General features: G+C 37.5%; 1 protein-coding gene across 1 annotated transcript; it reads left to right on the forward strand.

Moving 5' to 3' along the window:
* Positions 1–10,908: 10,908 nt before the first annotated feature.
* LOC128638903 (uncharacterized) lies at positions 10,909–57,641 on the forward strand. Its single transcript, XM_053691031.1, has 5 exons — positions 10,909–11,032; positions 24,200–24,534; positions 47,159–48,196; positions 57,099–57,353; positions 57,583–57,641. The coding sequence occupies exons 2-5, from the start codon at positions 24,207–24,209 to the stop codon at positions 57,639–57,641; spliced, it is 1,680 nt and encodes a 559-aa protein (XP_053547006.1). The 5' UTR covers positions 10,909–11,032; positions 24,200–24,206.
* Positions 57,642–72,089: the final 14,448 nt, after the last annotated feature.

Raw genomic sequence — 72,089 nt, forward strand, 5'->3', positions numbered from 1 at the left:
TCTGCTTCTGCAGACTCCCCTTCGGGATATCCTCCGCTCCTGAAATCTTTCAAAGGGAAATGAGTTCTCTCCTGAGTGACCACGTGGGCACAGCGGTCGTCATGGATGACATTCTAGTGTATGGGTCTACAGTGGAGGAGCATGATCAGCGTTTAAGTTGTGTGCTATCAAAGAGTCTGGGCTGAAGCTGAATAAAGAAAAATGTCATTTTAGGAAAACTGAATTATGTTACTTTGGGCATATCATCAACGGGGATGGCATCAAGCCAGACCCGAGAAAATTTGTGCTATGGAACAGATGAAAAGTCCTTCTGATGTACATGAGCTGAGACAGATATTGGGCCTTGTAAATTACGTGGGCAAGTTTCTTCCAGATTTATCAACAGTTTTACACCCTATCACAGAGTTGCTTAAGAAAGACGTTGCCTGGGTCTGGGGACCTTCACAAGAAAATGCTTTTCTGCAGGCCAAGTCCCTGCTGGGGTCTGCCCCAGTGCTTGGGTTCTACGACCCTTCAAAAAAGACTGTGGTTAGTGCCAATGCAAGCAGTTATGGGTTGGGGGCTGCACTCCTGCAGTTAAATGAAAACAAACTACAGCCCATCGCCTACTGTTCCCGCACACTGACGGCTGCAGAGTCAAAATACGCTCAAATTGAGAAAGAGTGCCTGGCTGCAGTTTGGGCCTGTGAGCGCTTTCAGCGTTATCTAGTGGGTTTGGAGAAATTTAGTCTGGAAACTGACCACAAACCGCTAGTCCCTCTAATCAACTCTTATGACATTGACAAAACACCCTTGAGATGCCAGAGACTTTTAATGAGACTGCTCAGGTTCAATGTTCAGGCAGTGCATGTGCCGGGGAAACAATTGGTTGTGGCGGATACACTATCCAGGCTCCCGCTGGCTGCTGCTGAAGAGTCCTCCACAGAATCTGATGTGAAAGTGTATGTTGATTCAGTTCTGGCCTCTAAGTCTATTTCTTCAAGGAAACTGGAGGAAATTAAGAAAGAGACATATTTGGACACAGATCTGCAAGAGATTATAAAGTACATAAAAGAAGGCTGGCCCGAGAGCCGGGCAGCCTGGATGTCTCTAAGTGCTTACCAGCCAGAGAGGTCGCAGCTCACGGAGCTGGAGGGGTTGGTGCTGTTCCAAGACCGCATTGTAATTCCTGTCAGCATGAGGAAGGAGATGTTAAACAGGATTCACGATGGCCACTTAGGCATTACAAGATGTTAAACAGGATTCACGATGGCCACTTAGGCATTATAAGTGCAGAGAGAGGGCTGCTACAGCTGTGTGGTGGTCTGGGATCAGCTCTGACATTGCAAATCACGTGTCTAAATGTGCCTTTTGCCGGGAACGCCGGCCTACTCAGAGAAGGGAGCCCTTGATTTCTACTCCGCTGCCTGCGGGGCCGTGGCAGAAAATAGCTGCTGATTTGTGTGAACTGCACGGGAGAAAGTTCCTTGTTGTGATCGACTACTATTCCAGGTATTTGGAAATTGCACCCTTGAATGATATCACAATTCAAGCCGTTATCATTCGCCTGAAGAGCTTGTTCGCCCGGTGGGGCATTCCAATGGAGCTGGTGAGTGATAATGGTATGCAGTTCGCTTCTACAGAGCTCAGTGCTTTCAGCAGAGAATATGATTTTATACATTCCACATCAAGTCCACATTATCCGCAGGCCAACGGAATGGCTGAAAGGGCAGTTCAAACAACAAAATTCATTCTAAAGCAATCTGAGCCGTACCTGGCCCTCTTGTCATACAGGGCGACGCCCATTCAAGCCACCGGGTTTAGCCCGGCACAGCTGATGCTAGGATGCCAGATTCGCACCACTTTACCCTCAGTGGGTGTCTTCAAGCCGCCTGGCCCTGTTCCTCGGGACGAAGTCCTTGGGAGGGATGAAGAGGCCAAAAAGGGTTATCGTTTCTTCTACGACAGGAGACATTCTGTCAGGCCCTTACAGAAACTGAAAGCGGGCCAAAGTGTCAGAATTAAACTGGATGATGAGAAGAAATAGAAGATGCCTGCTACGGTAGTTGGCCGCTCTCCAGAACCAAGGTCTTATACAGTCCTTACTGAGCGAGGGACGGTTACACGCCATAACCAAAGACATCTTCAGCCTGTACCTGAGAGTCTGGAACTGGATGCCTCAGTACCACCGCCGGTGGGATCCCCTGTTCTAAGAGAGGTGCCTTCCCCTCAGCAAGACCACAACGGGGATATATCTTTGCCTCCAGTGGACTCTTGTTCACCATCTTCTGTAACAGAGGACAGTTCATGCAAAGTTACATCAAGTGGAAGAGTGGTGAAACTTCCGGCCCGATATAGGGACTGACTGTAGCTAGAACAGTGACCGGAAGTATGGGCAGAATAATCCCATGGTCACTGTGGACTAGGGTAGTCTACCCGGATGACCAAGTCAGGATGTAATTTATGTGTTTATATTTTCTGAACCCATTTGTTTATATATTGTTCAAAAAAATGTTGTTGTATACTATGTTCGTATACCTTGTTATTTGTTATATTCAAATGTATGCTTCGCCTTTGAAAAAGGGGAAGATGTGATGAGAGCAGGATGTGATGTCATGAGTTTGGGGGTGGGGCTTAGGTCCGGTAGTCTGTGTCGTAGTTAGTTAGTGTAATCAACCTGACCAGATGTATGTTTCTGTGCTCTGTAATAAAATAGAGTTGTACCATCATTGCTGTGTCCTGCATATGTCCTGCATCTCATGACATGTATCTTTAAGAGAGATTTAATTATATTCTCGGTTCCTGCATAAGACAATCGGACACACCTCTCAAGAAGGTGTCTGCTGAAGCCTGAAATTGATTGGAGTTTGCACATAAAAAGCTTGTGCTTCAAGATGTATGAGAGACGCCTGGGGAAACGGTTTGTAAAAGCTGAGAAATGCGTAGCGTATTATTTTATCCCGAAAGGCCCATTGTTGTACCAAAAGGGGTTTTATTATGTGTTTTAATAAATTTTTATTTCATACTAAGAAGCACGAGCATCTTTTGTTCCTGGATCGGAAGCTTGCTACATTTTTAAAGATGTATATGTATGTATGGCTATGTTAAATCCCTTTGCCTGCCTTTTTTCCTAACACCTAAGATCTCATATCTTTGAGCCTTTATAACGTTTGTGTGCAATATTTCTTTTAAATCATTTTTATCAGATAGTGTTATTATGAGTGTAAGTGTACTTTGTAATGTATTTTTGATGTGGATTGTGCAACTTTTATATTTTGCGAAAGAGTTAAAGGGATAGTCAAAACCAAATTAAACTTTCATGATTCAGATAGGACATGACATTTTAAAGAACTTTCTAATTTACTTTTATCATCAAATTTGCTTTGTTCTCTTGGCATTTTTAAATGAAAGCTAAACCTAGGTAGGCTCATATGCTAATTTCTAAGTCCTTGAAGGCCGCCTCTTATCTGAATGCATGTGACAGTTTTTCATAGCTAGAGGGTTCATGTGTTTCATATAAATAACATTGAACTCATGCACGTAAAGTTATTTAAGAGCCAGCAATAACTGCCTGAAATGCAAGTCTGTCAAAAGATCTGAGATAAGGAGGCAGGCTGCAGAAGCTTAGATACAAGGTAATTACAGAGGTAAAATGTATATTTCTATAACAGTGTTGGTTATGCAAAACTGGGGAGCAGTAAATAAAGGGATTATCTATCTTTTTAAACAATATCACTTTTGGTGTTACTATCCCTTTAACCAGAGCTCTGAAGTCACAGTAATCATTCTAGCATAAATAATGATTGTGCTCACGCAATCGCATTTACTTTCAACGTGTAATACGAGCGCTAAGCCTGATAAGAGCAAAGCCTCGCAATATACCCCTTTTCGCTTGGGCGCAAATATTTACGCTCCACTCGTAATCTAGCCCTTAGTCTCTATGAGGTAATGGGTACCACCATGTTGTATGTTTTGTTATTCAAGGTTTAAATGCCTGCTTTCCTTACCTATCTGATCTGCTGAGATCAGTTGCAAATAAGCTGATAAAATAACAATGTCACAGGATTCAATGCCCTTTTATCTTACTTAAAGGGACATTGTACACTAGATTTTCCTTTGCATAAATGTTTTGTAGATGATCTATTTATACAGCCCATCTGGGAGTGTTTCTGTAATAATATATAGTTGTGCTGATTTTGAGACTCCTAACCAAGCCCCACAGTGCTAGATGTATACTTGCGTTTACAGACTCCTGCAGGTTCCTGTTTATGTTATCTGTCTTTTCATATGCAGGGAAGGGGGAGGGAGAGTGTCTGCTCTTCTTGTTTACCCAGCCCCTTTCAGTGGGTGTCCCAGACTACTTCATGAACATAAACTGGGAGCTTCTAAGTACGTTTTTAAAAGGGTTTATACTGGATTTTTAGATCAGCATCTGTGCATATTTTTCTTTATAGTAGTGTTTATTACATGCAGTTATATGAAAATTGGTGAATACTGTCCCTTAAAAAGACAAAAGTGGACACCAATAAAGCAGTTGGAAATTTTTATTTTAATTTATTTATTTTTTAATCAACCAGGGAACAATCAGATTTTAAATGAAGATGAAAGTCAAAATTAAACTTTCATGGTTTGAATAGAAAATGCACTTCTAAAAGATTTGTTAATTAATATTTATAAAAAAATCCTTTGTTCTCTTCATATCCTTTGCTCAAAAACATAGCTAGCTAAACTCAGGAGCAGCAATGCACAGCTTGGACCTAGCTGGTGATTTGTGGCTGCACTCCTACTCTAGTCATTGGCTCACCAGATGTAGTCAGCTAGTTCCCAGTAGTGCATTGGCAGAAGTTAAACACATAGTTATATGCAAGCAACAGTGTACATATTACAGCATTTTCTTTTCCCACTTTAATGGTCTTTTTAGTCTGGGCCTTGATCCGATATGCAGTGTCGTCCAAAGAAACCGGGGACGCCAACATTTGCGCTGGTTTGGTATCCTATATACGGCGTAACCTAGAAGTTACGCTCGTATATTTCTGCCTTCGCCCGTAGTTTTTTTGGCCATAGACAGGTATACCAAACCCGCGCAGTTTGGTATCCAATATACAGGGAGTGCAGAATTATTAGGCAAGTTGTATTTTTGAGGATTAATTTTATTATTGAACAACAACCATGTTCTCAATGAACCCAAAAAACTCATTAATATCAAAGCTGAATAGTTTTGGAAGTAGTTTTTAGTTTGTTTTTAGTTATAGCTATTTTAGGGGGATATCTGTGTGTGCAGGTGACTAGTACTGTGCATAATTATTAGGCAACTTAACAAAAAACAAATATATACCCATTTCAATTATTTATTTTTACCAGTGAAACCAATATAACATCTCAACATTCACAAATATACATTTCTGACATTCAAAAACAAAACAAAAACAAATCAGTGACCAATATAGCCACCTTTCTTTGCAAGGACACTCAAAAGCCTGCCATCCATGGATTCTGTCAGTGTTTTGATCTGTTCACCATCAACATTGCGTGCAGCAGCAACCACAGCCTCCCAGACACTGTTCAGAGAGGTGTACTGTTTTCCCTCCTTGTAAATCTCACATTTGATGATGGACCACAGGTTCTCAATGGGGTTCAGATCAGGTGAACAAGGAGGCCATGTCATTAGATTTTCTTCTTTTATACCCTTTCTTGCCAGCCACGCTGTGGAGTACTTGGACGCGTGTGATGGAGCATTGTCCTGGATGAAAATCATGTTTTTCTTGAAGGATGCAGACTTCTTCCTGTACCACTGCTTGAAGAAGGTGTCTTCCAGAAACTAGGACTGGGAGTTGAGCTTGACTCCATCCTCAACCCGAAAAGGCCCCACAAGCTCATCTTTGATGATACCAGCCCAAACCAGTACTCCACCTCCACCTTGCTGGCGTCTGAGTCGGACTGGAGCTCTCTGCCCTTTACCAATCCAGCCACGGGCCCATCAAGACTCACTCTCATTTCATCAGTCCATAAAACTTTAGAAAAATCAGTCTTGAGATATTTCTTGGCCCAGTCTTGACGTTTCAGCTTGTGTGTCTTGTTCAGTGGTGGTCGTCTTTCAGCCTTTCTTACCTTGGCCATGTCTCTGAGTATTGCACACCTTGTGCTTTTGAGCACTCCAGTGATGTTGCAGCTCTGAAATATGGCCAAACTGGTGGCAAGTGGCATCTTGGCAGCTGCACGCTTGACTTTTCTCAGTTCATGGGCAGTTATTTTGCGCCTTGGTTTTTCCACACGCTTCTTGTGACCCTGTTGACTATTTTGAATTAAACGCTTGATTGTTCGATGATCACGCTTCAGAAGCTTTGCAATTTTAAGAGTGCTGCATCCATCTGCAAGATATCTCACTATTTTTGACTTTTCTGAGCCTGTCAAGTCCTTCTTTTGACCCATTTTGCCAAAGGAAAGGAAGTTGCCTAATAATTATGCACACCTGATATAGGGTGTTGATGTCATTAGACCACACCCCTTCTCATTACAGAGATGCACATCACCTAATATGCTTAATTGGTAGTAGGTTTCGAGCCTATACAGCTTGGAGTAAGACAACATGCATAAAGAGGATGATGTGGTCAAAATACTCATTTGCCTAATAATTTTGCACTCCCTGTACAGCGTAAGGACTTACGTGGCGAAAATGTAGAAATCTTACTCCATTTTCACCTCGCCACAAAATGCAGCCGTAGTAAGCCTTATGCTGTCTATGGAGCCCTGTAACTCCCTAAACTAGCTGCTAAATAAAACCTAACACCTAACGCATGCGCAATGTCTATCTACCTGTCAACCGCGATCCCCCACCGCAATCCCTAATAAAGTATTTAACCCCTAAACCACCACTCCTGGACCCCGCCACCAGCTACATTAAAAGTATAACCCCCTAATGTGATCCTCCTACACCGTCGCCAGCTACATTACATACCCCCTAATGTGAGCTCCTACCCCGCCGCCAGCTACATTAAACTACCCCCTAATGTGAGCCCCTTGCACCGCCGCCAGCTACATTACATACCCCCTAATGTGAGCCCCTTACACCGCCGCCATCTATATTACCTACCTCCTAATGTGAGCCCCTTACACCGCCGCCATCTATATTACCTACCCTTAATGTGATCTCCTTACACCGCCGCCATCTATATTACCTACCCCCTAATGTGATCTCCTTACACCGCTGCCATCTATATCACCTACCCCCTAATGTGATCTCCTTACACCGCCGCCATCTATATTACCTACCCCCTAATGTGAGCCCCTTACACCGCCGCCATCTATATTACCTACTCCCTAATGTGATCTCATTACACCGCCGCCATCTATATTACCTACCCCCTAATGTGAACTCCTACCCCACCACCAGCTATATTAAATTACCCCTAATGTGAGCCCCTTACACCGCCGCCAGCTATATTAAATGTATTAACCCCTAATTTAATCCCCCTACACCGCCGCCAGCTATATTAAATGTATTAACCCCTAATTTAATCCCCCTACACTGCCGCCACCTATATTAAATGTATTAACCCCTAATCTAATCCCCCTACACCGCCGCCAGCTATATTAACTATATTAACCCTAATTATATTAGGGTTAATATAGTTATTATATTATATATATATTAACTATATTAACCCTAATTATATTAGGGTTAATATAGTTAATATCGTTATTTTATTTTATATATATATATATATATATATATATATATATATTAAGTATAATAACCCTATCTAACTCTAACATCCCTAACTAAATTCTTATTAAAATAAATCTTATTAATATTAATATTATTAATTAAAATATTCCTATTTAAATCTAAATACTTACCTATAAAATAAACCCTAAGATAGCTACAATGTAATTAATAATTACATTGTAGCTATTTTAGGGTTTATATTTATTTTACAGGTAACTTGGTATTTATTTTAACTAGGTACAATAGCTATTAAATAGTTAATAACTATTTAATAGCTACCTAATTAAAATAATTACCAATTTACCTGTAAAATAAATCCTAACCTAAGTTACAAATACACCTACACTATCAATAAATTAAATAAACTACAAATATCTAAACTAAAATACAATTAAATAAACTAAACTAAATTACAAAAACAAACACTAAATTACAAAAAATAAAAAAAGATTACAAGATTTTTAAGCTAATTACACCTATTCTAAGCACCCTAATAAAATAATAAAGCCCCCCAAAATAAAAAAATTTCCCTACCCTATTCTAAATTTAAAAAGTTAACAGCTCTATTACCTTACCAGCCCTTAAAAGGGCCTTTTGCGGGGCATGCCCCAAAGAAATCAGCTCTTTTGCCTGTAAAAAAAAACACAATACCACCCCCCAACATTACAATCCACCACCCACATACCCCTACTCTAACCCAAACCGCCCTTAAATAAACCTAACACTACCCCCCTGAAGATCTCCCTACCTTGTCTTCCCCCAGCCGGGCAGAACTCTTCATCCGATCCGGGTGATGTCTTCAATCAAGCGGCAGAGAAGAAGTCTTCCATCCGGCGATGTCTTCATCCAAGCGGCAAAGAAGAAGTCTTCCATCCGGCAATGTCTTCAATCAAGCGGCAAAGAAGAGGTCCTCCATCGGGGATCAGTCAATCAGATTGAAACTGAATCTGATTGGCTGATTCAATCAGCCAATCATATTTTTCTACCTTAATTCCGATTGGCTGATAGAATCCTATCAGCCAATCGGAATTCGATGAACGCCATCTTGGATGACGTCATTTAAAGGAACCTCATTCGTCGGGAAGTCGTCATGCCGGATGGATGTTCCGCATCGGAGGAGCGAAGAAAGAAGATTGAAGATGCCGCTTGGAAGAAAACTTCGCCCCGATGGAGGACCTCTTCTTTGCCGCTTGATTGAAGACATCGCCGGATGGAAGACTGGTAAGGTAATAGAGCTGTTAACTTTTTAAATTTAGAATAGGGTAGGGAATTTTTTTTATTTTGGGGGGCTTTATTATTTTATTAGGGGGCTTAGAATAGGTGTAATTAGCTTAAAAATCTTGTAATTTTTTTTTTTTTTGTAATTTAGTGTTTGTTTTTGTAATTTAGTTAAATTGTATTTTAGTTTAGATATTTGTAGTTTATTTAAGTTATTGATAGTGTAGGTGTATTTGTAACTTAGGTTAGGATTTATTTTACAGGTAAATTGGTGATTATTCTAACTAGGTAGCTATTAAATAGTTATTAACTATTTAATAGCTATTGTACCTAGTTAAAATAAATACCAAGTTACCTGTAAAATAAATATAAACCCTAAAATAGATACAATTATTAATTACATTGTAGCTATCTTAGGGTTTATTTTATAGGTAAGTATTTAGATTTAAATAGGAATATTTTAATTAATAATATTAATATTAATTAGATTTATTATAATAAGAATTTAGTTAGGGATGTTAGAGTTAGATAGGGTTATTATACTTAATATATATATATATAATATAATAACGATATTAACTATATTAACCCTAATATAATTAGGGTTAATATAGTTAATATATATAATATAATAACTATATTAACTATATTAACCCTAATATAATTAGGGTTAATATAGTTAATATAGCTGGCGGCGGTGTAGGGGGATTAGATTAGGGGTTAATGTATTTAATATAGCTGGCGGCGGTATAGGGGGATTAGATTAGGGGTTAATGTATTTAATATAGCTGGCGGCGGTATAGGGGGATTAGATTAGGGGTTAATGTATTTAATATAGCTGGCGGCGGTATAGGGGGATTAGATTAGGGGTTAATTAATTTAATATAGCTGGCGGCGGGGTAGGGGGATTAAATTAGGGGTTAATAATTTTAATATAGCTGGCGGCGGGGTAGGGGGATTAGATTAGGGGTTAATAATTTTAATATAGCTGGCGGCAGTGTAAGGGGCTCACATTAGGGGGTAGTTAATGTAGGTGGCGGCGGGGTAGGAGCACACATTAGGGGGTAGTTAATGTAGGTGGCGGCGGGGTAGGAGCTCACATTAGGGGGTAGTTAATGTAGGTGGGGGCGGGGTAGGAGCTCACATTAGGGGGTAATATAGATAATGTTGGTGGCAGCGGGGTCCGGGAGCGGCGGTTTAGGGGTTAATAATTTTATTAGGTGGCGGCAGGGTCCGGGAGTGGCGGTTTAGGGGTTAATACATTTTTTATTATTAGGATAGTGAGGGGGGGTAGTGGATAGAGGGTTAGACGTGTCTGGCTATGTTTGGGAGGCGTGTTAGACAGTACGGGTGATTTTATAACTTAGTCAGGTTTTGTAGGCGCCGGCAGTTTCTAAAGTGCCGTAAGTCACTGGCGACTCCAGAAATTTGTACTTACGCAGATTTCTGGACATCGCTGGTTTATCCGACTTACGGTACTTTAGCCTCTGACGGCGCCGTATATGGGATAGCTCGAGTTGCGAGCTGAAACTACGGGCGGCGGGGGTTCCCTCGCTTGCGCCGCAAACTACGATCTATATCGGATCGTGCCCCTAATGTCTCTTTAAGGCCAGTGTTTATAAGGATAGTAAAGCCAAAATTAAAAGTAAATGGATTGGATTGAGTATGGACATTTAAACAACTTTCCAACTTGGCATCCTTTATAAAAAAGTAATTTTGGATGCCCATATTTTATAATAGAAGTAACCCAGAAAGTTGTTTAAAATTGCAAGCTCTGTCTGAATCACAATCATTTAATTTTGACTTTACTGTCCCTTTAATATTTATTCAGCTTCCACATGAAATTGCATTGTTGCTACAAAACATAAATGAGGAGGTTTATTCTGTGGTCTCAGGCAAGAGCCAATCAGAGAACAAGAAAGCATGTGACTATAATGACAGAGAAACGAAACTCTGCAGCTTGCCCTGCCTAGTCACAGAAAAGAGAAACAGTATTGTGAAAAATAAGCGGCTATTACAGGAAGAGACAGAGTGACCTCAGCTTTGTTGTGCCTTTGTTACTTGCTATGCATTGCTCAAATAGATTTTTGCCACTTGAAGAAAAGTCAGGTAAGCTGCAGCATGATTCTTTTACACTGTGCTTGTAAACAGGCTTTTCTCTTGTCCACTGCTATTAATGTCTTTAAACTATATTATCAATGCACAATATAGTTTTGCACCAATGCTGATAAAATGGGCAAAATAAAACTAGTCAACTAGTTGATGAAGTGTTAGTAGAACTATGGTCTGATGTAGAATAGTGCTTAGGTTTTATACATTTCAGATGAAAACATTGTAATGTTAAAGTTGTAATCTATCTCTATTCTTATCAGTCTAACCTATTATTTATTTCTCTCTCTCTCTCTCTCACACTCACTCTTTATCTAATTAACTTTAAACTATTATCAATGCACAATATAGTTTTGCACCAATGCTGATAAAATGGGCAAAATAAAACTAGTGAACTAGTTGATGAAGTGTCGGTAGAACTATGGTCTGATGGTCTGATGTTGTAATCTCTCTCTATTCTTATCAGTCTAACCTATTATCTATTTGTCTGCCTGTCTCTCTCTTTCTCTCTCTCTTTATCTATCTAATTAACTTTAAATCATTTATCTGCATTATTAAAGCAGCATCACTTGTTTTACTTTACAGAATATAAGCAGCAATACAATGTTGAAAGTGTGAGCGGACATGATACGATGTAACGTATCATGTCCGCCGCACATCGATAAATGCCGACAGCATACGCTGTCTGCATTTATCATTGCACAAGTAGTTCTTGTGAACTGCTTGTGCGATTCCGCCCCCTGCAGATTTGCGGCCAATCGGCTGCTAGCAGGAGGTGTCAATCACCCCGATCGTATAGGATCGGGCAGATTGATGTCCACAGCCTCAGAGCAGATGGACAAGTTATGGATCAGCGGTCTTTAGACCGCTGCTTCATAACTGCTGTTTCCGGCGAGCCTGAAGGCTCGCGTGGAAACAGGGGCATAATAATAATTATAATTCTGCCCCATAGTGACATTTAGCAAAGATTATTATGTTTTTGGTCATATAAATAATGTATATTAATAGGACAAACCATTTGCATACAGGAAAAAGGAAATACAGTTGTGCAGTTAGATAAAGAACCAAAAACAAAACATTGTTTTTTTAGTACTCTTGGTGTGCCAGTACTAGATCATCTTGTTAAATGTACCCTATGTCTTAGATACAAAATAGCGATACACAAACATATCTTTTGTGACATAGAAGACTTTTTTGATCACAATCCTTTAGAAAAGCTTATCTGATGATTATAAACAGAAAATAACCATTAAAGTCTAAGGGAGTTTTGTAGATAAATTGATTTTTTTATCTTAAATGGGACAGTCAAGTCCAATAAAACTTTCGTGATTCAGATAGGGCATGTAATTTTAAACAACTTTCCATTTTACTTTTATCACCAATTTTGCTTTGTTCTTTTGGTATTCTTTGTTGAAAGCTAAACCTAGAAGGCTCATATGCTAATTTCTTAGACCTTGAAGGCCGCCACTTATCTGAATGCATTTTGACAGTTTTTACCACTAGAACTTTAGTTCATGTGTGTCATATAGATAACATTGTGCTCACACATGTGGAGTTACCTAGGAGTGAGCACTGATTGTCTAAAATGCAAGTCTGTCAAAAGAACTGAAATAAGGGGGCAGTTTGCAGAGGCTTAGATACAAGATAATCACAGAGGTTAAACATGTATATTATTATAACTGTGTTGGTTATGCAAAACTGGGGAATGGGTAATAAAGGGAGTATCTATCTTTTTAAACAACAATTCTGGCATTGACTGTCCCTTTAATGTTACATTCAATAATATATATGTAAAACAAATATTACAATTATACACATTTAAAAGGACATGAAACCCAAATATTTCCTTTTGTGGTCTAGAAAGGAATTTACTTCTATTATCTAATTTGCTTCATTCTCTTGATATCCTTTGCTGAAAAGAATATATAGATAGGCTAAGTAGCTGCTGATTGGTGGCTGCACATAGATGCTTTGCGTGATTGGCTCACCCATGTGCATTGCTATTTCTTCAACAAAGGATATCTAAAGAATGAAGCAAATTAGATAATAGAAGTAAATTGGAATGTTGTTTAAAATTGTATTCTCTATCTGAATAACAAAATATTTTTTTGCTTTAATGTCCCTTTAACATTAATTCAGAACAAACACATTTGAACAATGTTCATAGTGCTAAGCCATTTCCCACCTGGGTGCTTAGCTGGTTTTGAGCTTTTTTTTTATTTTTACTTTTTTAAAATATAATTATTTTTATCTTTTTAACTTTTCTTTCCAGATCCACAATACTTATACCATTGGAAAGGTTAGGAGATTATCATTCCAACGGTGGGTTTTGGTGGTCTGTAACTGCTTAGATACCTGAGATACAGGCTTCTAAGCAGCATGCCCCCCATCTCCCTATACTTGTCCATTGTCAACTTTAAATAAAGTTGCACGGTGATGTCATTGCCGTGACGTCACCGCGCCAAATTTGAAACCTGAAGCTGTCACTATACAGGCCAGATCGCCGGGGTGGGAGTCATTGAGAGCCCCCAGATTGCCCTCAAGGTGAATGAGTGCTAGTGATGGCTCTGAGCTGTCGTCAGCACCTGACTGGGACAATTTGCAACGGCTCAGAGCCGTCGTTATTACTCAAAGGGTTAAAGCATTACACCAACAACAATAAAATATATTGTAAAAGTTATTCTTTATAGGAAAATCTTACTTGGGGCTTGATTTTCTACAATTCATCAGCATGGTGAAAAATATGACGCCAACCTCACTCAATTATCCAGTATCAAAGAAAGTCTTTTTTAGCCCCAGTTCTCAAGGCACACCAATTCATTATATCTGAACTAGAGCACAGGTGAAATAATCAGTTGATCAGTAAACATGTGCTCAGATGTCATAAAAATCTCATAGCAACATTTTTTTAAAGCAAATACAAATCAAATGTCACTATTTTAAGCATAGGTTACCTTGCATTTGTTTCTATTTTTGCAAACATGTCTTTTTTCCTTCACTTTTATAAGTGCAATGCATATTTTGAAACAAACTTGTCAGACTACATTTGGCGAGAAATACAGGTGTAATATTCTTAGATAATTCAAATAACAATTGTGACCATGGGGCATATCTATCAAGCTCCGTATGGAGCTTGACGCCCCGTGTTTCTGGCGAGCCTTCAGACTCGCCAGAAACACAAGTTATGGAGCAGAGTTCTAAAGACCGCTGCTCCATAACGTGTCCGCCTGCTCTGAGGAGGCGGACAGAGATCGCCACAATTCAAGCCGATCGAGTACGATCGGGTTGATTGACACCCCCTGCTGGCGGCCAATTTGACGTGAATCTGCAGGGGGCGGCGTTGCACCAGCAGCTCACAAGAGCTGCTGGTGCAATGCTGAATACGGAGAGTGTGCGGATCAGTGTACGACAGACAGTGCCGACAGTGCGGATCAGGTCCGACAGACCTTTGTTAAATAGGCCTCTAAACCTCATATATACCAAGAAACCCTGTTCAGTCTACTCACCAAGGTTGTAAGACTGATAGTAGAAATAAAAAACATTTTTATTCTTGTTTACAATTTCATCTTTGTTTTCATAAATCATCAGGTACTTTAAATACGTCTTTTAATTTATACATATAATGCTTTTTTTCCCACTGTAATCTAAAGAGGATTTCTATTAAATAATGTAAATTTGTATTTTTCATCAGGTTCTTAAAGGGACATTCCAGTCAAAATGCAAATGCACATAGATTAATTGCATATTTGAATAAAGCCATAATTGTAATATACAGTACATGCATTGGCACTAGACATGTGCGTTTCGGTTCGATTCAGAAATTTGGAAAATTCGGCGATTCGGATCGAACCGAATTTCCGAATTAAAATGCTGCCGAATTTTCCGAATCGAACCGAATCGAATCGATTCGTAAATTCGGATGGCCATTGGTATTACACTAGTATTATACAGTATGTTAGGTTAACACCTAATATACAGTATAATACTAGTCTAATCCCACCTAACACTTACCGAATTGCCGAATTTCTGAACCGAATCTAACCGAATCGAACCGAATCCAGACAAATTTCTTCGAATTCGAATGAATCCGAAACGAATCGATTCAAAATTTTCCGAATTCGAATCGATCCGAACCTCGAAAAATTCCGAATCGTTCCGAACCAAATTTTTTCGCCATGCACATGTCTAATTGGCACAATGCAGGTATATTACATAATTTTTATATGTGACATTCTGGCCATTCACTCTTTCCTCAGACAAACATCTGAAGGGCCAAATGCCTTGAAACCGCACATATTAAAAGTTGAAGATGAATTAAACACAGAAAGTGTAATCTTTATTGGATTTTGCTGTATGACCTGCATTTCCCCCTGGTCTAGTGGCTCTTAAAGCAGCTTCAGCTTCGGGTTAGTACTCGAGCGAAAGCCAGAACAGGGTTTTGTATTGAGCCATATAGATGGGGAAAGTGACTTAGATCCCGGTTCTAAAAAACTTGCCATCATGGAGAGAAACCCTCAGCTTATTTTACTGAGTGTTATCTTGTAAAGCAAGTGTCTCTCTTTAACATAAAGCATATTAGTGAACTCCCCTTAATGAAATACATAGTTCTCAAGATTACTGTGTGGCTTCATAATACTTCATAATACTGATAAAACATCTTTTTTAATCTCGCCAGACCAGAGAGCTTTAGAGAATTGGGCCCTTATTGTGGCAGTACTATCCGACCTCCAGATGTTAGCATAACTGAGGCTTTTAACTTTCAACTTGTAATATGAGTGCAATAATAACAGCGCTATTGATTTAACTTGAGCGGAATTAGCGATTGATAATAACGCTAATATTTGTTAAGCTCCACTTGTAATCGAACCCTAAATACATTTCATGCACCACCCTCTGATTATGGGTGCCACAATTCTGCAGGTATCTGAAAGAGAGTTGCTGCACTTATGCAAACAAATATCAGCATTAGAATGCATTGAAAAGAGATTTCAACAAAGCAGCACCCATTATTAGCTGGTGGAGCTGCAGCTCCAATCACATGCCTCTAAATAAGCCTTACATACTAGCAATGTTAGTGCTAGCATTATGCAGTTGAGGGCAATTAGCTGTGCACTCTCAGTCAAACATAGAAGGCAGAGCCAGCAGGCAGCGTTACCAACTTGCTGAAACTAGAAAGCCTGCTAGGAAACCATGACAACCTTCATGGACTGGGGGTGTTCCTGATCCTGACTCAGTGCTCTAGCTTACGCTCTGAATTGACTGACAAGTACGCCCTCCAATGGGCATCCAAGCAAGCAGGGCTCAAAGCAAGTTAGATAAACAGTTTGTCTGCTCTGACAGACAGTGTATCTGCTGCAAGCAGCAAGGGAGTCTATCTCAGTTCAGCTTGAGATAAAGGTAAAGTTACACAGTGGCTGTGTGCAAGTGCATAAATTGTTTAGTAAAGCAGCACTTTTTATAATTCATTCATTTGTGCTGTACATTAATGTGAGAATTATTCATAGCAAGCAATCCTAGCCTAATTTAAATAAATATGTCCTCTATTCTTTTAATACAAGAATGTTTTATACATTACAAAAAGATCTTGCTTGAAAATTGAGTAATTTGACAATAATTTCTACTTGTTATTAGACTTGTGCAACTAAGAAAATGTTGCTTCTGCTGAAATTTTCGTTCTGAATATTCGGTAAATTCATTTCCCTGAATATTCTTTGTCTGCACTATTTGTTTCATTTAAAGCTAAACAAATACCGAATTTTAGTGGAGAGCGCACAAACCCAATCCTCTTCTTGCCATAGCTCTCGCCGCACTAACAAGAGGCTTAGCGTGCTCGGCACCCAGGACGTGCACTAAAGTACCCTTAAAAAGTAATTTAAAGAAAACAAATGAATACTGACGAATTTCAGTCTTTTTTTTAATTTTCTTTCAATTTTGTTGTTTTTAGTTACGAATGTGCATTCATAACAAAATTAAAACACATTCCTACTTGTTATGTTGTAAAACAAATATATAAATGTAAATATTACTCTGCCTCATTTTTTAGCAAAAACTCTGTTTGAAATCTGCTTCAGTATTTTTCATATTATACAGGATGGCTTTGAGAACAGATCTCACTAGTAAAATGCTTGTGTGAGACAGTTTATTTATAGTTAAAGTGAATGTAAATTTAGATGATGAAAGTGCCCGGTTTTTAAAAATCCGATTAAAAACAGGGGCACTTTAATTCATCAAAATTTACATTTCACTCGTGAAAATACCTTTAATCTTGACAGCCGCTCCAGCGATTCCCCTGGTCATCGCAAGCCTCTTCAAACGTCAGAAATGACGGATCGGTTATCCTCCAATCACAGCTCCCCCCCAGGGTAATCAGTGTCTGATTCAACGCCGTGATTGAAGAAAGCCGGATTCCTCATTTTAGACCCGGGAAGAGGCTTTGCGTCGGTTGGGGGAAACCATGCAGCGGCTGTCAAGATTAAAAGGTAAGTATTTTCACAACACGAGTGAAATGTAAATTTTGATGAATTAAAGTGCCCCTGTTTTTAATCGGATTTTTAAAAACCTGGTACTTTATCATCTAAATGTACATTCACTTTAAAATACACTATCACATCCTATAAGGTGAGAACTAATCAGGTAGGACTTACGGTGTAATTTATTGCAGCAACATGCCAGCTGCCATGAAAAAGTCTATGCACAGTGATGTGCACACCGCATATACTATAAGAGTTGTGGCTGTGCTACACAGATTAACCCCCTTGTCTGTCAGAGAGGGACCAATACAATAATATATAGGGCAGCAACTGAATACTGCCTAGTGCAGAGGCACAAGGTATAAGCCACCATTAACCATAAAGTTATGCGATTACGATAGTGTTGTGCCTGTGGCATATGCTGATCATGATCTCCTACATGACGGCTGCCCCATACTCTGTGACTCACATGATCTGTACTCCCTGACGGTGTGCCTTCCTGTATAATGGTAAATTAAAGTTCCATTAAATGTATATTTGCTCCTCCTACACATATTCTTTTAAATATAGGCCTTTATCAAGATAATTGCATATTTTCTATTTCACCTATTTAAACTTATTTAAGCCACTCCCACAATGTCTGTAAGCAAAGTATCACTTTCATTGACTTTTCTCTGTAACTAATGGCCCAATTCTCTAAAGCTCTCTGGTGCCGTGAAATTCTCAAAAGCTCACATCTGGTTAGCCAATTAGAATCATCAGTCACACTACCCACTAATCACCTGCCATGTTCTGCTGTGGAAACATCTTGAGATTTTAATATAAAATTTTTAGTTATGCATAGTAAAACAACTTTGTAATATAGTGTCATTATTTATTTAGTGTTTCTTTTGTGTAATGTAGCACTGAATTGTGTGGATTTTCTAACTTTCAGAACTGAAAAAGCACATTGTGGATTTCTAAAAGCTAACTCAGCTACATATCTTTTCCTAATTGGCTTTAGCTTTTAATAACTGCAAAACAATGCACTTTATACTAAAATTATGACCATGGCTAACCTTGTTGTCTGCAGGCTCAAGCCTACATTGTCTCCTCCAAATAAGGCAATTGGAGGGTGGAGTTTGGCTATTGAAAAATAGTTGCTTCAAACAAGATGTTAATTTGTTTAAAAAATGTTAAGACTTGGCTGATATGTTATTCTATAACAAGAGAGCAGAATGCCTTGATTACTAACGCAAATCATGCTTGAATCAGAGTTGTGAATAGACGTGAATTTGTTTAGTTACAAATACATATTTGTAACAAAAATACGGATAATTGGTTTGTTTTCACAAAAGAATATACGAACAAATTCACTCATTTTAAAGAAAACAAATATATAGTAACAAAATTCATCAGTATACATTAGTTTCCTTTAAATGACCTTTAAAAGGTAAATACTTACCCATAGCGTGCTGGGGATCGAGGCGCTAAGCAGCCTGTTAGCGAGGTCCTGGGCACTATGAAGACGTGTTGGGATTAATGCTGCTCCCCCAGTGCGCTATAGCTAAGTATAAATAGAAGCCCATATGCAAGAATAAAAAGGAGGATTTTTGACCCCACAGAAGAATAGGGAGAGCTAAAGGGTGGGCGGGGTTCCTATAAATAGAAGGGGTGGGGTGAAAGTCCATCATTTGTTCTTGCAACTGCAGAAGGAAGTGCCCGCCCTCCCTCACTGTAGGTAGTGGTTGTCACGGCCGATGTGGTGGAAGGCTTGTCCTTGTTGATTTTCAGATCAATTATGAGGTGGAACCTCCCTAAGAGGCGGGAGAGAATGAGGGGGGAATGTGCCTGGCAAATACGCCAGTGGAAGGCATATTTAGGGACAAGCAATTTTATAATTGTATTAAAAGTTAAATAAGTTAAAGTTTTATAAGATGTTATATTTATTTGTCAATAAATATTGGCTGTGGCCTTTTTCACCCAAAAAATGTTTGTGTCATGTGTATGATTAGAATGTAATTCTTATAGTGTAGGGGTCAAATTGTAGGTGACACTTTTTCACCTGCAGTAAAGGAACATTTTTATTTGTTTTAACAATAACTATTGTAAATGTTGCTGAATATTCAGTATTCATTTAGTTTTAAATTAAATGAATACTGAATAGTGCAGCAAATTAATATTCTGGAAAAAAAATTAATTTTCAGAATATTCGGTCTGAATGATTGGTCTGAAATGAATAATTCAGTGCTACTCAAGTCTAGTTGTCATCACATAAGATATATTGTATAAAGAACATGATTAGAATTTTGAACTTTTAAAAGGGGAATTCCTTATCTTGCTGCAGAGAAGGGAAATTAGTTGGGTGTGGATTTCTGAGTTAGGGATTTTTTTGGGGAAATACCACAAAGTATCAGTTATGAGGTATAGAGGAATAATGTATGAAACAAGGACGTTTTCTAAAAACAAATGTAATTAAGACTTATGACCAAAACTGCATCTCATTAAAGTGAAATGCTAGGATTTACCAATGCAACAAATAAAGAGGACTTTAAGTCATGAAGTATAAAATACTTCATGCTGAAAGTTAATTTTCATGCTGAAAGTGTCAGTTACGAGGTATAGAGAAATTATGTATGAAACAAGGACATTTTCTAAAAACAAATGTAGTTTAGACTTATGGCCAAAACTGTATCTCATTTGTGAAATGCTAGGATTTACAAACTCAACAAATAAAGCGGCTTTCAGTCATGAATTATTTGTCTGCAGTGCCTAAGGTCGCCCACAGCCGAACGCTGTTTTTCAATGAGGTGATTTTAGCTAATAGCATGCTAGCTATCCGGCATAATGCCAGCTGGCCCATACGGCTATTGGCTAAGAGGTGTTATGAATAATCATGACTTTTTCTGTAATACCTAGTACACTGAAGCTCTGAATATAGTATTTATATTTGTATTTCCTTTTTTCCTGGACTAAACAAGTATTTTAATATATCCTTTACTATATAAATATAGAAAATGGTCTAATATACTGGAATATTGTGGGGTTGATCACAATCCTTTAGAAAATCTTATCAAATTATTTATCTACAAAAAAAACTTATTGAATTTAATGGGGATTTTATGTTGATACATTTTTGTAGAGAATTGTGATCAACCCCTGTATTATTGGACAATTACTTGCATATAACTATTGGGTCGATTGCAATCCTTTATCTAATGATTTTCTACAAAAAAATCCCCCATTAAAGTTATTTAATAAACTTTTCTACAGGATTGTGATCGATCCCTCTGTGTTTATTAACCCTCTTTGTGTAGTTCCATAGCAACTTATTGACACAAAAAAATAAACAAATACTGGGCCAGATTACGAGTGGCGAACTAATAGTTGTGTGCAAGTGATAAATTCAATTGTGCTTCAGCAAATGGATTTAATACACGTTAAAAGTAAATGTGTTTGCTAAAAGCACAGGGTTAGCGTGACCTCAGAGCTCAGGTTAATTGTTATGCTTGAATAAAAAATTGCACAAAAAACATTAAAAATACATGAAAAAGTTCAGTTACATTCATAATAACACTATCTAATAAAATATATATATTTTTTTAAAAATTCTGAAAAGTCTAACTGTGTATATGTATGCATGTATATATATACATATATACATATATATATATATATATATATATATATATATATATATATATCAAAATAACAAGAGTATTGCATTGAGCAATGATACTTTTTTATTGGACTAACTATACATTTATAAGTTGACAAGCTTTCAGAAGAGTTCCTTCCTTTATCAAGTCTAAAGCAATACTGACCAATTCAATGGAATTTACAGATTGTATCTTAAAACACAGAATAGCTAAGAAGACAGTGCAGGGAGAGGAGAGGTGTCGTAAAAATCATGAGGGGGGCTTAGGTAACAGGCAGACAGTGTCCAGTTGTTATATATGTTGATATATAACTTTATGTCAGTATATGCTCTATGTATAGCTATATATTTCCCCTGTCTGTTCTCCTACACTGGACACTGTCTGCCTGTTACCTAAGCCCCCCTCATGATTTTTACGACACCTCTCCTCTCCCTGCACTGTCTTCTTAGCTATTCTGTATTTTAAGATACAATCTGTAAATTCCATTGAATTGGTCAGTATTGCTATAGACTTGATAAAGGAAGGAACTCTTCTGAAAGCTTGTCAACTTATAAATGTATAGTTAGTCCAATAAAAAAGTATCATTGCTCAATGCAATACTCTTGTTATTTTGATATCTAAATCTCTGGACTAACACAGCTACTCCAATCAACGTATATATATATATATATATATATATATATATATATATATATACAGTATATATATATATATATATATATATATATACAACAACATTTTAAATTAGGGGGAGATAAAAGTAAATCCTCCACTATGCACAAAATATAGAAAAAATAACTCATTGTGTAGTTCATTAAAGGGACACTAAACCCCCCAAAAAAGTTATCAGTAATCTCAAAATGAATAAATTTTATAGCAGTTTGTAATTTACATTCCGTTTCAAATTTCTACCATTTAGTAGTAATCATATTCTTAAAATTAGCCGATTTCCAAACCCACCGCCGGGTATGCTTTGCCCTAGGCGAATCCACACTGATAACCCAGGTTATGAAAATGGCGGAAGATTGCTGCAATGCGCATGCGCTACCTTCCACTGCTGGATATGCGTTGCCCTAGGTGAATACACAGATAACCCAGGTTCTGAAAAAGGGCGAAAGATTGCCGCAATGCGCATGCGCTAGCCTTCTAAACCGTCATCCTTTACGTCACTTGCGAGATTCCATTAACATTATGTGGGTAATCTCGGCATCAAGGGCTGGATATGCGTTTGCGCGAGGTTCACGATCGGAGTACGCATGCGCAGTGGGAAAAATGTATTACATAATCATATGCATAAAATCGGCATCTGATTGGAGATTGCTTTTCCGCTATTACAGCCCATATTTGAGGGTTGGATTGAGTGAGGTAATCATTGAAAATAAAAATGATATTTTAAAATGTATTGCTGCTTTGTTGGAGTGTAAAAGTATTTGATTAATGATATGATATTGATTGCTATGTGAAATTTGTATTCCGGTTCTACAAAAAAAAAAAAAGTTTTGGAATCCTTTAACAAATCTAAAACAGGCCTGTTTAGATTTGTTAATGAACTACACAATGAGTTATTATATATATATATATATATATATATAATATATATATATATATATATATATATATATATATGTATGTGTGTATTACAGACATACATACACATATAAATACATATGTTTGCATATATATACATATATATATATATGTGTGTGTATTGTAGCCCTTTGCAGTTAAGTAGCTGAAATCATGTAAATTCATAATTATGCAATATTTATACTTAATAAAGTTTTTTTGTTTGTACTTTAAAGATTTCACATTCCAATATTCTTCTCATAGAGGAATATGTTTTTAGGATTTTTAAATAGATATTCCTATATATCTATATGTTAATAACTAATACCTATATATAATCATCTATTTATATAGGCAATAGGTATAGATATATATTGTACCAAAAAACATTATATATATATAGACAGATAGATAGATAGTCTACTTGAAAATTGTTATTGTTAAAAAAAATTGAGAATCCCTTTCTTACCCATTCCTGAGTTTTGCATAACCAACACTGTTATATTAATACACTTTTACCTCTGTAATTACCTTTTATTTAAGCCTGTGCATACTGCCCCTTATCTCAGTTCATTTGACAGACTTGCATTTTAGCTAATCAGTGCTGACTCATAATTAACTCCACTGGCATAAGCACAATGTTATCTATATGACACACATGAACTAGCAGTATCTAACTGTGAAACACTGACAAAATGCACAGTTATTCAACGGCTTATAAATCATTTGGAGCCTACCTAGGTTTAGTTTTCATTAAAAAAAACTACCAAGAGAACAAAGCAAATTTGATGATAAAATTAAATTGTAAAGTTGTTTAAAATTGCATGGCCTTCTGAATCATGACAATTTAATTTTTGACTTGAATGTCCCATTAAGAATAAATAGAACATATTCTGCTATGTGAAGAACATTGGAATGTGAAATATAAAAATTTCATATTAGGTTAGTGCACTTGAGAAAATGTGATCAGGTTTGCGCAACTTGCGACTTGAGTGTTAGTTTTTTTCCCTCCACTTCTCGCGTTTATGGGAGAATACATTAATGTTGTTGGTATATTGTAACTTAGGATTTTTGCACGCATAAAGCTGAAGTCAAGAGCAGTTAGCGCACGAGCAGGAGAGATAATTAGTGCCCCACAAGTAATCTAGCCCATTATTGGTTGATTTTATCCATTAAAGGGCCAGTCAAGTTTAAGGTAAGTAAAGTTTTGGTGAGTTAAAACTTTAATGTGCCTCCTTTTCTACAGGCATTGTTAACTTAATGTTATATAATTCTGCACTATGTGCAGAGTAATGTAACATTAATAATGTTGACTGGCCCTTTTTTGCGCATAAATGATCTTTTTTCAAACAAGAAAAAAAAGAAAAGTAAGAATTTATGGACCATCCTATGTTATTTTTGAAGCATTGATGAGAAAAATATATCACGTATTCAACAGTGTTTATCACTTTTTAAAAATGTAATTCTCATTCTGTTTTCTTCCTTTCGGTTAGATTGACAATGGACGATATTTTACGTAGTGAGGTGATCATTGTTCTTCAGCAACAACAAAATGGTGTTCATGTGGAAGACTTTGCTGGTCTTTTCCGCAAAACCTTTGGTTATGAATTCAAGCTTTCAAATTATGGCTACAAATCCCTGAAAAGCATACTTAATGATATGAAAGATGATGTTGTATTAATAGAGTCAACTCATGGACTTGTGATAAAATGTGTATCACTCTCTGATGAAAGTGCTCAGCTTAGTGGAAGCGGTGTATCCCAGACAGATGTCCCACATGTATTAAAGAGTCAAACGAGCCCTACACCTGATCCTGTAGCCACACAAGGTAAGTAATCATACACTAAATTACTCTTATTTTATTATTATTATTATTATTAATAATATTTTGTTCATCTGATCTTCTCTGTGTGGATTGACTAATCTGAGAAGCAACTGTACCCATTATCCTCAGGCAGTTGGCACCAACATTGATGCTTATTTCTATCGTCAGAAGGTGGGTCTAGACTAGGGTGACCATATTGCTGCTATAAAAAGGGACACATATGAAAAATACATATGCCAGGGCTGTTTAAAGAAATGGTTTTTATAAGAACCCTGACATATATATTTTTAATATGCGTCCCTTTTTAAAGCCGCAATATGGTCACCCTAGTCTAGAGTGTACTGTATCAGTGAAAGATAACCAGTGTTACTGAAAGGGATCCTAGTCCTCAAGATCTCCATTTAGTACTTTTAACCCATAGAACAACAGTTAACAGAGGTTAAGTTAAAGGGACAGTTAAGTTATATTAGACATTCATGACAGAGCATACAATTTTAAACAAGTTTCCAATTTACTTCTATTATTTAATTTGTTTCCTTCTTTTGTTATCCTTTGCTGAAAGGTTTATCTAGGTAAGCTCAGGAGTAGCAAAGAACCTAGGTTCTAGCTGCTGATTGGTGGCTGCATATATATACCGATTGTTATTGGCTCACCCATGTGTTCAGTTAGAAACCAGTAGTGCGTTGCTGCTCCTTCAACAAATGATACCAAGAGAATTAAACAAATTTGATAATAAAAGTAAACTGGAAAGTTGTTTAAAATGGTATTCTCTAACTGAATGTTTTGGGTTTCATGTCCCTTTAAGCATGGGAGTCCGTTTCATGTCCCATTAAGCATGGACGTCCGCAGTATTTTTTCTAGGGGAGGAGGGCAATACGTAAAGTGAAACATGCCCGGATAATAAACACACACATATATGAAAAAACTATAATACACTTTTACACCTTTTTTGAGCGTAATAAAATGATTGTCTTTATCCAGACACCTAACATAAATAAATGAAAACAGGAGAATATAGTTTTATTTACTATTTAGTATTTGTTTAGTTGATCTGTTGCATTATACAGTTATAAAGAATAAAAACATAATTAAAATAAATGCAAAATAACCAACATAAGTTAACATACATATAAAGGGGCCGATTTAATAAAGTGCGGATGGACATGATACAATGTAGCGTTTCATGTTCGCCGCACATCGATAAATGGCGACAGCGCATTTATCATTGCACAAGCAGTTCTTGTGAACTGCTTGTGCAATGCCGCCCCCTGCAGATTCGCGGCCAATCGGCCGCTAGCAGGGGGTGTCAATCAGCCCCATCGTATAGGATTGGACGGATTGATCTCTGCAACCTTAGAGCAGGCAGACAAGTTATGGTGCAATATTAGGCTGTTCATTCCACACTGCACAGCTAAATCTATGCTTTATGCATAGCCCTGTTACATTTTAGTTCTACAAATTGATCCTATGCCATCTACTGGTCAAATGATGTATGTACATACAATTACATTTGTTAAAAATATATATAGTAGTTCCCATTTGATCTCTGTTCAATTAATATAAAAAAAACCTAAATAGCTATAAAAATTATACATTTACAAAATTTTATGTAGGCTGTTACTACTTATACATACTCAAAACAACATTAAAAAAAGATTATTAGTTAATAACAAAATATATATAGGGGGCGCCCTTGGTCAATCACAAGTAATTAATCAGACAATTCCAATACTATGAGCTATAAACATGATGGCCTCTAGTTATCAAGGTCTGGCGGACCTGATCCGACACTGCGGATCATGTCCGCCAGACCTCGCTGAATACGGCGAGCAATACGCTCGCCGTATTCAGCATTGCACCAGCAGCTCACAACGCTTCCTCCTGCAGACTCGCGGCCAATCGGCCGCCAGCAGGGGGATGTCAATCAACTCGATCGTGCTCAGAGCAGGCGGACAGGTTATGGAGCAGCGGTCTTTGTTACCGCTGCTTCATAACTGCTGTTTCTGGCGAGTCTGCAGGCTCGCCAGAAACACGGGGCATCAAGCTCCATTCGGAGCTTGATACATATGCCCCAAAGACTATAAATATATACTTGTCTAAAATCAGTGCAATACAGTGAGTTAGTATATATCACAAAAAAGTGCTAGAGTCCCAAAAATGATGATGATTAAGGAACCCGGGAGTGATTATAATATCAGGTCCAGGCAGCTGTCTGTAGATGGATCAAGGCCGCGATCCAGGGTTAGCTATCTGTAGACAATATAAGCAGACAGAAGCGCCACATGGCCTGATGAAACAGCCACTGGTTGAGAAACGCGTTGCTTGTTTTTATTTATTTTAATAAAGTAAGTTTATACACTTACCACTTGCTGCCATACTTTTATTTTATTTTTATTTTATGAGTTTGAGTTTTATTTTTGATGCACTATAGTGGCGGCGATATCGGGGGCAGCAGATTAGGGGTTAATAACGTTATGTAGGTGCCGGCGATGTCGGTGGGGGCAGATTAGGGGTGTTTAGACTCAGGGTTTATGTTAGGGTGTTAGGTTTAAACGTTATTTTTTTTCCCCATAGGCATCAATGGGGCTGCGTTACAGAGTTTTTCATTCTGCAATCGCAGGTGTTAGACTCTTTTCAGACCCACTCTCCCCATTGATGTCTATGGGAAAAGCGTGCATGAGCACGTCAAAACAACGCTTGTTTTTTGTGCGGTATGGAGCTTAAATATATCGCACGCACAAGCCGGGTTTTGAAAAACATGTAATGGCTGCGCTATAGGGGGTTAAATAATGCAACTTTTTTTGCGTTCGTTAATTTCCCTATAGCATGCATAACTCGTAATCTAGCTGACAGATAATACGCAACATAAAATCATTAAAATATGGACAAGATAGAATACATTTTTGAAACATTGGATTCATACAAAAGCAGCAATATCTATGCCAACATTGAATCCATTGGGCTTCATTATTGCTAATCTATGAATCCAATAGGTTTCACGTTTTTACCTTGTATTTGCAATTTTCAAAAGTTTGATTTATGTTAATTCACTTTTATTTATTTTTATACTCAATAAAGCTAGATAAATCTTTTCTTTGCTTGTTTATTTAGGACTAGATTACGAGTGAAGCTCTATTTATCTCGTGCACATTAACTCTAATAGAAGTAAGCTTTTTGTGAAAAGTGTACTCGGGCGCCAACAATACTGAGGCTAAGGTTAAAATGAGGGTTTATTACATATAATTTACTCACATAATATACATATACATATACAGCTGCATGGATCCACGCTAAAATTGGTCTAAAAATTGGTCTAAAAATGCTGGTCTAAAAATATAAATCTAAAAACAATCAATCTTAGAAGTGAGGAACAAACTGTTAGGTGTGTCCCAATGCGGTACAATATGTCCCTAAGAGTTACTAAAGGACTAAATAAAAACAGTGGTAGTTACATAGTGATGGGTGAGTGACCTTGTAAAAATAATGTGTTAAATTATTAAAACATTTAAAACAATCCCAATGTGAAACAATGTTGAAAAAGTTAAAAAAAGTTGAAAAAATGTAAAAAATGTTAAAAAATGTGACTGTGTGTACAGTGTCCTTGAAAAAAGGGGTGCTGAAAGTCTAAAAAGTTCCAATCAAGTTCCAAAAGAATTCCAAAAAAATTCCAAAAAATATACCAAAAAATCCAAAACAATTCTGTGAAGTGTCTTAAATGTGTCCTAAATGATTTGCAGAGGTCCTATGAGTATCCAAAAAAATAAAAGTCAATTTGCTCTGTGCTTGTCCGGTGTGAAATGTCGTTCAGTGCACAAGAATATAATAAAAATAGCAAAAAAATATAACAAAAGATATAACAAAAATAAAAATAAACAGAAAAAAACCTGCGAAGAGAAAGTGAGACACAATGTGTAAAAACTTTACAGAAATATCCTCCTAATGAAATAGAGCTTACCAGGTCTACGCGTTTCGGCCTCTCCTAGGCCTTTATCAAGACTGAATGGTAAGCTGTTGATGTTGGCCTTTTATAGGGCCTTTAGTTTTGTAACTGGAAATGGAACTAGTTGGTAACTTCCGGTTTTCGTTGTCATTATAAATTCTATTTCACATTTATATTGTTAATGGGTCTTATTCTATATGGTATGATATCCTCTTGCAAGATATTCGTTCACATTAACTCTTGCTTCTTACTTGTAATCTTACTTTTAATCCTTAGCCTCCGTGCACCAAATGACGTCACTTCCGGTTTGGGTCCGTAATTTACAGTTTTAACAATTTGGCTATTAGTTCCACTACTATGGATTGCCCTCTTGTTAGTTACCGGGAATGTTATTTCATTGTGTTGGAATTTGGTAAGGCGTGTTTTTAATGATAGGATTACACCGTTTACTGTGTTCCGGTTTTCTAAGGATCCCATTGGTCATGACGTCATTGGTTGGCGGTATTGGTTGGCGGTGTCCGATTCTTAGCGTTATTTCATTTGTGAATAGTAAGGGTGTGTCTGGACCCTATGCTCTGATTGGTCATGGCGTCATTGGTTGGCGGTATTGGTTGGCGGTGTCCAATTTTTACTATTACATTTGTGAATAGTAAGGGCGTGTCAGTACCCTATGCTCTGATTGGGTGTCTATTTGTGTACATAGTGCTAAATGTTCTTAGAACTCCATCGCTGTTTGCGGGAAAGTTATTACATTGATTTGTATATGTTCCTATTGTTGTTGAAGGGGGAATGTTAGTTGCTTTTATATTCGCTCAATCTATATCTATATAGTTTGGAAAAAATACAAAGTTTTTTTAGAAACCTTATATTTTTGAGGAATATTTAAATAAGGATATTTGATTTTTGTTACTTTTCAAAATCTTTTTGTGCTGTTGAGAATATAAAAGTGTTGATGACTTTATGAATCTTACAGCATTTAAATAAAGCTATTTGATTTTTGTGCTGTTGAAAATATAAAAAAGTGTTAATGACTTATAGCAGAGGGTGGGCATTTGTTGTTATATTTGCTTAGGATAAAAATATTATTAAAAATATTATTAAAGAATATATATACACTTATCCCTTACTGTATACAATGAGTAGTTTTCCAAAAGTTTCTAATTATTTTCCTTCATAGTATAAAATTTCTTATTTCCTCAACTATAGGTTGACAATGGTTTTGTCATCTTTTCCATTACTATTAGGGTGGGTGCCGGGGGAGGGGTGGTCATTCTAAGTGCTGATCATGTTCTATTTTAAGAGACAGTCAGCCAGATTCTGGCTTTTTAATCTGACATCTTTATCTTTATCTGGATAAAGTGTGATCAGGAATCCTGTGATTATATGAAAATGAGCTTACTTCTTTTCTTTTCCTCAAAATAGGATGGATTATAATATCTATATTCGGGCTGTATGGCATATATGCAATATGGATACTTCTACTATTGATCTTAACATTACTGGGAAGGGTGAATCCCTCCATTTCTTATTTATTTATAGATGATCGTCATATTCCAGATTGTCTATCTTTGAATTGTACAGCGTTTACGTTATCTATGCTTGCTTTCTCGTCTCCTTATGGGTGCTTTTTAAAATTAAAGTGAAGATAAAAATGTCGCAGGTTTTCTCTGGATAGGCTACTAGGAGTATTCAGTATGTAGGCTTTCACCTATAGGTAGATTGGTTTGGTCCTGTGCTACAACACTGTAATTTAGTGGATATCCCAAATTTCTGGGGGCTTTACAGAGAGCTGTGGGGGAGATAAATTTGGAGGTTAGGTCTCTAGCTGTCGTGATGGACGCTTATTGGTTGGACTTTCAAATTTCATCAAGTCTCAAGGGGAGATTCCATTGCACCCTTGTTCCAACATATATCTAGAGGGGAGAGTTTCTGAAGATTCTGGGTGACCGTAATCAGATCAAGTTGTATAAGTGGGAGAGATCTTCCTTATTGTTCAATCCCTTTGGGTGAAGGCAATCCAGATTGAAGATCCATTTTGACTCGGCGGTGAGTAATTTCTTTGTGTAGTTTCCTCCTCTCCAGTCTTTTCGGATCTTTTGAATTCCCATAAAGGATAGTTCTTTAATGTTGCCTTTATGTATGGTTGAAAAATGACTGTACAGAACTGTGTCCATATTTAACTTCTCAATTAATAATAAATGTTCGTGTATTCTATCTTTTAGAATTCTTGATGTTTGGCCTACGTATTGGAGGCCACACGAACATTGTAGCATATAAATGACCCCTGCATCTTGACATCGGATTAATTCATTCACTTTGTATTCTTCTTTGGTGATGTGACTATGGAATGTGGTAGCTTTCTTTCCGCATTTACATGCTTTGCATAGCAGGCATGGGAAAAAGCCTTTTACTTCTTTTCCAAATGTATCTAAGATGCCCTGCTTTTTCTTCTTTTCTATACTTGGGGCCAGTTTGCTTCGTAAATTCTTCGTCTTTCGATGTACGAATTTTGGTTTCGATGGCAGTCTATCGCCTATTACGTCGTCTTCTTTCAATAGTGACCAGTGCTTTTGGAATATTCGCTCGATTATATCTTTGTTTTCACTATATTCTGTAATCATCACCACATTCAGGCGGTCTTCTTCTGTTATAGATGTTTTTTCTTTGTACTTTAGAAGTTCCTTTCTTTCAATATTTGCAACTTCTTGAATATTCTGATCCAATGCATCTTGGTCGTATCCCCTCTCTAGAAATTTGTTCTTGATGATTTCTGCCTGTTCTCCCCATTTCTCATCTGTCGAGCAATTCTTCTTAATCCTTAGTAACTGTCCTTTTGGGATGTTACTCTTCCAGCTTCTATGGTGGCAGCTTGTACTATGTATATAATTATTGCTGTCGACACTTTTAAAATGTGTAGATGTTTCGATCTTACCATTTCTGACTGCAATTTTCAAATCCAGAAAAATAAGCTCCTTAGTACTGCAAGTATAGGTAAACTTCAAGTTGTTCGTACTTTTATTCATGACCTCGATAGTGTAGTCCAAGTCCTCCTGAGTGCCTTTCCAGACGATGATGATGTCATCTATATAACGGTGGTAGAGGACCAGGTCCGCGCCTGCTGGGCACGACTCCCAGAAGATGTTTTCCCACTTGCCCATATATAAGTTGGCATAGCTAGGCGCGAACCTGGTCCCCATTGCTGTGCCGCAAATTTGTTGGTAATAATTTCCATCGTCATGGAAATAATTGTGGGTCAGTATATACTGAATTCCGTCTAAGATGAAGTCTTTTTGGTCCTCAGGGACTTCTGGGTCTTTATCAAGGAAGTATTTGACTGCTTCCAACCCATCTTCATGGGGGATACACGTATATAGTGACATCACATCACAGGTCGCAAAGATGTAGTCCTTCTCCCATGGGATCTCCTCTAGGAGGTTTAATATCTGCGTGGAGTCTTTAAGATATGACGGTAGCTGTTTTACATATCTTTGAAAGTTAAGATCAATGTATTCCGAGAGATTACTGCTTAGAGAACCGATACCCGAAATTATCGGTCTTCCTGGTGGTTTCTGTAATGTTTTGTGAATCTTCGGTAGATGGTATATTACCGGAGTGATGGGATGGCTTATATTGATGTAATCATATTCTTTCTTACTTAATATTCCTTGTTCTTTAGCCTGATCCAGAATCTGCAATAGTTCTTTCTTGTATACACCTAGCGGATTTAAGGGTAGTTTTCGATATGTCTCTTGATCTCCCAAGATCCTAGCATTTTCCAGTTTATAGTCAGCTCGGTCCATGATGACAATTCCACCACCCTTATCCGCTGGTTTAATGATCAAATTGTGGTTGTCTTCTAGTGTCTTGATCGTCTTAATCTGTTGGTTTGTGAGGTTTCTTGTTCTCAGCTTTAATTTTTTGGATTGTAGCTCCTTAATTTCTTTGCAGACTATTGTCTCAAATGCCTCAATTGAGGCCCCCTTACTATTTATAGGGAAAAAAGATGACTTTGGTCTCAGGCTTGTGTGTCTGTAGCTGTCATTATGTTCCTGTGGGCTCCCCATTGTTCTTTCTATTGCTGACTTGGCAAAGAATCTTTTTAATGTGAGTTTCCGGATGAATTCTTTTGTGTTAATGAAGGTCTGGAATTTATCCAAACTTCTCGTCGGTGCAAAGGAGAGACCGAACCTGAGGATGGTGTTTTCTTCTTCAGTTAGAGTGTGCAAGCTTAGATTGAATATCCCCTCGGTATTTCCCGTGGTGTTTACTCCATTCTTCTCGCTCCCTCTCTTGTTTAATTTCGCCACTCCTCGCCTTCCTCTGTGTGTCTTCTTCTTGTCGAGGTTGTTGGTTTGTCTTGTTCTGTTTCTCTCTGTGGTCTTGGGGCTCTGTCTCTCTCTCTGCTGTATGCATGGTTCAATCCTAAAAAAGATTGGTCTGTCATGATGCCCGCTGTGGATCTTTGAAGTTCTTTCTGTGGTTCCATTTTTTTGGGTCGTTGTTGGATTTTCCATTCTTCCCTTGTATGCCCCTCATCTTTTCTATGAGTATTTGGTCCTTCTTTCTTAGTTGGTGTTCTGTACGTATTGTTCCTCCTGTGGTATGTATCATCTTTATTATAATTTTCCTCACGGTGATAGAATTCCCTCTGGTTTTGATAGCTATATCCATTATCGTTCCGTCTGTAGTAATTCATTCTCCCCTCATAATATTGTTGTTTTGGTGAATATTGATGTTGGTAATCTCCCCTATTGTGTCTTTTATCATGGTTATAGTCCCATCTATTGTGCCAGTTGTCTCTCCTTCTTCTGGGTGTATATTCTTCCCTCCCTCTGTATTCTCTTTCTTTATCGTGTTCCCACCGGTTCCCATTATTTTGTCCTCTATTGTTATAGTAGGGTCTTGGTCTGTTGTTGCCAAAGGGCGTTTGAGTCTGGTGGTAGGGTCTTGTATAATTTCTCCTATAGGATCTATTCGAGTCTTCATTTTTTGGTCTGTAGTGTCTAGTCATTTGTCTCCTTGAGTCATAATCATATCCCATATCCTGTTGATAATCACCACTAGATTTAGTGTATGTAATTATATCTTCCTTTTCCCCCTCCAATTGCGTGTCTATAGTTTCTTCTGTCGTGGTGTTAGTGTGTTCGTCATTTTTTGTCTCTTTATTTTCTAATTCTCTTAGCAATTTTTTGGTTTTTTTCTGTATGACGTCATCTCTGATCTTTTTTACCTTTTTAAATAGGTTATCTTTCCTTTCTATAATATCTGCGGAATCCTGTCCAGAGTGTTCTAAATTAATTAGAATTTCTTCATTTTCCTTAATTTTTAGGTCCATATGTAATGCCGGTGATTCTCTATACTCTATAATAAGTCTGATCAACTGTCTAGACGTATTTATTAAGACAAGTCTCCATTTCTCGGAAATGGGGTCTGATAGAGGGAAAGCACATTCTTTATGTGTCATGAGCCCTTTTGGAATAATTTCCAATTCCAAACATTTTTTCAGAAATGCAATTTCTGCCTTGTATTTTACTTCTGAAATCAGAAGTTTTTCTAATTCCCTAAATATAGATTGTATGTCTACAGTTTCATCTTCGTCTAGTTCAACACATATCATTTTAGTTTGTTTATTCACATTAAATGATACATCTTGGCGAAGTGAGGCTAGGGACTCCATATCTATGTATTCCAAATATTCCAAAAAGGATGTCAATATAGAGGTCAATATAGTGGCTGCTAGAATAATACTAGGATAAGTAACTAAGAGTGAAACAGGGGGGGTATATCCCAGCGCCAACCAAACCTTATATGCCCGAGACAGTGGTACCTAGCTACCACTAGGTGAAAGCAGAAATGTGAAAAGTGTACTCGGGCGCCAACAATACTGAGGCTAAGGTTAAAATGAGGGTTTATTACATATAATTTACTCACATAATATACATATACATATACAGCTGCATGGATCCACGCTAAAATTGGTCTAAAAATTGGTCTAAAAATGCTGGTCTAAAAATATAAATCTAAAAACAATCAATCTTAGAAGTGAGGAACAAACTGTTAGGTGTGTCCCAATGCGGTACAATATGTCCCTAAGAGTTACTAAAGGACTAAATAAAAACAGTGGTAGTTACATAGTGATGGGTGAGTGACCTTGTAAAAATAATGTGTTAAATTATTAAAACATTTAAAACAATCCCAATGTGAAACAATGTTGAAAAAGTTAAAAAAGTTGAAAAAATGTAAAAAATGTTAAAAAATGTGACTGTGTGTACAGTGTCCTTGAAAAAAGGGGTGCGGAAAGTCTAAAAAGTTCCAATCAAGTTCCAAAAGAATTCCAAAAAAATTCCAAAAAATATACCAAAAAATCCAAAACAATTCTGTGAAGTGTCTTAAATGTGTCCTAAATGATTTGCAGAGGTCCTATGAGTATCCAAAAAAATAAAAGTCAATTTGCTCTGTGCTTGTCCGGTGTGAAATGTCGTTCAGTGCACAAGAATATAATAAAAATAGCAAAAAAATATAACAAAAGATATAACAAAAATAAAAATAAACAGAAAAAAACCTGCGAAGAGAAAGTGAGACACAATGTGTAAAAACTTTACAGAAATATCCTCCTAATGAAATAGAGCTTACCAGGTCTACGCGTTTCGGCCTCTCCTAGGCCTTTATCAAGACTGAATGGTAAGCTGTTGATGTTGGCCTTTTATAGGGCCTTTAGTTTTGTAACCGGAAATGGAACTAGTTGGTAACTTCCGGTTTTCATTGTCATTATAAATTCTATTTCACATTTATATTGTTAATGGGTCTTATTCTATATGGTATGATATCCTCTTGCAAGATATTCGTTCACATTAACTCTTGCTTCTTACTTGTAATCTTACTTTTAATCCTTAGCCTCCGTGCACCAAATGACGTCACTTCCGGTTTGGGTCCGTAATTTACAGTTTTAACAATTTGGCTATTAGTTCCACTACTATGGATTGCCCTCTTGTTAGTTACCGGGAATGTTATTTCATTGTGTTGGAATTTGGTAAGGCGTGTTTTTAATGATAGGATTACACCGTTTACTGTGTTCCGGTTTTCTAAGGATCCCATTGGTCATGACGTCATTGGTTGGCGGTATTGGTTGGCGGTGTCCGATTCTTAGCGTTATTTCATTTGTGAATAGTAAGGGTGTGTCTGGACCCTATGCTCTGATTGGTCATGGCGTCATTGGTTGGCGGTATTGGTTGGCGGTGTCCAATTTTTACTATTACATTTGTGAATAGTAAGGGCGTGTCAGTACCCTATGCTCTGATTGGGTGTCTATTTGTGTACATAGTGCTAAATCTTCTTATAACTCCATCGCTGTTTGCGGGAAAGTTATTACATTGATTTGTATATGTTCCTATTGTTGTTGAAGGGGGAATGTTAGTTGCTTTTATATTCGCTCAATCTATATCTATATAGTTTGGAAAAAATACAAAGTTTTTTTAGAAACCTTATATTTTTGAGGAATATTTAAATAAGGATATTTGATTTTTGTTACTTTTCAAAATCTTTTTGTGCTGTTGAGAATATAAAAGTGTTGATGACTTTATGAATCTTACAGCATTTAAATAAAGCTATTTGATTTTTGTGCTGTTGAAAATATAAAAAAATGTTAATGACTTATAACAGAGGGTGGGCATTTGTTGTTATATTTGCTTAGGATAAAAATATTATTAAAAATATTATTAAAGAATATATATACACTTATCCCTTACTGTATACAATGAGTAGTTTTCCAAAAGTTTCTAATTATTTTCCTTCATAGTATAAAATTTCTTATTTCCTCAACTATAGGTTGACAATGGTTTTGTCATCTTTTCCATTACTATTAGGGTGGGTGCCGGGGGAGGGGTGGTCATTCTAAGTGCTGATCATGTTCTATTTTAAGAGACAGTCAGCCAGATTCTGGCTTTTTAATCTGACATCTTTATCTTTATCTGGATAAAGTGTGATCAGGAATCCTGTGATTATATGAAAATGAGCTTACTTCTTTTCTTTTCCTCAAAATAGGATGGATTTTTTTAATATCTATATTCGGGCTGTATGGCATATATGCAATATGGATACTTCTACTATTGATCTTAACATTACTGGGAAGGGTGAATCCCTCCATTTCTTATTTATTTATAGATGATCGTCATATTCCAGATTGTCTATCTTTGAATTGTACAGCGTTTACGTTATCTATGCTTGCTTTCTCGTCTCCTTATGGGTGCTTTTTAAAATTAAAGTGAAGATAAAAATGTCGCAGGTTTTCTCTGGATAGGCTACTAGGAGTATTCAGTATGTAGGCTTTCACCTATAGGTAGATTGGTTTGGTCCTGTGCTACAACACTGTAATTTAGTGGATATCCCAAATTTCTGGGGGCTTTACAGAGAGCTGTGGGGGAGATAAATTTGGAGGTTAGGTCTCTAGCTGTCGTGATGGACGCTTATTGGTTGGACTTTCAAATTTCATCAAGTCTCAAGGGGAGATTCCATTGCACCCTTGTTCCAACATATATCTAGAGGGGAGAGTTTCTGAAGATTCTGGGTGACCGTAATCAGATCAAGTTGTATAAGTGGGAGAGATCTTCCTTATTGTTCAATCCCTTTGGGTGAAGGCAATCCAGATTGAAGATCCATTTTGACTCAGCGGTGAGTAATTTCTTTGTGTAGTTTCCTCCTCTCCAGTCTTTTCGGATCTTTTGAATTCCCATAAAGGATAGTTCTTTAATGTTGCCTTTATGTATGGTTGAAAAATGACTGTACAGAACTGTGTCCATATTTAACTTCTCAATTAATAATAAATGTTCGCGTATTCTATCTTTTAGAATTCTTGATGTTTGGCCTACGTATTGGAGGCCACACGAACATTGTAGCATATAAATGACCCCTGCATCTTGACATCGGATTAATTCATTCACTTTGTATTCTTCTTTGGTGATGTGACTATGGAATGTGGTAGCTTTCTTTCCGCATTTACATGCTTTGCATAGCAGGCATGGGAAAAAGCCTTTTACTTCTTTTCCAAATGTATCTAAGATGCCCTGCTTTTTCTTCTTTTCTATACTTGGGGCCAGTTTGCTTCGTAAATTCTTCGTCTTTCGATATACGAATTTTGGTTTCGATGGCAGTCTATCGCCTATTACGTCGTCTTCTTTCAATAGTGACCAGTGCTTTTGGAATATTCGCTCGATTATATCTTTGTTTTCACTATATTCTGTAATCATCACCACATTCAGGCGGTCTTCTTCTGTTATAGATGTTTTTTCTTTGTACTTTAGAAGTTCCTTTCTTTCAATATTTGCAACTTCTTGAATATTCTGATCCAATGCATCTTGGTCGTACCCCCTCTCTAGAAATTTGTTCTTGATGATTTCTGCCTGTTCTCCCCATTTCTCATCTGGAGAAAGCAAGCATAGATAACGTAAACGCTGTACAATTCAAAGATAGACAATCTGGAATATGACGATCATCTATAAATAAATAAGAAATGGAGGGATTCACCCTTCCCAGTAATGTTAAGATCAATAGTAGAAGTATCCATATTGCATATATGCCATACAGCCCGAATATAGATATTAAAAAAATCCATCCTATTTTGAGGAAAAGAAAAGAAGTAAGCTCATTTTCATATAATCACAGGATTCCTGATCACACTTTATCCAAATAAAGATAAAGATATCAGATTAAAAAGCCAGAATATGGCTGACTGTCTCTTAAAATAGAACATGATCAGCACTTAGAATGACCACCCCTCCCCCGGCACCCACCCTAATAGTAATGGAAAAGATGACAAAACCATTGTCAACCTATAGTTGAGGAAATAAGAAATTTTATACTATGAAGGAAAATAATTAGAAACTTTTGGAAAACTACTCATTGTATACAGTAAGGGATAAGTGTATATATATTCTTTAATAATATTTTTAATAATATTTTTATCCTAAGCAAATATAACAACAAATGCCCACCCTCTGTTATAAGTCATTAACACTTTTTTATATTTTCAACAGCACAAAAATCAAATAGCTTTATTTAAATGCTGTAAGATTCATAAAGTCATCAACACTTTTATATTCTCAACAGCACAAAAAGATTTTGAAAAGTAACAAAAATCAAATATCCTTATTTAAATATTCCTCAAAAATATAAGGTTTCTAAAAAAACTTTGTATTTTTTCCAAACTATATAGATATAGATTGAGCGAATATAAAAGCAACTAACATTCCCCCTTCAACAATAATAGGAACATATACAAATCAATGTAATAACTTTCCCGCAAACAGCGATGGAGTTATAAGAAGATTTAGCACTATGTACACAAATAGACACCCAATCAGAGCATAGGGTACTGACACACCCTTACTATTCACAAATGTAATAGTAAAAATTGGACACCGCCAACCAATACCGCCAACCAATGACGCCATGACCAATCAGAGCATAGGGTCCAGACACACCCTTACTATTCACAAATGAAATAACGCTAAGAATCGGACACCGCCAACCAATACCGCCAACCAATGACGTCATGACCAATGGGATCCTTAGAAAACCGGAACACAGTAAACGGTGTAATCCTATCATTAAAAACACGCCTTACCAAATTCCAACACAATGAAATAACATTCCCGGTAACTAACAAGAGGGCAATCCATAGTAGTGGAACTAATAGCCAAATTGTTAAAACTGTAAATTACGGACCCAAACCGGAAGTGACGTCATTTGGTGCACGGAGGCTAAGGATTAAAAGTAAGATTACAAGTAAGAAGCAAGAGTTAATGTGAACGAATATCTTGCAAGAGGATATCATACCATATAGAATAAGACCCATTAACAATATAAATGTGAAATAGAATTTATAATGACAACGAAAACCGGAAGTTACCAACTAGTTCCATTTCCGGTTACAAAACTAAAGGCCCTATAAAAGGCCAACATCAACAGCTTACCATTCAGTCTTGATAAAGGCCTAGGAGAGGCCGAAACGCGTAGACCTGGTAAGCTCTATTTCATTAGGAGGATATTTCTGTAAAGTTTTTACACATTGTGTCTCACTTTCTCTTCGCAGGTTTTTTTCTGTTTATTTTTATTTTTGTTATATCTTTTGTTATATTTTTTTGCTATTTTTATTATATTCTTGTGCACTGAACGACATTTCACACCGGACAAGCACAGAGCAAATTGACTTTTATTTTTTTGGATACTCATAGGACCTCTGCAAATCATTTAAGACACATTTAAGACACTTCACAGAATTGTTTTGGATTTTTTGGTATATTTTTTGGAATTTTTTTGGAATTCTTTTGGAACTTGATTGGAACTTTTTAGACTTTCAGCACCCCTTTTTTCAAGGACACTGTACACACAGTCACATTTTTTAACATTTTTTACATTTTTTCAACTTTTTTAACTTTTTCAACATTGTTTCACATTGGGATTGTTTTAAATGTTTTAATAATTTAACACATTATTTTTACAAGGTCACTCACCCATCACTATGTAACTACCACTGTTTTTATTTAGTCCTTTAGTAACTCTTAGGGACATATTGTACCGCATTGGGACACACCTAACAGTTTGTTCCTCACTTCTAAGATTGATTGTTTTTAGATTTATATTTTTAGACCAGCATTTTTAGACCAATTTTTAGACCAATTTTAGCGTGGATCCATGCAGCTGTATATGTATATGTATATTATGTGAGTAAATTATATGTAATAAACCCTCATTTTAACCTTAGCCTCAGTATTGTTGGCGCCCGAGTACACTTTTCACATTTCTGCTTTCACCTAGTGGTAGCTAGGTACCACTGTCTCGGGCATATAAGGTTTGGTTGGCGCTGGGATATACCCCCCCTGTTTCACTCAGAAGTAAGCTTTTTGCTCATGTTGAGTAGCGTTCATATTACAAGTTGAAAATAAACTGTTTTCGCTTGCGTGCTATCCCGACAAAAAGCTGAACTTCAAATATCACAATCATGTTGACGTATTCCCCCATAGAAGTCAATGGAACACAAAAAGTGGAAGGGGGGAAATCTAATACTCTACTCGCACAAACCCGATCGCCTTTTCTCAAGTGTGCTAACCCGACATGCAAATATTAATATTTTACATTCCAATGTTTTTCACATTCATAAAAACATATTTCTACATATATCTGATGGTATTTTGGTACAATACATAAATCTATACCTATATACAGTCAAGGACAAAAATATTGGCACCCCTGCATTTCTGTCAGATAATGCACCACTTCGCCCAGAAAATTGTTGCAATTACAAATGTTTAGGCATTCTCGTTCTTCCTTTTGTTGTATTGGTATGATACAAAAAAGTGGAGAAAAAAAAGCCAAATCTGACACATTCCATGCAAACTCCAAAAATGGACTGGACAAAATTATTGGCACCTTCTCAAAATTGTAAGAAATAATTGCATTCCAAGTTTGTGATACTCCTGTAATTTGTAATGAAACTCACCTGTATCAATTAACAGGCGCTGACAATATAGAAATCACACCGGCAACCAGTTAAAATGGTGAAAAATGGACTCAACCTTTCTGTTGTGTGTCTCTGTGTGCCACACTGAGCATGGAGAAGAGAAAGAGCAGCCAATAATTGTCTGAGGATTTGAGAACAAAAATAGTGGAAAAGCATGGACAATTTCAAGGTTATAAGTCCATCTCCAGAGATATCAATGTTCCTCTGTCCACTGTGCGCAACATTGTCAAGAAGTTTACAGCCCATGGCACTGTAGCTAATCTTCCAGGACATGGACGAAAGAGAAAAATTGATCTAAGATTGCAACAAAGGATTGTTTGAATGATGGATAAAGAACTTCGATCAACTTCCAGACAAATTCAAGCTGAACTTTAGGGCTGCAACTAACGATTATTTTCATAATCGATTAATCGGCCGATTATTTTTTCGATTAATCGACTAATCGGATAAAAAATAAATAAATATTTTTTTCCTATATTTAAAGGACCAGTCAACACTGTAGATTTGCATAATCAACACATGCATTATAATAAGACAATGTAATAGCACTTAGTCTGAACTTCAAATGAGTAGTAGATTTTTGTTAAATAAATTGCAAAGTTATGTCTATTTCCACTCCCCCTGTATCATGTGACAGTCATCAGCCAATCACAAATGCATATACGTATATGCTTTGAATTCTTGCACATGCTCAGTAAGAGTTGGTGACTCAAAAAGTATAAATATAAAAAGACTGTGCACATTTTGTTAATGGAAGTACATTGGAAAGTTGTTTAAAATTGCATGCTCTATCTGAATCATGAAAGTCTAATTTTGACTTGAGTGTCCCTTTAAAGTAAAATCCACATACTGAGTGTTATAAATATAAACTTCAGACTAAGTTACAATGTTACACAACTGTTGGTCAAATTTTTTAAGCAGCAGAACAAATTTTTATAATTAAGCAAAACAAAACCACAAACTGTTTAAAAAGAGGTAGAAGTATAAAGAGGTAGATTATCACTGTTTAAACATTCTGTTATTCATTCTTTCAGAAACTTTGCATTGAAATGCAAAAATGTCAACATGTCCACACGCACCTGGCTGAGGCCGACTTTCTTTTTTGCAAGCTATTTTGCCTGCAGAAGAGGCACTCAGATGGCGTTGAGGTGCCTGAGATGCATAAGTAGGGTTTTACCAATTTCCACAAGGTGGGCTATTTATCTTTGTTAGCTCTCACCAATGCAAGGGACCTCTTAACAATGTAAGCCTGGACTTCATTCTGACATAAACATATCTTGAATATCTATATACAATGGTAAACAACCAGCTATAAGGTTAGGGGAAAATATCTAGTCTTCTCTTAAAATAACAGATATATACTTACAGAGGTTGAATTTGGTACATATTCCACTTAATTAAAAATATAAAAAAACAAAAAAAGGCAAAAGGGCTAAAGACTATATATCAGTAACATGACACAGCCTTAGACATTTATCTATACAGTACATACAGGGAGTGCAGAATTATTAGGCAAGTTGTATTTTTGAGGATTAATTTTATTATTGAACAACAACCATGTTCTCAATGAACCCAAAAAACTCATTAATATCAAAGCTGAATATTTTTGGAAGTAGTTTTTAGTTTGTTTTTAGTTTTAGCTATTTTAGGGGGATATCTGTGTGTGCAGGTGACTATTACTGTGCATAATTATTAGGCAACTTAACAAAAAACAAATATATACCCATTTCAATTATTTATTTTTACCAGTGAAACCAATATAACATCTCAACATTCACAAATATACATTTCTGACATTCAAAAACAAAACAAAAACAAATCAGTGACCAATATAGCCATCTTTCTTTGCAAGGACACTCAAAAGCCTGCCATCCATGGATTCTGTCAGTGTTTTGATCTGTTCACCATCAACATTGCGTGCAGCAGCAACCACAGCCTCCCAGACACTGTTCAGAGAGGTGTACTGTTTTCCCTCCTTGTAAATCTCATATTTGATGATGGACCACAGGTTCTCAATGGGGTTCAGATCAGGTGAACAATGAGGCCATGTCATTAGATTTTCTTCTTTTATACCCTTTCTTGCCAGCCACACTGTGGAGTACTTGGACGCGTGTGATGGAGCATTGTCCTGCATGAGAATCATGTTTTTCTTGAAGGATGCAGACTTCTTCCTGTACCACTGCTTGAAGAAGGTGTCTTCCAGAAACTGGCAGTAGGACTGGGAGTTGAGCTTGACTCCATCCTCAACCCGAAAAGGCCCCACAAGCTCATCTTTGATGATACCAGCCCAAACCAGTACTCCACCTCCACCTTGCTGGCGTCTGAGTCGGACTGGAGCTCTCTGCCCTTTACCAATCCAGCCACGGGCCCATCCATCTGGCCCATCAAGACTCACTCTCATTTTATCAGTCCATAAAACCTTAGAAAAATCAGTCTTGAGATATTTCTTGGCCCAGTCTTGACGTTTCAGCTTGTGTGTCTTGTTCAGTGGTGGTCGTCTTTCAGCCTTTCTTACCTTGGCCATGTCTCTGAGTATTGCACAACTTGTGCTTTTGGGCACTCCAGTGATGTTGCAGCTCTGAAATATGGCCAAACTGGTGGCAAGTGGCATCTTGGCAGCTGCACGCTTGACTTTTCTCAGTTCATGGGCAGTTATTTTGCGCCTTGGTTTTTCCACACGCTTCTTGTGACCCTGTTGACTATTTTGAATGAAACGCTTGATTGTTTGATGATCACGCTTCAGAAGCTTTGCAATTTTAAGAGTGCTGCATCCCTCTGCAAGATATCTCAGTATTTTTGACTTTTCTGAGCCTGTCAAGTCCATCTTTTGACCCATTTTGCCAAAGGAAAGGAAGTTGCCTAATAATTATGCACACCTGATATAGGGTGTTGATGTCATTAGACCACACCCCTTCTCATTACAGAGATGCACATCACCTAATATGCTTAATTGGTAGTAGGCTTTCGAGCCTATACAGCTTGGAGTAAGACAACATGCATAAAGAGGATGATGTGGTCAAAATACTCCTTTGCCTAATAATTCTGCACTCCCTGTATAATCAGGAATAGCAAGCGATTCACTAAAAATTGTGTAAACAGGTAATAGTGACATCAATTCATATAACAAATGCCATCAATCTAGGGTTAGGTGTAAATAACATGCTCAGCAATATATAATGCAATGCATAGTCCCAAATCACCTGATTTAATATAAACAATCCAAATTATGACTCCTATTATTTCTGGGTTGCACATAAGACAGAAGTAGTTGTAAACTATAAAAGAAACTTATGGTGTCCTGAAAAAGTGAAAAGTAAGCGTCTGTAGAAGTCCTTTAGGCTAAGGGCATAACCATAAAGCACAATACCATGTGTAGGAGCTCATTGGAGTAAAACAGCTGGTGCTGTGCACAGACCAACTAATTGCAAACCAACTAATCGATTATGAGATTCGTTGACAACTATTTTCATAATCGATTATTATTGATTATGCCGATTAGTTGTTGCAGCTCTACTGACCTTCAGGCACAGGGTACAAATGTGTCAGCTCGCACTATACGTCACCAACTGAATGAAAAGGTACGCTATGGTAGGAGACCCAGGAGGACCCCACTTCTGACACAGAAACATAAAAAAGCCGGATTGGAGTTTGCCAAAACTTACCTGAGGAAGCCAAATTCCTTTTAGGAGAATGTGCTGTGGACAGACGAAACAAAATTACAGCTTTATGGTAAAGCCCATCATTCTACTGTTTTCAGAAACATAAATAAGGATTTAAAAAAAGAGAATACAGTCCCTACAGTCAAACATGTTGGTGGTTCACTGATGTTTTGGGGTTGCTTTGCTGCTTCAGGCACTGGATGTCTTGACTGTGTGCATGGCGTTATGAAATCTGAAGACTACCAAAGTATTCTGTGGTGCAATGTAAGGCCCAGTGTCAGAAAGCTGGGTCACCGTCAGAGGTCATGGGTCTTACAGCAGGACAATGACCCAAGGCACACGTTAAAAAACACCCAGAAATAGTTTAAGACAAAGCTCTGGAGAGTACTGAACTGGCCAGTAATGAGTCCAGATCTCAATCCCATAGAGCACCTGTGGAGAGATCTCAAAAAAGCAGTTGGGAAAAGGAAACCTTTCCAATCTGAGCGACCTGGAGCAGTTGGCGAAAGAGAGGTGTAAGAAACTCATTGATGGTTATTACAGGAAGCAATTGATTTCAGTTATTTTTTCCAAGGGGTGTGCTACCAAATATTAAATTGAGGGTGCCAATAATTTTGTCCAGTCCATTTTTGGAGTTTTGCATGGAATATGTTAGATTTGGCTTTTTTTTCTCCACTTTTTTGTGTCATACCAATACAAACAAAAGAAATAAACACGAGAATGCCTAAACATTTGTAATTGCAGCAATTTCTGGGCAAAGTGGTGCATTATCTGACAGAAATGCAGGGGTACCAATATTTTTGGCCATGACTGTATATACATATATTTATATATCATGTCCTCTCACCTTCAAGTCATCCACCTGGGTGCCAGCCTTTAATATTCCCGGTTTGAAAAGAAGGCACTCACTGGTCATTTAAAAAAAAATGCTTATTTAATTGTGATGTTTCGGGGACACACTCCCCTTCCTCAGACGAGGAATTGCAGTGTGTCCCCGAAACGTCACAATTAAATAAGCATTTTTTTTTTTAAATGACCAGTGAGTGCCTTCTTTTCAACTCATATATATATATATATATATATATATATATATATATATATACACACACATTATATATATATATATATATATATATATATATATAATGTAATTATATATAGGTATAAGCATATACAGATATATATAGGAATATCTATTTAAATATACTTATTCCCCTGGGCCCACATCACTGCTGTGTTTAGTGTCAGATGAGCCACCTCAATCTTCCACTGCATCAGATTGCTGCCTCGTACTTTGCAGGAAGCTGGCTCGCATGTGCTAACCTGCACTCCAAGAGTTCAAAAGCAGCTTTTGCTGCTTAGTACATGGAACCCCTGTCTTAGTTGAGATATCTGAGACCCATGCAGTTATGCCTCTGAGTGACAGTGTCTTATAAAGTTCACACAGTTTACAGACCCAAATTTTATTAAAAAAAACCCTTTATTTTCCAACTGGGTCCATAGGTTCAAGCAAACAACGTTTCATGTCTGCAATAGGCCCTTAGTCATGTTATCTTAATCACACACAGGTTTGCCTCTTTTATACCTGAACTGATCTCAACAATCAATCACAGACTGTGTACTACTGCCATCATGTGGTCATAAAGCAATATGGCAGTTCTACCATTACTTATCTTTCATGGTTTTTAGTCTGAATTTGCAATTCAATAACAACTATATACAATGTTTAAAATACAATACCCATGTGTGTGTATTAAAAATTGGAATACTGGATACTGTCACAGTATCTTATGATTGTAACTAATACTCATGGCAGGCCACAATGCTACTACAGACACCTCCTTGATGATGACACCTTTTAATGAAAAACAAGCATAAATGTTACCCACAGAAGACTAGTTTGACTAGCTGAAGACTTCCAGGCATCTAGCTTTAGGTTCATCTTTATCTATATGCAGTGTTGTTTTTATGGAATTCCTTATATATTAATTATATACAATATGATGCTATCCTGGGCCCTATTGGTTTATTAATGGTTGCCTTTTTAATAAAGGTTTTAATTTTTTAGCTATTAGGGGTTTCATGGTGGGAATAATTTTCTGTGGGAAAGTATGTTGAAAGAAGGATTTGTGGTAGAGTGGCACATTTATGGAGATTGGATCACAGTTTAGGACACAGTTGATTGCAGTGAGGGTCGCATCACAGGCATCTATGTAATATACTATAGATACAGCATTATAAGTATTATTTCAGCTAGAATCAGAAGCTTCTTGGTGGTTGGTAACAGTGACCAGCTATAAAGTGCAGCTAATATTTTGTGACTCTCATATAGCGATTGTTAGATTTTTTTTTCATAGCTGCTCCATTATAGCTAATCTCATAGAATCTACCTGAAACTTTAAATACAAGCACTACTATGAATGGGATTTTTTTCTGCTGTTGTTCAATTTCCTATTGCCCATGTTTCTTTCTTGTTATTGATATGATATAAAAATATATTATTTTTTCCTCCAGATAATAAGACTGGCAACCAAACTGAAAACGAACATTCTTCTACCGCACAATTAGGGACTAACACCAGCATCTCTAATATACCATCTTCTGGACAAAAGCCCAGTAACAATCAACTACATGTATTTGATCAAATTCAGTTTCAACATGCTAACAGCCCAAATGAGCAGTCAGATAAAAAAATTACAACAAATGTTGCTAAAGCTTCTTCTTCTTCATCCAAGAAAATGTCATCAACGCAGCACAATTGCACTACTAAAACGGAAAAATCTCAACCTGTTCAAAAACATTCGAAAACAGCTATGCCACAAAAGAGCAAACACTTTGCAACGTCAAGGCCTCGGAAACATTCCACAAATAGTGTCTCCAAAATAAAGACTGAAAAAATGGTGTCAAATTCTTCCTATATACAACAGAACAAACTTACCAGAACAATTGCTCCATCTGGAACTGGAACTAAGCAACTCCCATATAAACAGACAAAGGCAGGAATAAAAACTAGTCTTGCAAAACAAAATATGCAGCAACAAACCTTGTCTAATCAGTTGGTATTACCTGTTAATGTTTTGTACAACAGGAATATGCAGGGGTATCAAAATGTACAAACTGTCTCCAAAGTGCAGGAAAATGTATTATATGCAGATGCAATTAAAAAAAATTTAAATTTAAGACAAAGTGCATTTCAATCTACACCAATTCGAAATGCACAACAAAATAAAGAAAACCACAATTTACAAACCTTCCATCCTTCCCCCTGTATTCCTAGAACGGAACATATGGCACCAGCATTAAGTCCAACAGTTAAACAAAACATTCAAAAAGTTCTGATGATCCATACAAATGGAATATCTATCTTTCAATTACAAAAGGTTTATAATTTTATGTTCCGCCAACCTCTTTCTCTCAATAGATTTTCTTCAATGAAGCAACTACTGATGAAAATAAAAGATGTGGTTAACATACAAGGTTTAGGTGTCCAGACAAGGCTATACCCCATATCTTCTGATGTCATTCCAACACCCACAGTATGTGATCAGTATGGTAAGTATCCTAAATCCAAACACATGGAAACACATTAAACAAAATACCAATAGTATATGTCCTGCTGTTGGTCAGTGGTGTCTACTTCAATAAGTTAGAAAAGCTGTATGACGTGGCAAGTTTTCCCTGAAATGAGTGGTGAGTAGTGTTTGTGAGAGTGTGGGTGTAGTGATTGTAAAGTGAACAGGGATGTTTGACTAGTGTGTATGTGTAGTGTAGAACTTGTGTGGCATTAGTGTGATGTGTAATGAGTATGTATGTGTGTGATTAGTGCATGTAGTGTTTGTCTAGTTTTGTATTTATGAAGTATGTTTTTTGTAGTGTGTGTTATGTTTGCATAGTATGTGTGTTTAGTGTTTGTGTAATGTGTGTGTTGGTGTGTGTAGTGTTTGTATGTATGTGTACATAATATTTGTGTGCATGCATGTTTGTATGTATGTATGTATGTATGTGTGTTTCTGTGTGCCTGCTGTGTTTATGTGGTATGTGTGCTTGTAGGTGTCTGTGGTAATGTTCATGATTTATGTATAGAAGGTGTTGTAGTGGTATGTGTAGTGGTTGTGTGTGGTGTGTTTAGTGATTGTGTAGCATATATATGTAATATGTGTAGTATTTGTTTGTGTAGTCTGAGTTCTTCGTATGTACATGTGCCATAAAACCACTGAGAGGTACTCAACTGCCCTCCATGCTATACACATACACACACACAAAACACATTTTTCCCCATCATGTTTAAATTCTGTTCTTCTATGAAAGAATTTAGAGCTATAATGTTCTTCTAAGGGCTGCACATTGAAGGCAATGTTGTTAAGCTTGAAAACCTAAACATATTTCCCTTCTTGTTTTCCCATCTGATTACAAGTATGTTTTTAAGATTATTGTAACAGAAAGAGCTAACAGATTTCTAATAATCTTAAGAGCCAGACATAGGTGTGTACACACACATACATATATACATATTGATGGATACCAGAAAGATACATACACACAATGTACAATAGAACCATGCAACACCCAAGATAATTGACTCAGTGGAGCCCCAAATATCAAAAACCCCACCTGGCACCCCAAGGATGTTTTTTGGAATTGAGAAACAATGACCTTGATCTGGGTATTGTGGATAGTGGGGTCTATTTGGATTCTGAGTAGGTGTCGGCAGAGAAGGGTCTTACCAAACAGATTCCAAGAAGAGTCCCTTGGTGCTAGTTGGGATCTAAGGGGGACTTTTTTGCTGGGGGGAGCTTTAGGAGGAAGAAACATAGGTGCTGAGCATCCTATTTTTGAAAACCTTTATCTGTAGAGGTTTGTCATCTTTCTATTCAGCATAAATCCGTAAACTAAAGGGGACAGGACTAATTTTAAATGATTGTTAATTTCAGATTAGATAAATTAGATTCTCACACACTTAGAATAAACTCTTTATTATCAAGTGATTTACATGTATAGTTATTTTTTATTATCCACATTGACCTTAACCTTAAAGGGACATCTAAACCCAATTTTTTTCTTTCATGATTCAGATAGAGCAGACAATTTTAAGCAACTTTCTCATTTACTCCTATTATCAATTTTTCTTCATTCTCTTGCTATCTTTATTTGAAAAAGAAGGGCATCTAAGCTTTGTTTATGGTTCAGAACTCTGGGCAGCATTTTTAATTGGTGAATGAATTTATCCACCAATCAGCAAGGACAACCCAGGTTGTTTCACCAAAAATTGGCCAGCATCTAAACTTACATTCTTGCATTTCAAATAAAGATACCAAGAGAATGAAGAAAATTTGATAATAGGAGTAAATTAGAAAGTGGCTTAACTTTTCATGTTCTATTTGAATCATGAATGAAAAAAATTGGGGTTCAGTGTCCCTTTAAACATATTTGCGAGCATATTACCAGGTTGTGGTAGGCATAATAAAACATTTGGTTGTGAATGGAATGTGATGCTGGCCTAAAATATGTCTTCAATGCATCACACATAACGCAATGACAAGAGCAGTTTACAACAATCTGGTTATATGGATGTTTACACCACCCTGTTTATATGATTGGCGTTGTTGTGTGATCCCCAAACATAAACTAGAAAGTAGAAATGTAATCTACACACTTCTTTAAATCATCTTCTTGCTCACTATTACAAAAACTAGAGATGACCAATTGGCTGAAATGGACATAATGAAAGTCCAAATTGTGAACCAGCATCAGCCAAAATATATAAATAATAAATCCAAATCACATCATTTATTTCTAAGTGCCTGGAGGGGGAAATCTCCCTCCCTTGATTGTTATCAGGATACTTTTATTTCCAGCTTACGAGAGCCCTCAGCCATAGAGCACAGTGGGATACATCTGAACATTTCCCTGTCAGAGAGATGTGTGGATGGAGGTTATGAGAGGTGTGAGGAGTCTTTTTTTTTGTGAACAAGTGTTGGGGCATCTTTCATGATGAAGTCAGGTGGTCTGTAGGAGGTTCATAGGCAGTACTGGTGTGTTTTTAGCCTGGTTTTATTGCCCTCTGCCAAAACATTTCTCCAAATGCCTGTAAAGTATATTTCTCCAACATTGGTGTGTCCGGTCCACGGCGTCATCCTTACTTGTGGGATATTCTCTTCCCCAACAGGAAATGGGCAAAGAGTCCCAGCAAAGCTGGTCACGATGATCCCTCCTAGGCTCCGCCCACCCCAGTCATTCTCTTTGCCGTTGCACAGGCACATCTCCACGGAGATGGTTAAGAGTTTTTGGTGTTTAAATGTAGTTTTTATTCTTCTATCAAGTGTTTGTTATTTTAAAATAGTGTGGTATGTACTATTTACTCTGAAACCAGAAAAGGATGAAGATTTCTGTTTGTAAGGAGGAAGATGATTTTTAGCAGACAGTAACTAAAATCGGTTGCTGTTTTCCACATAGGGACTGTTGAGTGAAGTAACTTCAGTTGGGGGGAAACAGTTAGCAGACTTTTCTGCTTAAGGTATGACTAGCCATATTTCTAAACAAGACTGTGTAATGCTGGAAGGCTGTCATTTCCCCTCATGGGGACCGGGTAAGCCATTTTCTTAGTCAAAAACAAACAGAATAAAGGGCTTATTATGGGCTAAAAAACTGGTAGACATTTTTATGGGCTAAATCGATTGCTTTATTTGTGCATATTATTCAAATTTAGGCTAACAATTGACATTTATAACCTTGGGGGAACGTTTATAAAAACGGCAGGCACTGTATTGGACACCTTTTTCAGTCAGGGGGCCTTTCTAGTCATTAGACTGAGCCTCATTTTCACTGCCATTAATGCGCAGTTGTTTTTTGAGACAGGGCATTCAGATGCATGTGTGTGGATCTAAGAATCTCTGAAAAGCTTTAGAAGGCGTCAATTGGGTATCGTATTCCGCCTCAGGGCTTTGTTGGGTCTTAGCAAAGACTGTATCTGGGACTGTATAGGGGGTTAAATTGAAAAACGGCTCCGGTTCCGTTATTTTAAGGGTTAAAGCTCTGAATTTGTGGTGTGCAATTACTTTTAAGGCTTTAAGACACTGTGGTGAAAATTTGGTAATTTTTGAACAATTCCTTCATACTTTTTTCACATATTCAGTAATAAAGTGTTTTTGCTGTTTGAAATTTAAAGTGACAGTAACGGTTTTATTTTTAAAACGTTTTTTGTGCATTGTTGACAAGTTTAAGCCTGTTTTAACAGTCTATACCTTCAGATAAGCTATGTTCTATATGTATGAAAGCAATGTGTCTCCCCATTTAAATTTATGTGATATTGTGCATTAGCGTCCAAACAAAGTAAGGACAGTACTGCCACAAATAATGATATTGCCCAAGATGATTCCTCAAATGAGGGGAGTAAACATGATACTACATCATCTCTACTGTGTCTACACCAGTTTTGCCCATGCAGGAGGCCCCTAGTACATCTAGTGCGCCAATACTTATTACCATGCAACAATTAACGGCTGTAAATGGATAACTCCATAGCAAATCTTTTATCCAAAATGCCTACTTATCAGAGAAAGCGCGATTTGCTCTGTTTTAAACACTGAAGAGCAAGAGGAGGCTGATGATAATTGTTCTGTCATACCCTCACACCAATCTGAAGGGGCCATGAGGGAGGTTTTGTCTGAGGGAGAAATTTCAGATTCAGGAAAAATTTCTCATCAAGCTGAACCTGATGTTGTGACATTTAAATTTAAATTAGAACATCTCCGCGGCACTGCTTAAGGGAGGTGTTATCTACTCTGGATGATTGTGACAATTTGGTCATTACAGAGAAATTATGCAAGATGGACAGGTTCCTAGAGGTTCCGGTGCCTCCCGACGCTTTTCCTATACCCAAGCGGGTGGCGGACATAGTAAATAAAGAGTGGGGAAAAGCCCGGCATACCTTTTGTTCCTCCCCCTATATTTAAGAAATTATTGCCTATGGTCGACCCCAGAAAGGGACTTATGGCAGACAGTCCCCAAGGTCGAGGGGCAGTTTTCTACTCTAAACAAACGCACTACTATTCCTATCGAAGATAGTTGTGCTTTCAAAGATCTAGTGGATAAAAAATTGGAAGGTTTGCTTAAAAAGATTTTTTTGTACAGCAAAACTACCTTCTACAACCAATTTCATGCATTGTTCCTGTCACTACGGCAAGCGTGGTTCTGGTTCGAGGAACTAGAAAAGTCGCTCGAGTAGAGAAACTCCATATGAGGAGGTTATGGACAGAGTTCACGCACTTAAATTGGCTAACTCTTTTATTTTAGATGCCGACTTTGCAATTAGCAAAATTAGCGGCGAAAAATTCAGGGTTTGCTATTGTGGCGCGCAGAGCGCTTTGGCTAAAGTCTTGGTCAGCGGGATGTGTCATCCAAGACAAAATTACTTAACATTCCTTTCAAAGGTTAAACTTTATTTGGACCTGATTTGAAAGAGATTATTTCAGACATCACTGAGGGGAAAGGGCCACGCCCTTCCACAGGATAGGTCTTTTAAGGCTAAAAATAAGCCAAATTTTCGTCCCTTTCGCAGAAATGGACCAGCCTCTAATTCTGCATCCTCTAAGCAAGAGGGTAATGCCTCACAACCCAAACCAGCCTGGAAACCAATGCAAGGCTGGAACAAAGGTAAGCAGGGCCAAGGAAATCCGTGCCACTGCTAACAAGACAGCATGAAGGAGTAGCCCCCGATCCTGGGACCGGACTCTGGTGGGGGGCAGACTCTCCTCTCTTTGGCTCAGGGCTTGGGCAAGAGATGTTCATTATCCTTGGGCACTAGAAATAGTTTCTCAAGGTTATCTCCTGGGAATTCAAGGAACTACCCCCAAGGGGAAGGTTCCACAAGGTCTCCCTTATCCTCATACCCAAATAAAGAGACAGGCATTCTTACATTGTGTAGAAGACCTGTTAAAGATGGGAGTGATACACCCAGTTCCAATAAAGGAACAAGGAATGGGATTTTATTCCAATCTGTTCGTATTTCCCAAAAAAAGATGGGAACGTTTCAGACCAATTTTGGATTGAAGATCCTAAACAAATTTCTCAGGGTACCAATCGTTCAAAATGGAAACTATTCGAACGATTCTACCCACCATCCAGAAAGTCAATTTATGACTACCGTGGATCTAAAGGATGCGTACCTACATATCCCTATCCACAAGGAACATCATCAGTTACTAAGGTTCGCTTTCTGGACAAACATTACCTGTTTGTGGCTCTTCCTTTCCGGATTAGCCACTGCTCCAAGGATTTTCACAAAGGTGCTAGGGTCCCTTCTAGCGGTTCTAAGACCAAGGGGCATTGCAGTAGTACCTTACTTGGACGACATTCTAATACAAGCGTCATCCCTGTCAAAGGCAAAGGCTCATACGGACATCGTTCTAGCCTTTCTCACATCTCACGGATGGAAGGTGAACAAAGAAAAGAGTTCTCGTGTCCCCGGTCAACAAGAGTTCCCTTCTTGGGAACAATAATAGATCCTTAGAAATGAGGATTTTTCTGACAGAGGTCAGAAAATCAAAACTTCTAAGCTCTTGTCAAGTGCTTCATTCTGTTCCTCATCCTTCCATAGTGCAGTGCATGGACGTAATAGGATTGATGGTTGCAACAATGGACATAGTTCCTTTTGCACAAATTCATCTAAGACCATTACAACTGTGCATGCTCAAACAGTGGAATGGGGATTATACAGACTTGTCTCCAATGATTCAAGTAGATCAAAAGACCAGAGATTCACTCCGTGGTGGCTGACCCCTGGACCCATCTATCCCAGGGAATGAGCTTCCGCAGGCCAGAGTGGGGTCATTGTCACGACCGACGCCAGTCTAGTGGGCTGGGGTGCGGTCTGGGGAATCCCTGAAAGCTCAGGGTCTATGGTCTCGGGAAGAGTCTCTTCTCCCGATAAACATTCTGAAAACTGAGAGCGATATTCAATGCTCTCAGAGCTTGGCCTCAACTAGCAAAGGCCAAATTCCATAAGGTTTCCAATCAGACAACATGACGACTGTTGTTTATATCAATCATCAAGGGGGAACAAAGAGTTCCCTGGCGATGAAAGAAAGTGACCAAAATAATTCAATGGGCGGGTAGGGATCACTCCTGCCACTTGTCTGCGATCCACATCCCAGGAGTGGGAAAATTGGGAAGCGGATTTTCTGAGTCGTCAGACATTTCATCCGGGGGGAGTGGGAACTCTTTGCCCAAATAACTCAATTATGGGGCATTCCAGACATGATCTGATGGCGTCTCGTTAGAACTTCAAGGTTCCTTGCTACGGGTCCAGATCCAGGGATCCCAAGGTGACTCTAGTAGATGCACTAGTAGCACCTTGGACTTTCAACCTAGCTTACGTATTCCCACCCGTTTCCTCTCATTCCAGGCTGGTAGCCAGGATCAATCAGGAGAGGGCCTCTGTGATCTTGATAGCTCCTGCGTGGCCACGCAGGGACTTGGTATGCAGACCTGGTGAATATGTCATCGGCTCCACCATGGAAGCTACCTTTGAGACAGACCTTCTTGTTCAAGGTCCATTCGAACACCCCAAATCTGGTCTCCCTCCAACTGACGGCTTTGGAGATTGAACGCTTGATTCTATCAAAGCGTGGGTTTTCAGATTCGGTGATAGATACTCTGGTTCAGGCCAGAAAACCTGTAACTAGAAAAAATTTACCATAAAATATGGAAAAAATATATCTGTTGGTGTGAATCCAAAGGATTCCCATGGAATAAGATAAAATTCCTAAGATTCTCTCCTTTCTTCAAGAAGGTTTGGAGAAAGGGATTATCTGCAAGTTCCCTAAAGGGACAGATCTCTGCTTTATCTGTCTTACTACACAAAAGACTGGCAGCTGGTGCCAGATGTTCAAGCATTTGTTTCAGGCTCTGGTTAGGATCAAGCATGGTTTACGAACCTTTTGACTCCTCCCTGGAGTCTAAATCTAGTTCTTTCAGTTCTTCAAGGGGTTCCGTTTGAACCCTTACATTCCATAGATATTAAGTTACTATCTTGGAAAGTTTTGTTTTTGGTTGCAATTTCTTCTGCTAGAAGAGTTTCAGAGTTATCTGCTCTGCAGTGTTCTCCGTCTCCTTATCTGGTGTTCCATGCAGATAAGGTGGTTTTGCGTACTAAGCCTGGTTTTCTTCCTAAAGTTGTTTCTACACAAAAATATAACCAGGAGATAGTTGTACCTTCTTGTGTCCGAATCCAGTTCAAAGAAGGAACGTTTTGTTACACAATTTGGACGTTGTCCGTGCTCTAAGTTCTATTTAGAGGCTACTAAAGATTTCAGACAAACATCTTCCTTGTTTGTTGTTTATTCCTGGTAAAAAGGGAGAGGTCAAAAAGCGACTCTACCTCTCTTTCCTTTTGGCTTTAAAAGCATTCATCGATTGGCTTATGAGACTTGCCGGACGGCAGCCTCCTGAAAGAATCACAGCTCACTCCCACTAGGGCTTGTGGCTTCCACATGGGCCTTCAAGAACGAGGCTTCTGTTGACCAGATTATGTAAGCAGCGACTTGGTCTTCACTGCACACTTTTGCCAAATTTTACAAATTTGATACTTTTGCTTCTTTGGAGGCTATTTTTGGGAAAAAGGTTTTGCAAGCTGTGGTTCCTTCCGTTAGGTGACCTGATTTGCTCCTCCCTTCATCCGTGTCCTAAAGCTTTGGTATTGGTTCCCACAAGTAAGGATGACGCCGTGGAGCCGGACACACCAATGTTGGAGAAAACAGAATTAATGCTTACCTGATAAAGATTACTTTCTCCAACGGTTGTGTCCCGGTCCACGGCCCGCCCTGGGTTTTTTAATCAGGGTCTGATGAATTATTTTCTCTAACTACAGTCACCACGGTATCATATGGTTTCTCCGTATATATATTTCCTCCTGTCCGGTCGGTCGACATGACTGGGGTGGGCGAGCCTAGGAGGGATCATGTGACCAGCTTTGCTGGGACTCTTTGCCATTTCCTGTTGGGGAAGAGAATATCCCACAAGTAAGGATGACGCCAGTGGAGCCGGACACAAGAACACCCGCGTTGGAGAAAGTAATTTATCAGGTAAGCATAAATTCTGTTTTAGATTAAAAAAAAGTTTAATTAAATATATTAATACTTTTGTAAAGCTCAGTTTATGTTTTTTATAATTGTTGTTTACAATAGCAAAATGACTAAGATAGAACCCAGGCATCAATTGTTCCCATATATTCTATGCTATATTGTGTTTTTCCCCCAACCATCTCAAATGTTTACTTCATTTGGACTCTCACAAATTATAGCAGAGGATATGTTATATGTTGTCAAATTTCAATTTAACTAAAGGTATTTTAAAGTAAATATCCCTATATCCCTCTTTAGCTTTTGTGATAGAAATCCATATATGTATTTCACATGATAAATATGCAATTTAAGGCATAAACATTTTTTTTTCTTAGGTTTTTCACTATTGATAAAAGAAACCAGTATGAAGAATGACAATGTGCTGGTCAACGCAAATCTTGGCAAAACAGATACAGCAGAAGAATGTTATAGTCTCAGCTCCATGAAAACCAATACTGAGCCTCCCAAGATGGTTGAAGTAAATGTGCCAACATTATCTTCTAGAAAAGAAACATGCAAGACTTCTTCAGTTGTTAACCTGGAAACATCAACCAACCTTGTTCAAAGTCTAATGTCTACAACAAAGGATTGTAAGTCCGTTATTTATTACAATCTCGACAAACAGCCATAGTTTCTTCACATAGTAAAAGTCAGTTGGGAGTCTCCAGTAGCACAAGAAACCTGCAGCAGGAAACAGGAATTATATATAATCTACTGGGAATACCTAGCAAACATATTACAGAACATCCAAGAAAGAACACAGCTGTGGGTTTGTTACAAGCATCATATCCCCTTAATCATTCATCTTCCTGCTCAAAGGTAGCTCATTCAGTGCAGAAGGAAACAACCTTACCTGGACCATCCCAGATGTTGTGTAATCCAGGCTTGATTCAAGAAAATAACGTTTTAGATATACAAGAATGGCCAAAACTCTCCCAAAACCATCTCTACAAAAAACCCAGGCAACTGGAAAGGCCATGTTTGCAAAGTGGAATGTAAAAATGACCAACTCATTATGACACAGCCAGGTGAATCCTTAAGTTCACTAACACAACAAGAAAGTAACGGAACAGCAGTATCTTTGTCTTCACAAACACATCAGCAGGTGTCTGATTCATTTTCACAGGCACACCAGCAAACACCAAAGCAAATAAAATCTTCATTATCATACAGACACCCTTGGCAAACACCAGAGCACATAAAATCTTCATTACCATTACAGACACCTCTTGCAAACACCAGAGCAAATAAAATCTTCATTATCATTACAGACACCCTTGCAAACACACAGAGCAAATAAAATCTTCATTATCATTACAGACACCCTTGCAAACACCAGAGCAAATAAAATCTTCATTATCATTACAGACACCCTTGCAAACACCCAGAGCAAATAAAATCTTCATTTATCATTACAGACACCTTGCAAACACCAGAGCAAATAAAATCTTCATTATCACGAGCCACATCAACATGTGTCTAATGCTAATATGAAGAACATAATAGACCCAAATAACATCATCTTCCCAGACATACAAGTTGGTGTCTGATTCCAATACTACAAATACATCAGAACAAACATCTTCATTTTTAAATGACACAGACCAGCAAATGTCTGTCTCCAAGAAAAATACTGTAAAATTAAAATGTTATCTTCAGAGGTACACAAGCAAGAACATGAGTCCAATATCATGAAAACTCCTGAGCAAATATTGTTTTTCATCTTCTCAGTCACACCAGCAAATCTAAAATACCCATATGAAAAAAATACCAGTGGGAATTTCAAGCTTCGGAGCACACAAGAAAATATGCAATTGCCATATGATTGCAACACCTGGAAATGAAGAGTCTTCAAAATTACTCCAGCAACTGTCTTTCTTCTATGAAAATAAGCCTTTGGAGAGTACTAAAGCTAAATCTTCAAATTTATCCCAAAAAGATTTTGACTCACATACAATGTTAGTGAGCGAGCAAACAGGATCTCACAATCACTGCAAACTGCAGACTGAGTCTTACACAAAGAAAACACCAGGACAAAAGGAATCATTTTCATATGAACAGCAAAACATGTATAATTCCAATATTGGAAAAGAAATAGGACAAACAGGATTTTCATATTCCTCCAATACAACTACAGAAAGAATGCAAACAGCATTTCCATCTTCAAAACCAGATAAAAAAATCCCTGGTCTCCAGCCTAATAGCAAACCATCTGCAAAACAACGTAAAAAACGTTCCAAATCCCTTGTAAAGAAAACTGAATGCCAATCTACACAGTTAGACCATAACAATATCATACCATCTCAAATTGCCTGTGCTGGGCAAGAGTCAGAATTCCATATAGACAATATAAAAACCCCAACACCTCCAACTTCACAGTTACATCCAAAGATATCTGTTTCCCATGTAGAAAATGCAAAGCTTTTCTCTTCAGAGTCTATATATTCAAAGATACAACCAAAAATATTGACTTACATACAATGTTTAATGCCTGAGCCTACAGAATCTAGGTGTTTGGCAATCTCAGCAGACCTGAGTCTCACATACATAAAAGCCCAATACAAGCAAAATCTGTGTCTTCACCTCAACAGCAAGAGGTGGATGATTCCAAAATAACTAAAGAAATGGGGCAAACATCATTTCCATCTTTAAAACAAGACCAAAAAATGCCTGATCTCGAGTTTGCCAGCAAATCATCTTCAAAACAACGGAACAAATGTAAAAAGAAAACTGAATGCCAGTCTACTCTATTGAACCCTACAAACATCATACCTTGTCATACAATCTGTGATGGGCAAGAGTCAGAATACCATACAGGCAATATCAAACTCATGCCATCTTCATCTTCACAATTACAGCTAAAGATAGCTGAACCCCATATGGAAAATACAAATGGATACATTGATCTTCAGTCTTCAGAGTCTCTATCTTCTAAATTACATCAAAAAGATTCTGACTTACATACAATGTTAGTGAACAAGCCTGGACATTATATGTCCCACGTGCAAGAAATGCCAATACAAGCAAAATCTTTGTCTTTACCTCAACAGCAAGGGGTGTATGAGTCCAATATCAGTAAAGCAACAGGGCAAACAACATTTACGTCTTCACAACCAGACAAAAAAGTGGCCGATCCCCAGCTTAACAACAAGCCCAACAAAAGAAAAAAGTGTTATAAACCCTTTACAATGCAAACTGAATGGCATACTACAGAATTACAGCAGAACATACCCTTTTTTCATGCTGGACAAGAATTGGAATCCTATATGGAAAATGATAAGGGCACATCATCTTCATCTTTAGACTTGACCAAAAGAGAAGCTATTTCACATTCTGAACATTTAAATGGGCATGTTGACATTCCACCTTTAGAAAGAAATCTGCAATTGCCTGATTCACCAACATGGCATACACACAAAAGACTTCTGTGATATTTTATGATCCCAGTCCTAAATTTGTATCTTGAGGGTTCTTTTTTGCACTAAAGCATTTTTTTTAAATAAATTAACACTTATTACATTAATACATTGGAATATTTTGTATTTTCACTCTTATATGATATTTTACATTTCACTGATAAGAGCATTAACTGCATAGACTCCACATCTACTCAACTTACTGACTACATCCAGTCTCTAAAAAAAAGTGTCTGGCACCCAAAAATGGGCAATGAGATGCAATAGGTTTTCTACTGCATCTTTGAGGAATACCTGCTTTTATTATCTCTGGTGTTTGGTCAAGAGCTAAAATAGTAGATCAACATGGGCCCCAGCATAGTGGGCTGACCCCCAATACACAAGAAATTAATCCAGGAAAGTCTATTAACATTGAATGCTCTATTTGAACCATTAAAGGGGCAGAAAATGTTGTCCAATATGTTACATAATTCAGCGCTGTGAAGGCTATCCTTATTACACAATTCATCACACAGTGCATAAATATGTAACATCTTGGACAATGTTTACTGTCCCTTTAAAGTTTAATTTGGACTTTCATGTCCTTTTAAGTTAAAGCTGTTATTTTAATATTTAATAGAACAAGAGGAGCAACTAGGCCTTAAGGTCTGATTCCTTACTGGCTTGCTATGTATTCATTCAATTTCAAAATGTAATATTCAAATTTGAATGTGACATTAGAATGTCACATTCGAATTCGAAATAGTATTTCTAGTCTACAACTGTGCTTAATAAATGTAATATTCGAATTTGAATGCTACATTCAAAGTCGAATGTCACATTTGAATTCGAAATAGTATTTCTAGTCTAATACTGTGTTTTTTAAATGTAATATTCAAATTTGAATGTCACATTCAAATTCGAATGTCCCATTCAAATTCGAAATAGTATTTCTAGTCTGCAACTGTGTTTAATAAATGTAATATTCAAATTCAAAATAGTATTTCTAGTCTACAACTGTGTTTTATAAATGTAATATTTGAATTTGAATGTGAGATTCAAATTCGAATGTCACATTCGAATTTGAAAGTGACATTCGAATTCGAAAGTAACATTCGAAAACTGTAAATAACATTCGATAATATAATTTTTAAGAATATTCGTTCTATAATGTAAATCGGATTTCTACAATAACATTCATTCTAACATTCCAAATTTGAATATAAACTCATTCGCCCATCCCTACTCAGCAGTCATAACAGTATTCTTTTTAAAACACATACAAATCAAATTACCCTGTTTTCAGTGTACTTTACCAAGGATTTGCTTCTAGTTTTTCCACATGATTTTCTATTGTGTATTTTTTTTAAAACACACCAGCTTTTGCAAGTATAACATGGTTAAATAATATAATTTGACCTGTGAGAGAACTTTAGACTTGCCCAATCAGCACAAGGATGCAAAACTAATTTTACTACAGAAAAATAACTTTTTGAAATGACATTGCATATTAAATACAATTTTTACTAAATGCAATAAATATGTTTTTTTCTGCATACGTTAAAAAAATTGTGCTGCCTAATGTTAATATTTCAATGCATACTATTAATATGATGTTTAATGTGTATTTGATTACGATTTTATATTGTACATTCCAATGCTTTTTAACTACTGATTTTATTGAGCAGAATATAATATATATAATAAATGTAATACATTTTGGGCCCTAAATTTGTTGGACATGAAAATGTGTATTGAAAATTTAAACTTTGGTTACATATTTTTTGATGTATTTTTATTTTTTGGGGGGTTAATGCATTGAAAATATACTAATATTATCTCCACAATAATTATCATGAAATATGTTTTTATTCTAAATTAATTTATTACAGTGTGGGTCTGAAACAGAATTTATTGTATTATTTTTTATTTTTTTTAAATGGAAGCAATTTTTGTTGCATAAAATAAATAAACATTTGGTATTAAATATTTGACTAGCTCATTTCCTCAATATATGTTTCATATGTGCTCAATGAGTGGTTCATTATGATTTGCAAGTGATAAGGTTGAATATATATATATGGCTAGATTAGTAGTGCAAGGTGCTATCCTTAGTATGACCTTGCACAAAGAATATACAGGTGGCCCTCGTTTTACAACGGTTCAATTTACACCGTTTCAGAATAACAACCTTTTTTTCCAGTCATGTGACTGCTACTGAAAAGCATTGAGAAGCAGTGCAATTATTAAAATAGCCAGTAGGTGGAGCTGTCCGCTTGTGTTGCAGCAAAGCCAAGCAAGCTGAAATTAATCAGTTTAACCAGACCTGAGCTATCGAGCAGATTTCAAAGGAACAAGATTTTCCTGTCTATAAATCAGTCTAGATTGAATGCATAGAACGAACTGTTTGCAGAAAAATGCAAGTGAAGTCTGTGTTGTGTGATTATTTTATTAGGTTTATAATGCTGTTTAGCAAATGTTTTTGTTCATTTAACTTAGTTTAATTATATATTCTGTGTTGTGTGATTATTTTATTAGGTTTATAATGCTGTTTAGCATTTAAAATCTTCATTTCAAAGCTTTAAAAATAATGTATTAGATGTTACTTATGACAATTTTGAGAGGGGCCTGGAACCTATCTCCCTCACTTCCCATTGACTTACATTATAAACTGGGTTTCAATTTACAAGGAACGGTTTCGATTTACAACCATTCCTTCTGGAACCTAACCCCGGCGTAAACTGAGGGCTACCTGTACTGGTCTTACAAATAGCTTATAAAAAATGCTAACCTGAGAATCTTGGTAAATTTATACAATTTGCTACAGCTATGCAAAATGAATGTATCCAATAGCTGTGCTAGCCATACAGCACTCAAAAAAAAAAATGCTTCAGAACTTGTTGAGTGCCATATGGCTAGCACGGCTATTGGATATCAGGTGGAAATGTCATCTCTTGAAAAAAATAACTTTGTGTAATATAAGCAAACGATTAAAGTAATAAAATTAGGTTACAGCATATATTACATTAAAATCATGAATGACAGTCCAATTAAAGGGATAGAGGTGTCAACAATGAAATGTGCATGGGTGCATTTCCATATGAAATATAAGCATTTTTACAATATACTTTCATTAGCAAAAATGCTTCTATTAAAAGTTATTACTGTTTTTACTGCAGCATATGCACATATTCTGTGAAGGCCCGTACACCAGTATTCAAACACCATGGGCTTTATTTAACAAGCTCCGTATGGAGCTTGATGGCCCCTGTTTCTGGCGAGTCTTCAGACTCGCCAGAAACAGCAGTTATGAAGCAGTGGGCACAAAGACCGCTGCTCCATAACCTGTCCGCCTGCTCTGAGCAGACGGACACACATTGCCAAATTACAACCCGATCGAGTATGATCGGGTTGATTGACACCCCCCTGCTGGCGGCCCATTGGCTGCGAGTCTGCAGGGGGCGGCGTTGCACCAGCAGCTCTTGTGAGCTGCTGGTGCAATGCTGAATACGGCGAGCGTATTGCTCGCCGTATTCAGCGAGGTCTGGCCGACCTGATCTGCAGTGTCGGATCAGGTCCACCAGACCTTGATAAATATGCCCCCATATCTTCTCAGAGAGCCAGCAGTGGCTTGTATGACACAAATTATGTCTTCAGAAGCAATACACCCAACCACCAGCTCTCTGAGCAGACATGGTGTGCATTAGCCCTCACAGGATATGTGCATATGCTGCAGAAAAACAGTCATAACTTTTAACCCCTTAATGACCACAATGTATCCTGTATGTCACTGGTCGTTAAGGGTTTTTTCAGGACATAATAGCACAAGTCTAGCAAGAACACGCTATTAATGCACTCCCTCCAGCAGGCTTTGTGGAATAGAGCAGTCGAAACGCTGGTGGCAAGACCGCGCTATAAAACAATCAAGTCCCAAAAAAAGGCCAGCGACATACAGGGTACGTCGCTGGTCCTTAAGGGGTTAATATTAGCATTTTTGCTGATGAAAGTATATTGTAAAAATGCCTCTATTTAAAATTGAAATGCACCCATTTATATTTCATTTTTGACCTTTCTATCCCTTTAATTTATTACATTTATTCGGTATAGCTTTAGCAAATCATTTAAATTTACCATCACTTAAAAAGCAGCCAACAGGTTTTTAATGCACTCTATACTTTAAGTGGATAAAGCAGAGAGTGATATTAGCACTCATATAACGCATGGTAAGTTAAGTGTTGTGTAAACAAAAAAGATAGTGGAGAAGATGTGTGAATTACAGTGCATCGTATATATGTGTGATGCAGTGACTCGATGCACTCGGAGAAGATTTATCATGTTACATCGGGCTTTATCCAGAGCGTTACATTGGGCTTTATCCACAGCCGTTTGGGTAATGTCAGGTTTACCAGGTTAATGATACTTCTAACTTTACCTGCAACATATATATATATATTTATATATATAGCGCTGCAGAATCTGTTGACGCTCTACAAATAACCGATAATAATAATAATGTGTGTGTGAAAAGTAAAAATAGAAAAGCACTTTCGAAATGCACTAAAAATAAAACAATACAAAACCAAATTAGGCCTAGCTTACAAGTGAGGCGAAAATGTTTTTGCACAAGCGATATCGTGTTTTTGCGAGCATTTTCAATTGCGCTGATATTACAAGTTGAGCGAAATCACTTTCAATCTTGGTTCAGAGAAAGTTATGTTTACGTTGTGTTCCTATTAACTACTACTTGCAAGTTGCTATCACCATTTAAATTGTTAAATCATTTTATTCTTTTTAATTACAAAACTAAAATAAATGTGTTAAATGAGGTTACAAACAAAAATATAATGAAACAGCAGAGAAATATGTTAAACATTTTGACTTTATATTCATTTCTCCAAACAATTTAATACAAAAGCTGTAAAAAAATTAAGAAGAAAATGTTCCATGTCTGGAAAGAATCAATTTCATGAGATGCTCTAATGAACGTTCATGGTGCGTTGCTGCCCTCTTCTGTCTTCACACTGTCATCACCATTCAAATTCTTAAAAATATTTTTCTTTTAGCCTAAAACGGAAATCCTGAGGTGCAAACATTCAGCAAAGTTAACAACACATGAAGAAGAAAAGTAAGAAAATCTGATTGATTTCTTGTTCAGTTTGACAATCTCTTAGAATCAAAAAGGACATTGGCATAACCAGGGGTCAAGTCGAGCGGGAACACATGGGAACGGAGTTCCTGCACTATTTTTGCAGGAGGAACTAAGTTCCCTCTGGACAGAGAACAGAAACACTTCAGTAAACACTGCTGCTGCTGCTGCTTGTGGGAGGGGCTGGAGCACAGTCTGGTTAGAGGGGTAGTGCGTTCCTCTAGAAATGGGCGGTAACACTTCCGACAATACACTAAATACAAGTCTGTTAGTGGTCCTGCTGTGTGATCACTCCGCAATGTGTGTAACACATGGTGCTTACATTTCTGTGGGGCTTGCTCTGGGGTTATTTAGCTCCCATTAGCAGAAATAGTGGGTGAGACTCTGTGACAGAGGATGAGTCTCAGGCCCAAAGGCAACCCATTCAACCCTTCATTGGTTTTAATTTGCTTTCATTAACCAAAGTGTATAGATTATATACATGTAAATACAGTGTGTGTGTGTGATAGTATAAAACAATATTATTTGTGAAGGGGTAGAAGTCTTGGTGAGTTCCCACACTTTTTTTGTAGGACTTGACCCTGGGCACAACGTTCAAATTTACTTCTATTATCTAATTTACTTTGTTCTTTTAGTATTCATTGTTGAAAATCATAACTTGGTAGGCACAGGAGCAGCAATGGATTTCTGGAAGCTTGGTGCTGATTGGTGGCTGCACATATATGCCTCTTGTCATTGGTTCACACATTATGTTCAGCTAGCTCCAACTAGTGCATTGTTGCTCCTTTAACAAAGGATACCAAGAGATTTCAACAAATTTGATAATAGAAGTAAATTAGAAAGTTGTTTACAATTGTATGCTCTGTCTGAATCATCAAGAAAAAAATGTGGGTTTCATATCCCTTTACCTTTTCTCATGCACGTGAATGTGTGCTGATACCATGGTGCGTAATGTGTCTTCCATAGGAAATGATAGGGATTGCAGTTTCAGCAAAAGTCTGACAACAGTCAGTTATCTCCTAGCTTAGTGTGTGTGTGTGTGTGTGTGGGGGGGGGGGGGTATTTGAAGTATGTCTACACAACATAGACTTTGCATTTACTAAAACAAAAAATGATTTCTGTGTAGTAACACTTCAAATAAGAGATTTCTCACAATGGAAATTCTGAACTGATATGGCTGAAAAGGTGTATCCGGCATGGAGGTCAGTTCCTTGAAAATAAGATACTCACAGAAATGTTTCCAATTTAAAATATGTTATGCCCATAAGACTCACAGAACACCTATATATTTGTAAAGTTTGCAATCTCCATTGTAAATAAAGAACAAAACAAACAAAAAAAACATACTATAAAACATATAGGAGGTGTGGGGATAACATCATGTAGGTATATTATAAATGCATATTCAATGTTTATACATATATATATATATTTATTTATTTATACAGTATACATATGTGTGTGTGTATTTTATTTTATAATGCTAGATTTATTTTAAAATAGTGTATTTTGCTTTTGGTGTGTTTTTTCTTTTTTAGGAAGAATTATGAGTTTTTTTCTTTTTACTTTACTGTAAAGGGACATTGTACACTAGATTTTTCTTTGCATAAATGTTTTGTAGATGATCCATTTATATAGCCCATCTGGGAGTGTTGTTGTTTTTTTTTTTAATGTATAGCTTTGCTTATTTTTTTTAATAACATTGTGATGATTTTCAGACTCCTAAGCAAGCCCTATAGTATCAGATGTATACGCACTGGATCCTGTTTATGTTATTTGTCTTTTCATATGCAGGGGAGGGGGAGTGTCTGCTCTTCTTGCTTTCCCAGCCCCTTTCAGTGGGTGTCCCAGGCTAACCTCGTCAACAGTGCTAAACTGGGAGCTTCTAAGTAAGTTTTTAAAAGGCTTTATACTGGATTTTTAGATCAGTATCTGTGCATATTATTCTTTATAGTAGAGTCTATTACACACAGTTTTATGAAAATTGGTGTATACTGTCCCTTTAAACTGTACTATACCTCCTGCAACATTTACTCTGTTACAAAAATTTGTATCATCTACTAAATGACAGATTTTCTCATAAAGCTCACTACCAATATCTTCAATAAATATGGTAAAAAGACATTCTAATGCAAAAAAATGCTCAGATTTGTTAGTGCATGAGAATTTGGACCCAAAAAAAGGTGTTATAAGCTTGTTGTAAAAAGCCCCTATACTTTAAGGGACATTAAACCCCAATTTGGTTCATGCTCCAGTAAGAATAACTTTTCAATTTACTTCTAAGTCATTTGCTTCATTCCCTTGGTATACTTAGGTAGGCTCAGAAGCAGCAATGATCTTCTGAGAGATAGTTGCTGATTATGCCTCTTCTTATTGGCTGACCTGATGTGTTCAGCAAGCTCCCAGTAACACACTGCTGCTCCAACAAAGGATACCAAGAGAATGAAGCTAATTTGATAATAGAAGTTAAATGGAATTTGTTTAAAATTGTATGTTTTATCTGAAGCATGAAAGAAAAATTTGGGGTTTTACTTCCATTTAAAATAGAACAGTCCTGTTCTCAGTGACCATAACCTCTCCCTCAGCACCGGTATATTTCCCTCATCTCTTAAACATGCACTGGTCACACCTATCCTCAAAAAACCTTCTCTCTACCCAACCTCCCCATCCAACTACCGCCCTATTCTACTACTCCCTCTTGCCTCGAAGCTTCTTGAAAAGCTAGTATATGTACGTCTATCCAATTTCCTTAAACTAAACTCCCTCCTTGACCAACTGCAATCTGAATTTCGCCCCCACCACTCCACTGAGACAGCAATTGTTAAGGTTACCAACAACCTACTTACAGCAAAATCCAAAGGCCACTTCTCTCTGCTTATCCTCCTTGATCTGTCTGCAGCCTTTGATACTGTCGACCAACCTCTTTTGCTCCAAACACTCCAATCTTTTGGCATTTGCAACACAGCTCTCTTCCTATCTGTCTAACCGTACCTTTAGTGTAGCCTTCTCTGGGGCATCCTCTGCCCCGTTACCACTTTCTGTTGGGGTACCCAAGGCTCTGTCCTTGGTCCCCTTCTCTTTTCAATCTACACATCATCTTTAGGTTCCTTAATAAAGTCCCATGGGTTTCAATACCATTTGTATGCAGATGACACCCAAATCTACCTCTCTGCACCAGGCCTATCTTCTTCTTTGCAAACCCGTGTCACTAACTGTTTTTCTCATATCTCATCTTGGATGTCCTCTCACTACCTTAAACTAAATCTCTCCAAAACTCAGCTCCTTATTTTCCCCCTTCTTTAAAAATCTCCACCCCCAACTTCTCTATAAGTGTCGATAACTCCATCAATACCCCTACCCCACATGCTCGAAAGTCTGGGGGTCACACTTGACTCAGATATTTCTTTCACTCTTCACATTCAGTCCTTGGCTAAAGCCTGCCACTTCCACCTTAAAAACATCTCTAAAATTAGACTTTTCCTTTCCCAAGACACAACTAAGATTCTAATCCACTCTCTCATCCCTTCCCTCCTCAATTACTGCAACTCCATCCTCTCTGCACTCCCTAGCTGCCACCTAGCTCCTTTACAATTTATAATGAATGCCTCTGCAAGGCTCAGCTTCCTTACACGTCGCTCTTCATCTGCTGCACCTCTCTGCCAATCCCTTCACTGGCTTCCTCCTGCCTCCAGGCTTAAACACAAAATTCTCACTCTGACATACAAAGCCCTCAACTGCACTGCTCCCCCCTACATCTCAGACCTTGTCTCCAGATACTCTCCCTCCTGACCCCTTCTCCACAAGACTCTCCCCTAGTTTTGAAAGCTTTAAGCCCTCCCTAAAGACTGTACTATTCAAGAATACATACAACCTACACTAACCTTTCCTAACTCCACTGCTATCCTCTTGAACTCCTTAGCATGTAAGCCTATGAGCCCAGCTGTTAGTAGATCACCCGCATAAGAGCCGATTACAACAGTGCAACTCTCGGCAGGGACCTCTACCTATTTGGCCCCCTATAAATGTTACATTGTATACCGTCTATGTTTATAGCGCTGCAGAATCTGTTGGCGCTCTACAAATACCTGATAATAATAAAAGTGTTCAGCACTTAGGTGGAGTCAGGGTGTGCAGGCTGCCAGTGTCTATTCCAGAACACCAATAACAGTGGTAATAAAAAGAGTTGCAGCAGCATCACCAATTCTTATATCAATTTATTAAAAGGATACTGAACCCAATTTTTTTTCTTTCAGGATTCAGATAGAGCATGCAATTTTAAGCAACTTTCAAAAATACTCCTATTATGAATTTGTCTTCATTCTCTTGGTATCTTTATTTGAAAAAGCAGGAATGTAAGCTTACGAGCCAGCCCATTTTTGGTTCAGCACCTTGGGTAGTGCATGCTGATTGGGGGGTACATTCAGCCACCAATCAGCAAGCTGTACCCAGGTGCTGAACCAAAGATAGGCTGGCTCATAAGTTTACATTCCTGCCTTTTCAACTAAAGATACCAAGGGAATGAAGAAAAATAGACAATAGGAGTAAATTAGAAACACCTAGATTATGAGTTGTGCGTTCATCTTTTAACGCTGAAAAAATGGTCATTTCAGCGTTAAAACAGCACCGCAGCCATTACAAGTCTTGTCGGTATAGCTGCACCGCAATCCTTTTAGCCTGTAACGCAACATCAGTACAGCACTCGTAAAAATTACGTTTTTTTCATGGGATTCCCATAGCGCTGGTATTACAAGTTTTGCGGTGAGGCTAAAAAGCGAGCATTACACTCTAAAATGACAAGATCCGTAACACCATCTAAAGTCAGTAGTTATGAGTTTTAAGCTACAAAGCTGTAACATAAAACTCATAGCTAATGTGTTAAAAAGTACACTAACACCCATAAACTACCTATTAACTCCTAAACCTAGGCCCTCCTGCATTGCAAATACTATAATAAATGTATTAACCCCTAATCTGCCGCTCCCGACATCGCCACTACTAATAAAATGTATTAACCCCTATTCCGCCGCTCCCAAACATCGTCACCACTATACTAAAGTTATTAACCCCTAAACCGCTGCCCTCCCATATCGCAAACACTATTTAAATATTATTAACCCCTAATCTGCTGTCCGCCCACATCGCCCTCACTATACTAAACTTATTAAGCCCTACACCGCCGCCACTATCATAAACCTATTAACCCCTAAACCGAAAGCCCCCTCACAACGAAATATAATAGATTAAACTATTAACCCCTAAACCGAAAGCCCCCACATCGTAATAAACTAATTTAAACTAGTATATAGGTATAGAAAAGGTAAGGGCGCTAAAAAGCTAAAGATATCAAAGATAAGATAACTTGGGGTAAATTACAAAGGGAAATTACACGATATCCTAACTGTAAAGTGAGTTGAAATAATCAAATATACATACATATGAAAAATATCTCATTTATTAGTAGCAAAATCTCTAAAGTAATGAGACATAAAGATGAAAAGAAAACTCCAAAGAGAATTAAATAAAAATAGGGATGTCTCCCTAATGAATATATACAGACTAAAAAAACATCAGGTATTATATACACAGTCTAAAACAACATCAGCCTGTAGTTCCCAAAGTGTGCGCAATATCTTAAAAAAGGTCAGACTAGTACAAATAGCAATAAGTTACCCATAAGAAATGGGTTACAAGGAAGCAAAAAGTTACAACAAGTAATCTCCACAAGAGCATCTTTAAAGCATAAAGGCTGTGACACACTGCAAGCGGAGCGGTGCGCAGCGTGTAGATGCAGCTGTGCGCGCTTAGTGTGTCCTGCCTTTTCATCTCTGAGCACTCTGCTGCATCAGGTCACATAGCTGAGCGCTCAGAGATGAAATAATTGAACTTTAGAAACGATGCAACGCGGTGCGAAGCAGCTGCATCGCCTCGCGCCGCATCGCTTGCAGTGTGTCACAGCCTTAAAAGTTTGTGGTAAGTAGCAAAGCAATATTGGAGGCAGAGTCGACAAAAGTCCCATTTTGGAGGAAACAAATGACTTGTGTCACAAATTTGCAGCAGGGTTACTAGTCATCTTACGATCAGATTATACAGCTTACAAATGGAAAAGTTGTTACCTTGAACTTCTATACCTCTGAGAAGTTGTTACTATTTGTCGGCTGTAGATCTGTTCACCCCACGGCACTTTAGCGTCTGACGTCACAGTGATACTCGGGGGGGGGGGGTCGTCTTGGCCCAATAAACCAACCTCTCTGCTGATCTTTGGCAGGAAGTGTCCTCTCGTCCACTTAAAGGTGATGTTAACCTCACAATGAGAGTAAATAGGTGCCTTCGCCTGCACTTAGTGCTGTGCACGCAGGCAGCGGTTATTTTACAGGATCAAAAAGTAGTTGATAACCCGGGTTAAAGAAGTGTAGCCAAAGTGTTAAAAGAAGTAAAAGGTCACAGCATTCAATGTGTTTCGCTCTATCAGAGAGCTTTATCAAGATAAGTGTGACCGTTTCTCCATCTTCCTTTTATGTTTAAATATTTTTATTTTGTTATAACAAGAATCTCTGATCATGTACAATACAGTAAAAAAAATTTAGGAATAAGTTTGATGAAATTCACAGATAACAGACCCAATATGTCCAAGATATCCCCAGCACCTCCCCCATGGTTAAAGATATCTCACATTTCCCGGGGGCACAGTGCTGAGGGTACAGGGTCCTATAAATTAAATCAAGGCTCTCACCCTTTGCTACAGTTGGCTGTGTCTGAGAATACTGTGTCATATTTATCTTCACTTG

Source organism: Bombina bombina, chromosome 8, assembly GCF_027579735.1.
Source record: "Bombina bombina isolate aBomBom1 chromosome 8, aBomBom1.pri, whole genome shotgun sequence".
In the NCBI taxonomy this organism is placed as follows: Eukaryota; Metazoa; Chordata; class Amphibia; order Anura; family Bombinatoridae; genus Bombina; species Bombina bombina.

Bases quoted from the DNA above. Each gene is read 5' to 3' on its own strand.
- LOC128638903 (XM_053691031.1), top strand. From the start codon at position 24,207: ATGGACGATATTTTACGTAGTGAGGTGATCATTGTTCTTCAGCAACAA. The intron at 48,197-57,098 runs GTAAGTATCCTA...TTTTTTTCTTAG, and splicing joins CACAGTATGTGATCAGTATG to GTTTTTCACTATTGATAAAA. The intron at 57,354-57,582 runs GTAAGTCCGTTA...TCCTGCTCAAAG, and splicing joins AATGTCTACAACAAAGGATT to GTAGCTCATTCAGTGCAGAA.